The 72,089-nt window shown below is 42.0% G+C and overlaps 1 protein-coding gene and 1 pseudogene across 2 annotated transcripts; both read left to right on the top strand.

Moving 5' to 3' along the window:
* The first annotated feature begins 13,489 nt into the window (after nt 1-13,489).
* LOC138426347 (pregnancy-associated glycoprotein 1-like) lies at nt 13,490-22,460 on the top strand (annotated as a pseudogene).
* A 40,044-nt stretch (nt 22,461-62,504) lies between these two features.
* Nucleotides 62,505-71,386, top strand: LOC138426427 (pregnancy-associated glycoprotein 1-like). 2 transcript variants are annotated; one of them, XM_069564986.2, is made up of 9 exons: nt 62,510-62,562; nt 63,641-63,788; nt 64,762-64,879; nt 64,978-65,096; nt 66,290-66,483; nt 67,408-67,524; nt 69,198-69,339; nt 69,426-69,524; nt 71,217-71,366. In XM_069564986.2, exons 1-9 carry the CDS (start codon nt 62,510-62,512, stop codon nt 71,364-71,366), a joined length of 1,140 nt encoding a protein of 379 aa, XP_069421087.2. The 2 variants fall into 2 exon arrangements, with proteins under 2 accessions (XP_069421088.1, XP_069421087.2); XM_069564987.1 differs by lacking the exon at nt 69,426-69,524 and having other exon boundaries at nt 62,505-62,562; nt 71,217-71,386.
* Nucleotides 71,387-72,089: the final 703 nt, after the last annotated feature.

Raw genomic sequence — 72,089 nt, 5'->3', positions numbered from 1 at the left:
TAGTGGAGTGGGATGCCATGCTCTATCCATGTACTGCAAGATGAAAAATGTTTATTTCATTGTTTTTGTTTTTTTTTTAAATGTATTATTTGCATTTGGAACAACAGACTGGTTCCAAACAGGAAAAGGAGTACGTCAAGGCTGTATATTGTCACCCTGCTTAATTAACTTATGTGAAGAGTACATCATGAGAAATGCTGGACTGGAAGAAACACAAGCTGGAATCAAGATTGCTGGGAGAAATATCAATAACCTCAGATATGCAGATGACACCATCCTTATGGTAGGAAGAGAAGAGGAACTAAAAAGCCTCTTGATGAAAGTGAAAGTGGAGAGTGAAAAACTTGGCTTAAAGCTCAACATTCAGAAAACGAAGATCATGGCATCCGGTCCCATCTCTTCATGGGAAATAGATGAGGAAACAGTGGAAACAGTGTCAGACTTTATTTTGGGAGGCTCCAAAATCACTGCAGATGGTGATTGTAGCCATGAAATTAAAAGACGCTTACTCCTTGGAAGAAAAGTTATGACCAACCTAGATAGTATATTCAAAAGCAGAGACATTACTTTGCCGACTAAGGTCTGTCTAGTCAAGGCTATGGTTTTTCCAGGGGTCATGTATGGATGTGAGAGTTGCACTGTGAAGAAGGCTGAGTGCTGAAGAATTGATGCTTTTGAACTGTGGTGTTGGAGAAGACTCTTGAGAGTCCCTTGGACTGCAAGGAGATCCAACCAGTCCATTCTGAAGGAGATCAGCCCTGGGATTTCTTTGGAAGGAATGATGCTAAAGCTGAAACTCCAGTACTTTGGCCACCTCATGCGAAGAGTTGACTCATTGGAAAAGACTTTGATGTTGGGAGGCATTGGGGGCAGGAGGAGAAGGGGACGACACAGGATGAGATGGCTGGATGGCATCACTGACTCGATGGACGTGAATCTGAGTGAACTCCGGGAGTTGGTGATGGACAAGGAGGCCTGGCATGCTGCGATTCATGGGGTCGCAAAGAGTCGGACACGACTGAGCGACTGAACTGAACCGAACTGCGTGAAAAGTATCATAAAGCTATGAAACTACAGTAACATATAGCCATTTGTCTTAGTTGGCTGTCTAAGTAACTTTGCTGGACTTATGAAGAAATTGGGATTTTTGAACACCCTTTTGAAATGTAACTTGTTCATACACAGGGGACTTATTGTCCTGCTAAGACCTGTGGATTCAAAAGTGAGCACATCCCCTCCAGGTCCAAGGAAGTCACTTTCTTGGTTGGGATTTTAGAGCAAACATGAGATCTCCACAATTCTATCCATATCAATCCTTCAAAAGACCTTGATCAGGAGAAACTAATATTACAGTGGAAATAGTCATTGTGTTTCTACATATTTCTAGAAAGAGTTGCTAACTCCTTAGTACTGGATCTTGTAATACCTGGTGATTGGATGGTGAAGTGATGTGAACAGAAGTAAGGAAGGTGAGACATGTAGGTCAGTATGTGAGGTAACAAAGACAAGGTATTAGAACCTGAAGAATTGACAGAGATTTGGGACCTGAGTTGGAAAAGCAGTTTTCAAAACAAATTGGGTCCTGTGGTATGTATAATCCTCGCTTCAGCCCTTAGAAGTTCTCTACTGACCAGTCTGTCTTTTTTTTCTGGAGCACAGTTCAGATCCATCCAGCTGTCTCTCATTGCTGCTCCTTCCTCCTGGCTCCCACACTGTGCCCAGCTGTTCAGCCTAATAAATTCAGAACAGGTTTGTTCTGTAAGGCAGACACTGCTGGCTGCCTACAAAATGATCTATTCTCTGCTTCTCTTTCAAAACAGAAAATAGTTTGTTGTATAGCCATGAGCCCAGTAGCTACAGGACTGCATTTCCTATGCACTTGTGCTTTTGTTCATGACTGGTGACTGAAATGCAAGCAGACCTGTAAGAAAGATTTCTTGGAAGACTGCTTTCAAGGAGCTGATTTAGCTGAGAGATGAGTCTCTTCCCTTCCCTACTTTCTTTCTAACTGCTCCCTGGATTTTAATTGTGATGTCTGGAACTCCTGCAGTTGTATTGGACAATCATGTAACCTTGGAGATGGATACCACCCAAGCTCTCACTGGCCCACCTCCAGTTTTGTTTCAGTGGGAGAGAAAAATCAAGCTTATCTTGCTAAAGTTATGGTTGTTCTAGTTTTTTGCAATGTGCATCCAAAATAATCCTGATACTACTATGTGTTTAATATGATATAGCCTTATTATTTTGTTGCGTTTAGTGAATATATTTATATTTTACATTACTTTTATTTTTATTTTATAAATTGATTCATCAACCACAGGTATATCTAAATTTTATAACTGCAAAATTATGATTATAAGTATGCTTTCTTATGGATTTTGCATCTTTATACTTTCTTATCTTCTTTCCTTTCTTGTTTTCTCCATATTTGTACAACCTTGGCCATTTCCTCTCTTATAACCTCATCCATATCTTTATCTGCAGATGTAAAGAGGCTGAAAGCTGTGTGGGGAGAACCAAAGAAGAATGAATTACAGGGACGTGAATGAAGGGTGGTGGCCCTTGTTACTCATCATGAATATTCTGTAGGATCACATTCCCCTGCCCTTCTGTGGACCCACCACCCCCAGGTTTGCCATGACCATGAAAGATACTTCAACCCGTGGAATTTGAGTAGAAGTGATATGTCACTTCTAAATGGAAGTATTATTTTCTGTCCCACTAGCTGGAATGCAGATGTAATGATAGGGGCTGGAACAGCCATATTTGACCAGAGTTAAGTAGCACAGGTGGAAGATGTAAAAAGAAAGAAGTGGGTCCCCATTTCCATGGACAGACCTGCACTAATATTATATGAAAGAGAATTGAAATTGTATTGTATTTAAGACAATGTTATTTAAGGTTCAATTACAGTAGTTGAACCTGTAACCTAACACTCATAATAGAATAACTGACCTTTGTGTTACCCTTGTCTAGACATTAGAGTCTGGTATAATGAGACAAGATCTACTGACGTATACTTACAAGTGAGTCAGGTGACAGCCCTGCCCTCTGGAAGCTGTGGTCTAGTGTGGGTTTCAGAAACTCAAGGATGAACAAAGTGTCATGGCAGGGACAGCTTCAAGACGCTGTAGGAACACTTGGAATGGGCACGTAAATCAGTCCTGGTCTCAGGAGAATACTTGAAATAGTGGACAATCCTCTATTTGTCTCCTTAAAAATAGGCCATGGTGCCAAGTTTCATGTAAAACTGATGTATTTCAAATTCCTTCCAGAGTGATTTCCCTTTTGATCCAGTGCTTAAGATACGCGTTTGAGACCTGGCTTGGGAAGATTTCAAATGGCCCAAGGCAACTAAACCAACGGGCCACTACTACTGAGCCTGAGTGCCCTAGAGCCTGTGATCTGCATTAAGTGAAACACAGGATTGAAAAGCCAGTGTACTGCAATTGCAGAGTAACCCCAGCTCCCTGCAAATAGAGAAGACCTGAGCAGCAATGAAGACCTAGTGCAGCCAAAAAAATTAAATATATATATTATATATATATAATATATATATATATGGGGAAATTAACAATAACACAAGAATCGTGGGAAACTTTAATATCGCACTCACAGCTATGGATAGATCAACTAAACAGGAAAATAACAAGGAAACACAAACTTTAAATGATACAATAGACCAGTAGACCTAATTGATATCTATAGGACATTTCACCCCAAAACAATGAATTTCACCTTTTTTGCAGCTGTACGTGGAAACTTCTCCAGGTTAGACAACGTCCTGGGGCATGCATAAATCTGGCCTTGGTAAATTCATAATAACTGAAATAATTCCAAGCATCATTTCTGGCCACAATGAAGTAAGATCAGATGTCAATTACAGGAGAAAACTATGAAAAATTCCATCATATGGAGGCTGAACAACATACTGCTGTATAACCAACAATCCACAGAAGAAATAAAAAGGAAAACAAAATAAGCATAGACAAGAATAAAAATGAAAACACAAGAACCCAAAACTATGGGGCCCTGTAAAAGCAGTGTTATGTGGAAGGTTCAAAGCAATACAGGCTTACCTCAAGAAACAAGAAAGAAGTCAAATAAATAACCTAACACTACACCTAAAGCAACTAGAAAAGGAAGAACTAAATAACCCCAGGGTTAGTAGAAGGAAAGAAAACTTAGAAATTCGGGCATAAATAAGTGCAAAAGAAACAGAGGAAATCATAAGAAAAATCAACAAAGCCAAAACCTGGTTCTTTGAGAGGATAAATAAAATTGACAAACCACTAGACAGAGTCATCAGAAACAAAGGGAGAAGAATCAAATCAACAAAATTAGAAATCAAAATAGATCACAACCGACAACACAGAAATACAAAGGATCATAAGAGACTACTATCAGCAACTATATGCCAATAAAATGGACAACGTAGAAGAAACGGACTAAATCTTAGAAAAATAAACTTTCAAAAACTGAACCAGGAAGAAATAGAAAATATTAATAGACCCATCACAAGCACAAAAATTGAAACTGTGATCAGAAATCTCCCAGCAAACAGGAGCCCAGCACCAGATGGCTTCTCAGCTGAATTCTATCAAAAATTTAGAGAAGAGCTAATACCTATCCTACTTAAACTCTTCTAGAAATTTGTAGACGAAGACAAACTGCCAAACTCATTCTATGAGGCCACCATCACCCTAAAACCAAAACCAGACAAAGATGCGGCATATAGGCCAATATCACTGATGAACATAGATACAAAAATCCTTAACAAAATTCTAGCAAACAGAATCCAACAACATATTAAAAAGATCATACATCATGACCAAGTGGGTTTTTATGAGGGATGCAAGGATTCTTCAATATCCACAAATCAATTAACAATACACCACATTAACAAATTGAAAGCTAAGAACCATATGATTATATAAATAGATGATGAGAAAGCCTTTTTAAAAATTCAACATCCATTTATAATAAAACCCTCCAGAAAGCAGGAATAGAAAGAACATATCTCAACATAATAAATGCCATATATTACAAAACCACAGCAAACGTTATCCTCAATGGTGAAAAATTGAAAGCATTTCCCCTAAAGTCAGGAATAAGACAAGGGTGTCCACTCTCATCATTAATATTCAACATAGTTTTGGAAGTTTTAAACACATCAATCATTACATAAAAATAAATAAAAAGAATCCAGACATGAAAAGAAGTAAAACTCTCAATGTTTCTAGATGACATGATCCTCTACATAGAAAACCCTAAAGATTCCACCAGAAAATAACTAGAGCTAATCAATCCATATAGTAAAGTTGCAGGATATAAATCAACACAGAGAAATCCCTTTCATTCCTATACACTAATAATGAGAAAATAGAAAATAAATTAAGGAAACAATTCCATTCACCATTGCAATGAAAAGAATAAAATACATAGGAATATATCTACCTAAAGAAACAAAAGACTTTTCAATGGCATTGAAACATGTATACTATCATGTAAGAAACGAATCGCCAGTGTAGGTTTGATATAGGATACAGCATGCTTCGGGCTGGTACACTGAGATGACCCAGAGAGATGATATGGGGAGAGAGGTGGGAGGGGGTTTCTGGATTGGGAACTCATGTACACCCATGGCGGATTCATGTCAATGTATGACAAAACCAATACAGTATTGTAAAGTAAAATGAATAAATAAATAAATAACAACAACAACAACAACAAAAACAGACAAACAAAAAAAAGCTTTTAATAAATCAATGAGTAAGATGAACTGAAAAAAAAAAAGAATACATTTGAATTAGTTCTAATGAGGTGGGTGAAACTGAAGCCTATTATACAGAGTGAAGTAAGTCAGAAAGAAAAACACCAATACAGTATACTAACTCATATACATGGAATTTAGGAAGATGGTAACGATAACCCTGTATACGAGTCAGCAAGAGACACGGATGTATAGAACAGTCTTTTGGACTCTGTGGGAGAGCGCGAGGGTGGAATGATTTCACAGAATGGCATTGAGACATGTATACACTCATATGTGAAATGGATCGCCAGTCCAGGTTTGATGAATGAGACAAGGTGGTTGGGGATGGTGTACTGGGATGACCCAGAGAGATGTAATGGGGAGGGGAGTAGGAGGGGGGTTAAGGATAGGGAACACATGTACACCTGTGGCAGATTCATGTCAATGTATCGCAAAACCACTACCATATTGTAAAGTAACTAGCCTCCAGTTAAAGTAAATCAATGTATATTAAAAAATATTCTCATAGAGAAACCAGTAAGGTCTCAGGGGAAGCAGGACATGAAAAAGTCTGGGTCTGATAATCATGCAAGTCGTGGAGAGGGAAACTACAGCCTGTTTTCTCAGGGAACTTGGGACATAAGTCGTGCCCCAACCCAAGACTAGGAAGCTGGGATTTCACTCTCCCACTATAACCTCCCTCTCATTCTTCAAATAGCACTGAGCTGGTGTCTCGGAGCCTTTGTATTAGATCCTCCAAAGACAAATCAAAGGTGACACTAGAAGCAAGAATACACCAAAGCTCAGGAAAATGCAACCTCAGATAATGTCTCGATTTTTGCACCCACTCTGCCATCTCCAAAATCATATCTGGAATCATGTGAGTCTAAAGAACTCCATGAGTCTCTAGACATAAGCATTTTTCAAAATTCAGGTTTTAACTTATATAGGAGTATATTTAATTTACAGTATTGTATTCGTATTAGTTGTATGGGAAATTAATTCCCTTATACATACACACGTATCCATTCTTTCTTAGATTCTTTGCCCATACAGGTTATTACAGTCTATTGAGCATAATTCCTGTGGTGTACAGTAGGTCTTTGTTGATGATCTATTAAATAAAATAGTATACATATATTAATCTCAAACTCTCAATTTATCCCTCTCCCACCTTTCCACTTTGGTAGCTATAATTATTGATGGAGTATTGATGGAGGGAAGTGTCTATAGGCAATTTTTGGATGAGGGTCTGTGCTTGTGAGAGTGGAGTGGCCAGGGGAAGCAAGCCTGAGAGACTCATTTGAGATGATGGTAAATGTTGAGAAGGACCTGGCCATGCAAATGCTGGGAGAAAATCATTGTAGATGTGGGAAGTAGCCCCTGTTAAGGAACAAAGTAACCAAGGTTAGTAAATGGCTACCCTTCCACGGCAAATCTTCCTTGCATGCTTGGAACTTGGCCTACAGGTCAACCACCATGACCTCAACCCATGCTTCAGTTGTGAGTTAGCAGCAATGAGGCATGTCAGCCTACCCAAGAAGGGAGAACCTGGGGCTATCACGAGGCTGAATATGCTCTGGACTCAGGGAAGGGTCCACAAACTGGTTATCCCCAGGAGCATCAGGTGCCAGGAGCACCACCAATGCCTCTATTTCCATGTACTTGTTCTCAGGAGTAGAAATGCCAAGGAACTGATAGAGCAAAGAAACAAGTAATGACTCTTGTTTCATCTTGCCTCGTGTGATTCCCATCACCCTTTGACCACACTACTCTCTGCCCCAAAACTCTTTCCTCTATGCCTTCTTCAAAGATAGCTTGTGAATAACATCAGCACCTGACTCTGTAGCTTGGTGGCTGGAACTCAACTCACAATCAGCTGGGACCCAGAGATGTCCAGGCCTGTCCTGTATTTCTGTCCTTTTTCTCCAAGCAGATTCATCAAGCAAAGTCCTGAAAAAACATAAGTGTGATTGTAACCCTCTCAAGGCCTTTGAATCTCCAAGGTCTATTTTGAGCATCAAAGAGGAAACACATCGGCTTCATCCAGGTTAGTCTCAGACACCAGCCTTGGTCAGCCAGGTGTTCTCTGAAGAAATATAAGACACTTATCTAAGTTGCCAGAAGGCTGAGAAAGGAATGCTTCTCGCTTGAATGCAGGTGCACGTTATCCAGTTACCCAAAGTCTGTGTTGTGTGAATGAGGATTGGGAGCTCTTTGGACTCTGAGTTGGGAATGAGTCAGTCACCACCTGCAGGTCTGCCTCCTGGGGTCACTACAGCTGGGACTCCCCCACTGTGCTTGGAACCCAAAAGAAACAGCCCTGAATATTGCTTTCCTGCTGCTACATGGAGGCAAGTCTGCTGATAAAATTGGAACGAGACTTGAAGGGCAAAGGGAAAGGAACTTCCACTCTGGTGCTTGCAGACATCTGAGAGCTACCCAGCAGTGGACACAATTGCGCTCTCTCTCATCTTTCCCCTCCTTGAAGTCTCCTAGCCTGGGAACCAGAGTTCCTGGGTCCCAAGTCTTCACTAACTTACCTGCAGCTAAGGTGAGTCATACACCCCAGGGTTCAGTTTCCCATCTCTTGGATGAGGGAGACTGGACTTGCTCCAGAACACTTGTTCCAGACTGAAGCTCAGTGCCAATCAGTGGACAAGTGGCTCAGAGTTGGGTGTCGCTGAGGATGCTGAGGCTGCCTCTGGTGGGAAGGCGGCTGTAACTGTCTGGTGATATTCATGGGTTCTTGACTCAGGACTGAGAGTGGTAGACCACTTGGCACACAGCTGCTGTTACACCAAGGACCTTAGAAGCCTTGTCCACTGGAACTTAGCATCATTTGCATTCTGTGGGATAAGATCAGGAAGTTATAAGTCAGAGGTTACCACCAGGGAATTTTGTAGAATCCTCAGCAGAACCCAAATTAGGCTAAATAATCATCTCTCCAAAAAAACACTGGGAACAAGATATGCCAGGACTCTTAGACAAATTTTGTAGTATTTTAAATACTATTTAAAGTAGACCATATTTTGAATGACCTGCCATTTGCTCTCTGCCTTGGGATGATACCCACAGTTAGAGGGAATCCAAGGGCTCCTTGGGGAGCCTTTCCCTCTCCCTGTGACTCATTAGCAGAGAGTACAGCTCTATCCCTTCCACATCTGGAGCAGAAATTGAAGCAGGAAGGATGCGACCTCCAAGTTTAACAGGAAGAGTCAGATAGGTGTGGCCCTCAGGTAGGCACTATTCTTTTCCCAGTGCTTCTTCCTTCCCTCCTGGGTCCTGTGCAAGCTGCCAACCTCCTGGTATTGTGTTGTGAATTCTTCCTCCCTTCTCTTGCAAATAACCATGCAGTCTCACTTGTGGCTTCCTTTCAATCCAGGCCTTATCACTCACCTGCAGATGGCAATAAAGAAGGGAAAACCAAGGAGAGGTCTGCCCAGATCATTCTTTATAAAAATGCCTGCATTCCTTCCCCTTCCAGACCCTGTCTTGAATCATCTGGATCTCCAACTAGATGACTCAGTAGCTTATCAGGGGAGTGGAGATGCAGTTACGGTTGGAGTTAAGGTTGTCAGGTATGGCGGGGATGGTTTTCAGATGACAAGAGAAGAGTTGGAGTAAGGAGCATGTGGTCCTCCAAAGCCTCACTCATCAGAGACCTGCCTCAATCTGCTATCTTGGGCCCCTCTGGGTGTCACTAAGACAGAAACTTCATTCTATAAACTTATTACTACAAAACGATGTCAAACATAACAAATTTAAGAAAGAAGAACTAACCTCTTAGTTCCACAGGTTGTCATAGACCGGAGACTGTGCAACATCAAGGTGGTGGCCAATTGAGTTCCCAGGGAAGACATTCTTGACTTTCATTAGGTCTTTCTCTTCTTGCTATGTTCTCATTTGTGGTGGGGGGAGGGAAGGAGGAAGATGGAGAATAAGAGAGAAAAAGAGGCAGAGGATACTCCCATCATGAGGGACCACTATCAAAACCCCATGTCAACTTGCGTACCTCTCAAAGGCCCTACTTCCTAATACCATCACATTGGCAGTCAAGGGTGGACACAATGCAATCCATAGCAGCTATGCAGTTATGTTTTTAAATCAAGACTGACCCTCATTTCATTCTCTCTTTTACTCCTTATTCATTTTTCCTGAAGTGTTTTAGGGACAAGATGAACATTTCACAAAATATACATAATGAGTATTTGAGGTAAAATGGTAGGATGTGAAACAAATGCTTATTTGTTCCCAATAAAATTAACATCTAATATCCAGTCCATGTACATATTTCCCTGATTCTCAGAAAGCACTTTTCACAGTTTATTGAAGGAATGTAGTCATATGTTGCACTGGGTTGTTTGTTAAGATTAAATAGCTGTTCCTCTCCCAATTTTAATGCAATTTATTTGTTCAGAAACTGGGCAGAAGCAGGGTGGTTTGTCTTACACAATGTCCCACTATTGGGTTTAGAGCAGAAGTCCACAATACCAGCACAGGGGTCAGGACCACTACCATTCCTTGGTCTATTAGGAACCAGACCTCCACAGCAGAAGGTGAGCTGCAGGCCAATGAGTGAGGCTTCATCTGTATTATAGCTGCTCTTCATCACTCTCTCATCACCCAGAGAAAGGACAGTATAGCTTGTTTTCCTGGAACTGTTTGTAGTTACGTAACCTATGCTTAATAGAAACAAAAATAGCATAAATATTGATGATTATTTTCCTTTCTCGGTGCTCAGAATGATGAGTTGTTGCCCTAGCAATCTATCACAGTGACAAATTAGATGTTGCCTACTAACATTTGGACACATTCAGCCAGCTTAAAACTGAATATTAAAAAACTAAGATTATGGGATCCAGCCCCAGCCTTCAAGGCAAATAGAAGGAGAAAAGGTGGAAGTAGTGACAGATTTCATCTTAGCTTCTAAAAGCACTGTGGATGGTGCCTACAGCCGTGAAATCAGAGGACGTTTGCTTCTTGGCAGGAAAGCTATGAGAAACATAAACAGTGCGTTGAGAAGCAGAAACATCACTCTGCCCAACAGACTGGTAGACGTTTGGCCTTTTCATTTGGATTCCTAAACTTTCTCTCCAGTCCCCATTGGGCTTTGAAGTGCCTTAGCTTGCTGGTCTTTCATGATTTCCAAGATTATTTTGTGCAATTCTTTACTCAGTCCTGAAATCAGCCCTCTTTTAAGAATCCATGCATCATCTGATGGGAAATGTATTTAAAATCTACATGTTAGACCTCAGTATAGTCACTGTTATCAAGTTGTCATTGCTTGCAAGCTTTCCATTGGTCAGAGTAGGAAGTACACATTTTCCTTAAAAAAATAAAATAAAAATAAATATAATTATTTGGTACAAACTTATGCTTTCAGTTCAAGATTTAAGACAGCAATGTTTGAATTAAACTTCTTTATGTTATGTGTGAACCTGTTTTTCTAGCCACTGAAAGGCTTACTTCAGAACATTAGTTTTAATTATTGTCGTGCTTTTACCTGTTAACATGCATATGATGCTGTCACAATAAGAGAAGTTATGAGGAACAATAAATTGTTGAATATAGGTTCAGATTTCTTTCCTGTTTTTCTTTTGATTTTCTTAGGTTTGTGGTGATGGACAGTACTTTTGTTTTTCTTTAAAAGATATTCCACTTTGAATGCAGTCATAATTCTGAATTTTAAAGCCACTTAAATAATGTGTTGTTATGGGCAGCAAGTCACCAACTTGATGCAATTAGATTTATCAGTCTCTTTGTTCTCAATTTGTTGAGTTCAGCTCAGTCCTTTCAGTCATGTCCATCTGTTTACAGTGCCATGGGCTGCAGCATGCCAGGCTTCCCTATCCATCACCAACTCTCGGAGCTTACTCAAGCTCAGGTCCATCAACTTTGCGATGCCACCCAACGATGTCATCCTGTTTTCCCCTTCTCTTCATGCCTTCCGTGTTTCCTACATCAAGGTCTTTTCCAATGAGTCAGTTCTTCCCATCAGGTGGGCAGATAATTGGAGCTTCAGCTTCAGCATGAATCCTTCCAGTGAATACTGAGAACTGATTTTTTTTTTTTTGGAGGGGAGGGGTGATGGACTGCTTTGATCTCCTTGCAGTCCAAGGGACTCTCAAGAGTCTTCTCCAACACCATAGTTCAAAAGGCATATATGTGTATCCTTTGTCAGTGATGTCATATTCCCCCTGTTGGGATTTAACCACCATAACTGAATCTAAACAACATGCAAAAATGAGGATTAAGTCACAGTGCCCCATCTAAACACACCTGGCAACAGGAGAGGCTCCTGTTGTATTCAAGGGACAGGCATGGAAAGATCTCAAGCAGGAATAGGCCCTGGGAGTCCTGGATGAGTCATTAAACAGGATTGTCTTTACATTGGCTGCCACAGTTGTTTTTTCTTCTATGATTGGGAAGACATTTCAAAATTATTTTTTTGTATGTTTGGTTTGGCAGACAAAATTTTTCATGACATAGACCCTATGGGGAAATTATATCAGAAATATATCCATTTATCTTCAGCAGTTAAATTTTGTTGGTTTGTATGTCCCTGATGATCTTTATAAATAGAAAAGAAACACACATGTTCAGTATGCATTCAGTCTCTTTTTAAATCAACTGACATGAATTAAATTCCTCTCTGTCCCCACTGCACTCCCAATTCTAGGCGAGAAATAAAAACCTGCAGAGACTGAAGGCTGATTCCAGCACATTGCTGTGGAGATTTCGTTCCCACTGTTTTTTGGGGAAAAAAATTAGTTGCTAACGTTAAAATCAGTAGATTGTACATAAATATCCAAACTTCTGATTCTCTTGAGAACATGGCCAACTGGCCTGCTTTCCAGCATGGGTGAAGTGGAGGAAAGGCTGCTTCCAGAGACAAGGCCTGTGTGGCCCAAGGTTCAACATGGCCACCTAGTCCTAGTATCATATCTCCTGCCTCCTGGGCCATGATTTTGTGAAAACTAGACTGCTAGCTCTCTTAAAATAAACACTACTTTTGTTTTCATCAGCTTTGACTTTGACGCTTTTAACCCAGAACCTAGCACACAGTTCTTCCTTGTACATTTGTTGGATGATATAAAATATCTTGTGGTTGCATATGACATTTCTTCCAATACTGATACCATGCAACTGAAGTACTGCTCTGCCCTAAATCTTTGATGCAGCCTGGCATCATAGGTGCCCCTGATGTCTGCCATTAGACCAACTACCTAAAGCCAGTTGTATGTCCCTGGGCTGTCCCTGAAGTCTTCACTTTGCCATTTGACAGCTTATCCTCCTAGCAATCTCCTCTCCAATGAAGACAGCAATGCCTATCTCATGAATTGGCTAGGAAGATAACATGAGAACAAGAATGTCGAGCATGGCCCTTAGTATCCATTTTTATGATGTTTTTAGCAGATTTTTTCTCCAAGTAGGCAAGGTTCTCCATCTTCTTAGATGTCCATGCAGATCAGTTTGATTTTCCAGCCAAGCTTCAAGGAAGAGATTACAGTACTTCTCTGTATTCTGTGAAGCTTCAAAGTCCACTCGCCAAGGACACTGATGAAGGTAAAGATTTAATCGAGACCTTTTTTAAAAAAATTTTTTCAGACCTATTATTGGCCTAAAGGGCTAAACTAGGGTATGTCAGAGCATATTTAACTAGGGGCTCCCGGTCACCACTACATGCTAAGAACCTGAACTTCCCTGAGTCCTTGGAGCCAGGAAAGAGGCATGAAGTGGCTTGTGCCCCTCGACCTAGTGGCCTTCTCAGATTGCAGAGTCATGTAACTATGGAGACTGTGAGTCACATCATCTTCCTTTCTGTGATTTTTCTTTCAATCTGATTATTCTTCTACTAACCAGGTTTAGAATGGAATGGAATATTTCCCTGACAATCTTAAAGTTCAACCCTTACTTATTGATAAGTACCTTGTTATAGGAACTGTGGGACCCTAGGTTCTTGGTGTAGATTTGCATGCTTGCACAACTCTGGGGTCCAGTCATGTCATGACCTATTGAAATTGGAAATATTTGCAATTGTTCAGTGCATAGTCAATGCGGATGTAGATGTGGTCCTGTGGAATAGCACTTTTCTTCATTTTATTTACGTGTCCTCTTTGTTCCCTCTCTACTTCAGTGTGTATATGTCTATGTCTGCATCTCAGTATCACTATCATTTATCTCTCCATCTCTTTAAAGTCTCTGTGAGTGTATTTCTCTCTGTGGTGTTTTCTTTTAACTTTTCTCTTAATTTCCTACATTTCCTGAACTTTTTCCCTATCTCCTGGTTTCTTCTTTCACCTCTCTCTTCTCTTTCAACTTGGAGAAAGATTGGGAGAGCTAATTATACACTGTTTTATATCTGACAAGCAGTGTGACCACAGCCAATTCACAAGCCTCTTGCATTTCAAATTTCTCCCTTGTAAAAGAGGATAGGAATCCCCCTTCTACCTCCTTCCCTGAGCTTCTCTGAGAAGGATACAGTGGGACGGCAACAGCAGTGCTAGTGGTTGTCATTGTTGAGAGTTCCTACTTATCAGGCACCTTATATCCATCACTTCACTATCCCCAAGATATCCTATTTGGAGTGTTTGAATCCCTACATTCCACCATTTTGCTGAAGGGGAGACTGGGACCTCACATGGTCATATGGCTTACCCAACATTACAGAACAGAAGCTTTATTCAAACCTATATCTTTGCCATGGAATATGCATAAAGTTCTTATAATAAGTTGACTCATAAAAATGACTAGAAAATACACAGTGCCATTACAATGACAGTTATACCTTAACACTGACAGCTAATTGGAGCATCTTCTTTGTTTTCTTTGTCAAATGTTCAGTGAAAGAATACCTCTAAGGAAAGTGAAGACCATGAGAAATAACTTCAGTGAAAAAAAATGCTGAACAATTTCCTCAGGGAACATGCTTACAGATTGTCTCAGATTTCTTCTCGTGGCTCAAATATAACTATTCACCCCCTGAGGATCAGCATAGCTGTGAATGTTTTGGGAGGATGGTGCTCCACAGCGCCCCCTGGTGCTCTAGCTTAGCACTGGGGCTCATCTGGAGATGCCACGTGGGCTCCTGCAGGAGGCAGAAACACTGGGCAAAGGGGGCTCCACGCAGAGAAGGCACTATCGTCCTCATCTCTTGTCTTGGTGACTGGGCCTGCCTGGTGGCAAGCAAACATCCATTTCTGTGTCAAAGATGTGTCACTAGTTTGAGGGAGATTGTTCCTTCTGAGCAGAATGCAATGACGACCCACTACAGTACTCTTGCCTGAAAATACCCCAAAACGGAGGAGAGGCCTGGTAAGCTGCCATCCATGGGGTCGCTAAGAGTCGAACATGACTGAGCGAATTCACTTTCACTTTTCACTTTCCTGAAATTGGAGAAGGAAATTGCAACCCACTCCAGTGTTCTCTCTGGCGAATTTCAGGGATGGTGGAGCCTGGTTGGGTGCTGTCTGTGGGGTTGCACAGAATCAGACACGACTGAAGCGACTTAGCAGCAGCAGCAGCAGCAGCAGCAGCAGCAGCAGCTTCTTCTGAACTAAGGTGGTCAAATAGTTATAGATGAAAGTGAACCATCTCTGATCAGTAGGTAGAACCAACTGCAAAACAATTTTGAATAACCAGGCAGAGTAATTCAGTTTGGACAGATGCAAGAACCACAGCAGTAAAAAGTTAGTGAACCCATATTCCGTGTTAGGCCATCAGAATCTAACACAGTGCTTACTGTTTTTAGATTAGAAAAAGGGCTTATTTCGTCTTCAAGAATGCCCATGCCAGCCTGAGAGATAGGCAAAGTGTAAATACATGTCAAATGAAAGGGTCACTTGTGTGGTGTTGATTGGATGTGGTCTGAGTTTAGAGGGAGTGGCTGGGTTTGATCAAGAAGGATCTCCTGGAGAAGGGGGTGCCAAAGCTGGGTTTGAAGAGACTCTAGAATTTCTCAAATTAAGGCACCAGGACTTCCCTGGGTGTCAAATGATCCTGGAGGTCCAGTGATTATGCCTCTGTGCTTCCAATGCAGGAGGTACCACTTCAACACCTGGTCATAGAATCAATATCCTGCAAACAGTGTAGCAAAGGAAAAAATATCAAATGCAAGCACCTCTGTGGTCAAAGGCTGTGAGCTTCGCAGTGGTTGAAAAGTTATCTCAAGAGATATAAGACACCCAGGGGGAGATATCAGTGTGGGAAGAGAGGGTAGCCAGCTCTGCACTAACCCACTCCCTCTTTCTCACTGTAGATGCTCTATATGGGTAACATCACCACTAGAACACCACCTCAGGAATTCCAGGTTATCTTTGACACAAGCTCATCTGACTTGGGGGTGCCCTCCCTCTTTCACTCCAGTCCAGTCTGTTGTGAGTACAGATCCCCTACCCGGACCATCCTTCACTTGCCCTGCCATCCTGTTTCCACCCTTGGCACCTGATGACACTCATCTCTTGTGTCTGCAGCTACACAAGTTAGGTTCAGACATTACAAGTCTTCCACCTTCCAGTGTACCCAACAGACCTTCTGGATCACCTATGGACCTGGGACCATGAAGGGATTTCTTGCTTATGACACTGTTCGGGTAACGTGTAAAGAGAAGCTGAGTCAGGACTGGCTATGGAGTAACCCCTGCTTGCAAAACGGATGCAGAACCATCAGGCAGGACTCTTCCTACCCTAACTCCCATAGACATTGCCCATCTTACCCACAGGATCCTGTCCCTGGGGAGGCAGTGCCCGTGGTGACACATGAGCAAATGAGTTAGTTAACCCAGATAGTGTCTTGAGGTGTAAACTTACAGCTTCTCTGGCCATGAGCAGTTCAAGGCTCATTTTGCTGGGAGTGAGAAGAGGGGAAAAAAGCACCCACTTTTATATTCACAGACTGTTCCAGGCACTTTCAGGTAATAATTTGTTTAATCCTGCAACTATCCCACAACAGCAGGTGGTTAGCTCATGAGACATATGAGGACTGCGGTGCAGACAGCAAGGGTTGCTGAGGTCACACATGTGGTAAATGGTGGAGCTGGGTTGGCTTTTCAAGACTGAAGTTGCTGTAGGGTGTTTAGGGACAGGATAAAACTGATCTGGGGACCCTGAGGGCAGTCAAGGGCTTCAGGTATCTATAGTGGGTAGCTGGAAGCCAGAGAGTTCAAAGGGCCTGACAAATGTGTTCTCACTCTAGGGTGACTTTGAGAATCTAATACAATGTATGGCCCGCCTCCCCAAAGTGCTTGAGTAGTTCCCCTCTCTCTCTTTCTCTCTCATACACACTCACACAAATACACAATATCCCCAAAAGTGAATTTGCCAGGCTGTAGTTTCATAGATCCCTGCAAGCAAGATTGTGTTTTTGGCTTCTGTCTTCCTGGACAGATGCAGAATCCACAGTACTTTACAGAGAATTCAGTCCATTCCTGTCATTAGGTCATAGTTATTCCAGAGAAGGCTACCTTGCTCTCAACTCATTTTGTCCACAAGGGGGCACCAATGGGTCCTGGCCTGACTCTTGGTTGCCCCACCTGGACAGAAGCCACAAGGCCAATTTGACTGAGTCAGGTGGTGTTTTTCAGAGGGGCAGATGTTTTAAAATTCACAGCCTCTCAGAAATGAAACACACATTTTTCTCCCAGCATGGTCTAACCGTCTGAGGTCCACAAAAGATACAGCCCAACCTCATTTCTTCTCTGAGGATTTAATGGCAATGCACCCCAACCCAGTCCTAGCCCCACTCCTTGTATCTGTAAGTGGAAACACTCTTCTCCCCCACAGACTGGGGACCTTGTAAGTACTGACCAGCTGTTAGGTCTAATCGTTGTGGAATACGAGTGTGAGGGTGCACCTTTTGATGGTGTCTTGGGTTTGAACTACCTCAACATATCTGTCTTTGGAGCTATCCCCATTTTTGCCAACCTGAAGAATCAAGGTGCCATTTCTGAGCATGATTTTGCCTTCTACTTGAGCAAGTAAGTCTGAGATGGACAATCCCTTTCTCCAAATTAACTTTAAGATGCTTTTAGGTGCACGAAAATTATAGAACACTTGATAAAGAAAAATCCTGAGAGATAATCTAACCCAGGATAAATATAGCCCCAGGGCTGTACCTGCCTTCACCCCTGGCTTTTATAAATAACATTTTATTGGAACACAACCCTGCTGCTGGGCTCAAAACCAGTAACTTGGTCTAGGGGGCTGAGTGAGGAGGAAGACTAATGGAAGGCAACAGGAAACAACTTGGAGGAAAAAGCAATACGATTTACTTATGAATTCGATCAGGAAGGAAGGAGAAGGATGGTGGATATCTTTCCTTCCTCATTACCATTCCACTGGGAGAGCTACCCAATTAGCAGGAGCCAGTGAAAAGCGAATGGGTGGGATACAAAACAAACATGTGGGACCCCTTGTTCAAGAAATACAAGGCATTTCAAGACAGGGAGAGCAGAGGTGGGGTCCCTTATGAGTGTGGGGCCCTTTGAGCTGTAGAGGTCACAGGCCAGTGGTGCCAATTCTGGGTGACCTGAACCCACAGCCTTAGAACTCCCAGGATTTGATTTTCCTGAAAAATGACAAGCTGGACAAGGAGAAAGCCATTATACTTCAGCACCGTGCCCTCTGAGTGTGTCTGAGCACTCAGGTCACAGGAAGTAGGGCATCTTTGGAAGACAGAGTGGGTGGAGCCCAGCCAGGTGACTCAGTTTCTAACTTCCTCTATGCCACTCAATAGCCAGTAACTGACCTCAGTCTGGATCTCAATTGCTCCTAGACTCGATTTCCGCATCTGTACATGGGGACCTTATTAGGGCCTTGATGGGTGGACTAGCACAGCTCTCAGTCAGTGCTGTTGTTATTGTCCTCCAAGGATCCCACCCTCTCTTCTCTTTACACATGCAGGGCAAAAGGCAGTGTGGTGATGTTTGTTGGGGTGGATAAACCCTACTACTAGGGAGCACTCAACTGGGTACCATTGATTCAATCAGGCGACTAGAGTATACACTTGGACCAGTAAGCCTCTCCCTCTGAGGGTCAGCCCAAGTGATGCTCCCACTACTGTACATGGACACAGGAAGACACATACAAATGCATTCTCAGACACACAGTCACATAGGCATATACACCACCTACAATGACACAGACAGACACACAGACACATAGAAACACACAGGCAGACACATATAAACATACACAGACACAAAGAAACATGCATAGCTAGTCAGAGACACAAAAGCTCTCACAGAGACACATAGAAACACACATACAAAAACATATACAAACTAACACACAAGCAGATAGACATGCAAACAACCAGTGGGTTCATAATCAACAGGCCTTCTGACCAGGGCTCTGACAAGGGTCCTAGAAGGGTCTGGAGAAGTCTGTGCAGCTGGGAGCGGATTGCACCCACTGCCCTGTGAGGCGTGGAGCATGGTTAGAGGACTCTACAGTGTGGTGAACAGAGGATCTGGGAGAATTTTTCCAGCCTGAACAGAGGTATAAGATGACCAACTGTCCGGGGGTACCGGGGACCAAGGATGTTCCCAGTACAGATAAATGTCAGTTTAAAAACAGGGAAAGTCCTGAGCAAATGGGGAGAACTGGTCTCCTAAGGGAGCAACTACTGAGCAGTGTAGAGAGATTTACTGAAGTCTTAAGACGTAAAAGCAACTAATAAAAAAGACACCCCACGTTCATGGGCACTCAGTGGAGCAGGGGCTATAACAGAGAATCAGGAAGGTGGGATCCAGGAGTGACCTGAGGACAAGAGGTACAATTGACAGGATTCTGTGTGATACCCTCAGACAAAACCTGACCCGTCCTTGGAGTTTCTGTGGGCTAGTCATGTATCTCCTGGTCAGGGTCTCAGGGTTTGAGTTGGTTGCAGGAGAAGTGCTGGCAGACACCCTCTCCCAGAGGAGCCCCTCTCTCCCACCACTATGAGAATCTGCTGCCCTCCCGAATATCCATCTTCACTCTGCGATTGACCCATTTATTTGTTCCCCACAAGATACAGCTCTCTGGATGTTTCTCATTCATTATTTTCACAGTCTTCATTTTCTCTGTAAAGAGACAAGCCTTGGACATCCACTGTGTGCCAAGCACTTTAGGGAGGCAACCAGAATAAAACTTGCCCTCACATCTAAGAAGGCAGATGCACAGGGAATGAGACACACACATATTAATTCATGCTAGACATGAGGAAGTGTCTACAGTCTGTCAAGAAAAGAGACTGATAAATACCAGGGGAAAGACTTCTTTGAAACCATGACAATTAAGCTAGATTCTGGACGATGAGAAGAAATTTGCTAGTCAAAGAGGAGGGGGCTCCTCTAGGAAGGAAGACCAGCTTGTGTCAAGGTGCCAAAGAGCCTGTTGTATTCGAGTACTGCATTCAAGAATGTCAAGGAAGATGCCATGTTGGGAGCAAAGGAAAAGAGGGCAAGAGACAAAGGGCTGTTTAGAAGACAGTTGGGAAGGGGGCAGCTCTGGGGAGACTCAGAGTGACCGTGATGCCTGCTTTGTCACACTGTCTCTCAGCATCTCCATGAAAAGAAAGGCTATTGCTTCTTCTGGCGGCTGCAAGGCCCTTGTGGATACCAGGACATCACTGATCCATGGCCCATGAAGACTGGTCAATAACCTCCTGAAGCTCATCGGCGCCACGCCACGGGGTTCCGAGGTGAAGGGTCATGCCCCAGGCTCACTCCCAGTCTCCACACACAAGAAGCATCTCCAGGGCCAGCCTCTCTCCCTCTCTATCTTACAGCACTACGTTTCATGTTTTGCAGTCAATACCCTGTCCTCTATTATCTTCACCATCAGTGGCATCAACTACCCAGTCCCAGCTCAAGCCTACATCCTCAAGGTGAGGGGAGAACCCTGAGGGGTGGTTCTCAAATAGGAACTTGCAGGAACCCTTGGGCTGCTTCTGGGAAGAGGGCACCCTCTGCAGGCCAAAACACACTATTGCAGACGCTGCTGAGCCCTGTGCCTGGCCAGAGACTCCCATAAGACGAACCACTTGAAAGTAAAGGGCCATCTGGGACACTGATCATCCTCAAATAAATGTGGAGACACCACGCCATGCTGTAATGGTGGGAGTCACAAGGAGAGGATAACACTCAGGTCCTCAGTCCTCAAAGAGCTTCAGTTCAATCTGAACCCTCAAATGGATGAACACAGAAAGTCAGCTCTAACAGTCCTTGAAATAAGTCATGTGACAAGAAGAATGGCTGGGGACACTCCCAGTGTGCTGTCCCACCATAGGGATTAACAGTCTTCCTTCCCTTCTCGCAGTTTGCCTGGTTTACATGATAAATTACACGGTCACCCTAGATCTCAGATGATCTTCCCATAGCTCTGGCCTGGTGCCCTCTTTGTGAGTAAGGCTATCTACCCCTCTGTGGGGAGGCTGGATGCTAATGTGAATAAAGTGTGCACAGTGACTGCTCAGCCCCGGCGCAGGGTGGAGGCTGCATGTCAGCTCCCTGTGGGAGTTCAGAGCTGGCTGATGGGCTCAAAGAAGACTTTGAGGAAGGGAGGGAATTTCAGGAATTCTAAAACTGTAAACTCATGGAGCCATGTGGAGGGTAGCTTGGTTTGAGGCAAACCTGCACTGGATTCCATGCAAATGGCATCCCAAGATGCTCTGCATTGGGGCACTGGAGACTTACTTGGGGTGATGAGGGCTACGGACTGACCAGTGGGGTTGGGGAACCAGAGTAAGTTACCCAACCAAGCCTACAGTGGCCAAAAAGGGTGGGTGCGGGCCGAAGGAGGCTTCCCAGAGTTTCTAAGTTAAGCCTTCAAGAACGTGTTGTGGGCACTGCTCTATTTAAGATGGATAACCAGCAACGGGTTACTGTGTAGATGGAGAACTCTGCTTAATTATATGACAACATGGATGGGAGGGGCATTTTGGGGACCAGGATACATGGATATATATGGTTGAGTCTCTTTACTGTCCACATGAAGCTCAGAATATTGTTAATCAGCTATACTCCAATACAAAATAAAGTTTTTAAATAAAGTATGAATTGTGGGGATGCAGGAGGAGAACCAGCATGCTCTGCATAGAAAACCATGAGCAGGAGTCAAAAGGAAAGATACAGGGAGAGAGGAGAACTATGGAAACACTTGTTCTTTTCTAAAAATGTTATTGAAGTATGGCTAATCTTCAGTGTTACATTAAGTTCTGCTACACAGCAATGTGACTCAGTATAAGCATACAGAAATATGTATTCTTTTTCTTATTCTTTTTCATGTGGTTTATGACTGGATATTTAACATATTTTCTTATGCTCTTCAGTAGGACTTTGTTGTTTATCATTCCTCTGTATCCCCAACTCCTAATCCTTTCCTGCCCCACACCCTTCCTCATGGAAACCTCATGTCTTGTGGATGAACTCTCATATCCCACGCTAATGAGAAAATCCCTTGATACTTACCAAAAGAGTGAAATAAAGCCAAGAAATGTACTGGGTCTGGATATTTGTGGGAGTTGCACATAAGGGCTCAGGCTGACTGGTGTGTGTCTCTGACTCCCCCAGGATTCTAGAGGCCACTGCTATATCTCCTTTAAAGAGAACACAGTGAGGACATCTAGAGACACCTGGATCCTGGGTGACATCTTCCTGAGGCTGTATTTCTCAGTCTTGGATCAAGGAAATGACAGGATTGGCCTGGCACAGGCAGTGTAAGTGCTTGGAGTGGTTCAGGAATCAGTAAGGCCGCTCCAAGCAAGCACTAAATCACACTTAGGGTTCTCCTGCCCAGGATGCTGGTGAACTGTATTTGGTGGTCTGAACACCCTATTCTCAGTAAAGAATAAAGTTTTTCATTCATAATGGTGCTGAAACAACCGGGTGCCTCTGTTTGTGTCTGGGAGGTGTACAATGATTTGGAAGGATCTAGAACAAAGTCTGAATCACAGTTCAGAGGAGCCCACCTCCAACTGGCTTCAAGGGAAGGGGAGACTCATTGAAATGATTCTGGGAATCCAGGACACAAGACTCAGAGCAAATACAAAGATCTCTGTGACTGGACCCAAGAAATCAGAAGTCATCAATTCTCTATTTCACACACTCACTCTTTCATTCCCTCTTCTTTGATGGTCTTAGCCTCACAACTTTCTTCCTTAAGGCTTCTACACCCAGAAAGGGAGTCCAAGCTATCTGCCCTAGGGTTTTATATCCTGAAGGCATCACCAATAAGGACAGAAAACATTGCCAACATCAGAGTTCAAGGGTGTTCTCTGAATGACCCACCTCATATCACATGTACAGTCTTAGATCAGCCATCCTGGCAGGGCCATGGGGTCCTATGATTGGCTTTACATGGTCTTGTGGCCCTCACCCAGCAGCACACATGATTGTCAATTTCCTTCAGAACAGCATGACTGAAGCTGGGGAGAGGCAGCCCCAAAGAAAGTAACTGGGAGATAGTCTAGGCCATGGAAGAGTTTGTGATAACCCACCAACTCCACCACCTCCTCATTCAGAGGAAATATAAGGGATAATGAAATAGACTCTCTTCATTGCTGGGGTCCAGCCCCAGTGGATCCAGGGTGATTCAAAGGTGGGGACAGAGTCGGCATCCTTGGAAAAATATATATTTAATTAAAGATATATAGAGAGATTAGAAATGGATACTTAAGTAGGAAAATTAGTGGAGAAAAGGAGGCTGAATCCAGATGGGAATTCAGCCAGAGAAACGGGGAGCAAAAAGAAACGACATGGGGGAATCAGTCTTTCCAGAAACTGATCCAATTTCTTTATTTTGGGGTTTGCTTGTATACCTTTTGTTACATATAGGGATGAATACAGAGTTATGCGGGGGTCAGCAGTCCTGACCTTTATCAAAATCAGGTGCTTCACATAAAAAGGTCTTAGGGATTTTACATCATCTTCTGGCCATGAGACCTGCTGACATTTTACGATCCTTTCTTTCTGATCACCAAAAAACTTATTTTTCCAAGGGTGTTTTTTCTTAAACCAGACACCACCCTCCAAATAAAGCTGCATTCCTATAGGGTGAGGGTGTAGTGAGTTACAATCAAGAAAGGAATTTATTTAACTCAAGGTTAACATGATTAATCTTAAAGGTTAATACTTATTTCTCCTATATGCTAGTTATATTCATTATAAGGGCAGGGAACATGGAGATTTAGCAGCAAACATCAGCCCAACAAATGAAAATCCTTTCACCAATGTTCCCCTTTAGATCTATTTAGTCTTAAGATAGTAATAAAGTTACATTTTTACATAGCAAGGACACAGTGATTTATAACAAAGTACAGCGATCTATTACAAAAGAGAAAATTCATTAACTCAAGAAGTCTAGTATTGCTAAGATCAAAACCTACTATATTTCCTTTTCTATATTCCAAATATATTGATTAATATGTTCCCAGGTACCTAAGAATATGGAGGCCTGGCGGCAATCATTGACTCAACAATGAGAAAAGCCCTATGCTAATTAAGACTCTCAAAATACTCCAAAACTCTCTGTGCTGTTTATGGTTGAGAGGTAGTAAACAATCATGTGCATAGTGGCAGGAGTATGGATAATCCTGTCACACAAGCTAGTCTGTCAGCAGAGAGGTTTGACCTGAGACACCCTTGTCCCACCCAGGGCAGGGAATTAGCAGCAATTATTGACACAACAAATGAAAAACCCTTCACCAATATAATTCCTAACCAACCCATTATACTAATAATTTCCAACTCCCCAAGAGAATTTGCCTTTAGTAAGTCTAAAACATCTCATGCCTCTCAGATTGGGAGGCTGTAAACAGTCACATGTGGCCAGATGAACCTATACAGGTGGGCTAGATAACCTGCAGATGAGTCCGTAAGCTGAAACACTCTTGTCACGCCCAGGAATTTTTATTGCCTTGGAGCTGCACGTTTATTCCTTCTCCGAGAGAAATGATTATGGGGGAGAGCCCCCCGTAAAGTCAGAGGTGTAGGTGAGAGCAAAAAACAGACTCTGGTTTTGGGGTAGATGCTCGGGAACAGGGGGTTTCCTGAGGCTTGATCATGCCTTTGCGTATGCCAAGCCTCCTTCCTCATGACCTTTTCCATGGGCCTCCGCACTTCATCCCATCTCAGATGAACTTATCACTGGGCTTCTCCTCCAGGGGAGTTTGGCTGAGGTCCTTCACGAAGAGCTGATTCCCCTTTGTCCCACACCCAGTCACCAGGTCTCTGCCACATATACCTACTCTGTCCTTTACAGTCCTACTTGGTAAGTGATGACCCCAGTGGATCCCTGATCTATCCCCCTCCTCCAGGGCACAGAATGCCCCTTCCTTGGTCTCCAGTGCTGCTGGGGAGAATGCAACACATGTATCGGGAGACCCAAGGTACACAGAGCATTCAGCCTTTCTGAGCTTCTCCATGGGTGAGGCTACAAATGATTTGCTTGGAGCTGCCATGGTTAGGCACTTTTGCACCGGAAACATCCATTCTTTCCAGCAGGAGGATCTCCTTGTTGTATAAGGGACTCTCAAGAATCTTCTCAAGCACCAAAGTTCAAAAGCTCATTTCTTTGGCATTCACCATTTCTTATGGTCCAATATCACATCTCTACCTGATTGCTGGAAAAACCATAGCTTTGACACTACAGACCTCTGTAACAAAGTGAGTCTCTGCTTTTTAATACACTGTGCAGGTTTTTCATAGCCTTTCTTCCTTCCAAGGAGCAAGTGTGCTTTAATTTTGTGGCTGCAGTCAAGGTTCATAGTGATTTTGGAGCCCAAGAAAATAAAATATGCCATTGTTTCCACTTTTCCCTCATCTATATGTCATGAAGTGGTGGGACTAGATGCCATGAATGTTGAATATCTTTTTGTGAATAGTTTTTTGAATGCTGAGTTTAAGCTAGTTTTGTCATCTCCTCTCCTCATCGAGAGGCTCTTTAGCTTTTTTTTTTTTTTTTGCTTTCTGCTATTAGGGCAGTGCCATCTTCATATCTGTGGATGTTGATACTTCTCCCAGCAATCTTGATTCCAGCTTGGGATTTATCCAGACAAGCATATTGAGAGATGTATCCTACATATAAGTTAAATAACCAGAGTGACAATGTATACCTTGTCATTCTCCTTTCCCAATTTTAAATCTTTCAGGTGTTCATGTCTGATTCTAACTGCTTCTTTTTCACCTACATACAGACTTCTTAGGAGAAAGGTAAGGTGATCTGGTACTCCCTTTCCTTAAGAATTTCCCACAGTTTGTTGTTGTCCACACAGTGAAAGGCTTCAGAATAGTCAGTGAAGCAGATGGAGATGTTTCTCTCGGATTCCCTTGCTTTCTCTATGATCCAATGGATGTTGGCAATTTGATCTCTGTTCCTCAAACCAGTTTGTATATCTGGAGGTTCTCACTTCATGTACTGTTGAAACTTAGCTTGAATGATTTTGAGCATTATCTTGCTAGCAAGTGATGAGCACAATGGCATAATAGGATGAACATTCTTTGGAATTGCTTTTCGTTTGGATTTCAATGAAAACTGCCCTTTTCCAGGACGGTGGCCACTACTGAGTTTTCTAAATTTGCTGACATATTGAATGCAGCACATTTACAGCTTCATTCTTTTTTTTTTTTTTCCACATTTGCTTTTTTTTTTATTTTAATTTTTACTTTATTTTGCTTTACAATGCTGTATTGGTTTTGCCATACAATGACATGAATCAGCCACGGATGTACATGAGTTCCCAATCCTGAACCCCCCTCCCACCTCCCACCCCATATCATCTCTCTGGATCATCCCCGTGCAACAGCCCCAAGCATCCTGTATCCTGTATCGAACATAGACTGGTGATTCATTTCTTACCTGATAGTATACATCTTTCAATGCCATTCTCCCAAATCATCCCACCCTCTCCCTCTCCCACTGAGTGTAAATGTTCATTCTATACATCTGTGACTCTTCTGCTGTTTCGCATAGAGGGTTATCATTACCATTTTTCTAAATTCCATTTATATGTAGCAGTATACTGTACTGGTGTTTTTATTTCTGGCTTACTTCACTCTGTATAATAGGCTCCAGTTTCATCCACCTCATTAGAACTGATTCAAATGTATTATTTTTAATGGCTGAGTAATACTCCATTGTGTACACGTATCCCAGCTTTCTTATCCATTCATCTGCTGATGGACATCTAGGTTGTTTTCATGTCCTGGCTATTATAAACAGTGCTGCGATGAACACTGGGGTACACGTGTCTCTTTCAATTCTGGTTTCCTCGGTGTGTATGCCCAGCAGTGGGATTGCTGAGTCATAAGAAAGTTCTATTTCCAGTTTTATAAGGAATCTCCACAGCGTTCTCCATAGTGGCTGTACTAGTTTGCATTCCCAACTGTGTAAGAGGGTTCCCTTTTCTCCACATCCTCTCCAGCATTTATTTCTTGTAGACTTTTGGATCACTGCCATTCTGACTGGCATCAAATGGTACCTCATTGTGGCTTTGATTTGCATTTCTCTGATAATGAGTGATGTTGAGCATCTTTTCATGTGTTTGTTAGCCATCTGTATGTCTTCTTTTGAGAAATGTCTATTTAGTTTTTTGGCCCATTTTTTCATTGGGTCTTTTATTTTTCTGGAATTGAGCTGCATAAGTTGCTTGTATATTTTTGGGAGTAGTTTTTTTGTCAGTTGCTTCATTTGCTATTATTTTCTCCCATTCCGAAGGCTGTCTTTTCACCTTGCTTATAGTTTCCTTTGTTGTGTAGAAGCTTTTAAGTTTAATTAGATCCCATTTGTTTATTTTTGCTTTTATTTCCAGTATTCTGGGAGGCGGATCATAGAGGATCCTGCTGTGATTTATGTTGGAGAGTGTTTTGCCTATGTTCTCCTCTAGGAGTTTTATAGTTTCTGGTCTTCACCATACAGTTTCATTCTTTAGGATTTTTAAACAGCTCAGCTGAAATTTCATCACCTTCCCTACCTTTTCTTGTTTTGATGCTTCCTGAAGCCCACTTGACTTCATAATCCAGTATAACTGGGTTTATGTGAGTGACTCCCGCGTCATCCCTATCCCGGTCACTATGACCATTTTTCTATAGTTCTTCTGTGCTTGCTTGCCACCTCTTCTTAATCTCATCTGCTTCTGTTAGGTCTTTGATTTTTCTGTCCTTTATTGTACCCATCTTTGGATGAAGTGTTCCTCTGGTATCTCCACTATTCTTGAAGTGATATATACTACTTACAATTCTATTATTTTCCTCTAATTCTTGCACTATTTACTTATGAAGACTTTCTTATCTCTCCTTGTTATTATCTGGAAGTCTGCATTCCATTGGGTATAACTTTCCCTTTCTCCTTTGCCTTTCACTTTTCCTATTATCTCAGCTATTTTTAAGGCTCCTCAGGCAACCACTTTGCCTTCTGACATCTGTTTTTCTTGAGGACGGTTTTGATAACCACCTCCCGCACAATGTTACAAACTTCCATCCAAAGTTCTTCAGGCTACGAGACCTAATCCCTTGAATCTATTTTTCATCTCCAATATATTATGATAAAGAATTTGATTTAGGTCATAGCTGAATGTCCTAGTGGTTTTCCTTACTTTCTTCAATTTAAATGTAAATATTGTTTGCTTCTGCCGAAGCATTGCTTTCAGATCACCACCCACCATGCCCAGTGAGTTTGGAGCAAAAACACACAATTTGAGGACTGTTACCCTGGGTTTGTGCTTGGCTTTTCACATGCTTAGTTGTGTAAGCTTGATCAAGTCTCTTAACTTCAGTTTTCTTATCTGGGTAATGGGCACCATGATGATAATTCCACATTCTAGACTGCATGTATGCCTGCAAGGGGCAAGTGGCACTGAGAGGGCTTCCTGGGTTCCTGAGTCTGGAACAAATATGAATTATTCTGCCACATGGGGAGAAGGAAATCTTCTGTATAGAGGTTATGGCTGCCATCCCAAAGGCTAAATATTGATTCAAGACAAATGACATCTATTTCAGAACCCTGACCCAGAACTCTGACTGAGCCGATGCTTCTGTTTTCTGGGCTCCCACAAAAGCTAATGATTACTGGTTCAGATTACTCCCTTCCTCAGCCTTACCAGTCAGCCTTTCCTTGTCAACTACTTCTCCCGTGAAATCACACTGCAAGGAGAGTCATAAAGGCTCTTGATGTCTTGTCAGTTTCCCACATCTCCAGCATAGAAAGAAGTAGCTGTTATGGATACTTGTCATACCAACAGCTATGGCAACCTGTACAGTCCATTCTCAGCCTGATAAATGAATCTTTCCCCATTTGGCCCCTCATGTTTAAATTACCTATAGTTGCCTTAGTAACCTTCCTATGCTTGCTGTTTAATATTGAAATATGTGTGGACCTCATCTAGTTTTTTTTCCCAAACATACTTCCAAACATGCAGTTAAGTAACCAAACATTTAGTCATCTAACTACCCAAAGGAATTGACAAAAGAAAACCACCCATCATGCATTTCTTGCTTGTCCCAAAACACCATTGAAGTGATCTGCTGAAACAATGTGATACATTGGCATGTACTCTACAGAAAGGACACTTTTTCTCTGGATTTGTTTACCATCTAGTGCAGAATGTCAGTCAGAAGCCTGGCCTCCAGCAGCTGGTCACCTAATTTTTGCAGACTCAGCCCACTCCACATTCCTTCCACATCCCTCAGTAAAATCTAGAGAACAGAGTCAGTCAAAGTTCTCACTCCTGCAGAAAACAGTTTTTATGGTTTTTTTTTTTTTTTTTTTTTTTTAGAAAACAATATTTGGTAACACATTCAAAATCTTGTGCTCCTTGCCTTGGATTCAAGGGCCTGCACCAGAGGATGGGAAGCCTCCCCTTCCACCTAAATCTTTCACCACTCCCACCAGGGCCACAGGCTTGACTGGACCCCAGAGACTTCTGCCTGCTCCCTGATGGCCTCTCTACATCAGTTCAGTTCAGTCTCTCAGTCATGTCCAACTCTTTGCTATATCATGGGGTGCAGCATGCCAGGTTTCCCTGTCCACCACCAACTCCCAGAGCTTGCTCAAACACATGCTCATCAGGCTGGTGATGCCACCCAACAATTTCATCTGCTGGTCTTCCCCTTTGCTTTCTGACTTTAATATTTCCCTGCATCAGGGTCTTTTCTAATGAGTCAGTTCTTCCCATCAGGTGGCCAAAGTATTGGAGGTTCAGCTTCAGCATTGGTCCTTCCAATGAATATTCAGGACTTATATCCTTTAGCATGGAGCAGTTGGATCTCCTTGAAGTCCAAGGGACTCTCAAAAGTCTTGTCCAACACCACAGTTTAAAAGCATCAGTTCTTTGGTACTCAGATTTCTTTATGGTCCAACTCTCATATCCACTCACGATTTCTGGTAAAACCATAGTTTTGACTATACAGACCTTTGCTGGTAAAGTAATGTCTCTTAGAAGTATGTCTACATAGTAATGTCTACATAGAAGAACTGCACAAAAAATATATTAATGACACAGATAACCACGATGGTGTGATCACTCACCTAGAGCTAAACAATCCTGAAATGCAAAGTTAAATGTGTCTTCAGAAGTATCACTAAGAGCAAAGCTAGTGGAGGGGATGGCATTGCAGTAGAGCTATATCAGATCCTAAGGATGATGATGATGTGAAAGTGCTGCACTCAATATGCCAGCAAATGTGGAAAACTCAGTAGTGGCCACAGGATTGGATAGGTCGTTTTCCTTGCAATCCCAAGAAAGGTGATTTCAAAGAATGTTCAACTACCACACAGTTTCACTCATCTCACATGCTACCAAAGTAATTTCTCCAAGCAAGTCTTCACAGGACATAAACTGTGAAATTCCATATGTTCAAACTGGATTTAGAAAAGGCAGAGGAACCAGAGATCAAAGTGTCAACATTCATTGGATCATAGAAAAAGCAAGAGAATTCCTCAAAAACACCTACTTCCACTTTATTGACCATGAAAAAGCCTTTGACTATGTGGATCACAATAAACTGTGGAAAACTTACAGAGATGGGAATACCAGACCATCTTACCTGCCTTCTGAGAAATCTGTATGCAGGTCAAGAAGCAACAGGTAGAACTGAACATGGAACAACAGACTGGTTCCAAATAGGGAAAGGAGTACATAAAGGCTGTATATTGTCACCTTGCTTATTTAACATATATGCAGAGTACGTCATGTGAAATGCCCAACTGGATGAAGCACAAGGTGGCATCAAGATTGCTGGGAGAAATATCAATAGCCTCAGATATGAAGAAGACACCACCCTCACAGAAGTAATTGAAGAGGAATTAAAGAGCCTCTTGATAAAGTGAAAGAGGAGAGTGAAACATCTGGTTTACACTTCACATTCAGAGAATGAAGATCATGGCATTTGGTCTCATCACTTCATGGCAAATAGATGGGGAAATCAATGGAAACAGTGAGATACTTTATTTTTAGGGGCTCCAACATCACTGCTGATGATGAGTGCAGCCGTGAATTTAAAAGATGCTTGCTCCTTTGAAGAAAAAAATTATGACATATCTATACACATTTTTTAAAATTAGAGACATTACTTTGTTGAAAATTTCAGTATAATCAAAGCTATTATTTTTCCAGTTGTCATGTATTGATATGACATTTGCACCATAAAGAATGGTGAGTGGTGAAGAATTGATAGTTTTCAACTGTGGTGTTGGACAAGACTCTTGAGAGTCCCTTAGACTGCAAGGAGATCCACCCAGTCACCCTAAAGGATATCAAACATGAATATTCATTGGAAGGACCGATGCTGAATTTGAACCTACAATATTTTGGCCAACTAATGTGAAGAGAAACCCAAGGTAAGAGAAACCCAAGTAAGATGGTAGGTGTTGCATGAGGGCATCAGAGGGCAGACACACTGAAATCATACTCACGGAAAACTAGTCAGTCTAATCACACTAGGACCACAGCCTTGTCTAACTCAATGAAACCAAGCCATGCCTGTGGGGCAAGCCAAGACGGGCCGGTCATGGTGGAGAGGTCTGACAGAACGTGGTCCACTGGAGAAGGGAATGGCAAGCCACTTCAGTATTCTTGCCTTGAGAACCCCATGAACAGTAGGAAAAGGCAAAATGATAGGATACCAAAAGAGGAACTCCCCAGGTCATTAGGTGCCCAATATGCTATTGGAGATCAGTGGAGAAGTAACTCCAGAAAGAATGAAGAGATGGAGCCAAAGCAAAAACAAAACCCAGTTGTGCATGTGACTGGTGATAGACGCAAGATCCAATGCTGTAAAGAGCAATATTGCATAGGAACCTGGAATGTCAGGTCCATTAATCAAGGCAGATTGGAAGTGGTCAAACAAGAGATGGCAAGGGTGAACGTCGACATTCTAGGAATCAGCAAACTAAAATGGACTGGAATGGGTGAATTTAACTCAGATGACCATTATATCTACTACTGCGGGCAGGAATCCCTCAGAAGAAATGGAGTAGCCATCATGGTCAATAAAAGAGTCTGAAATGCAGTACTTGGATGCAATCTCAAAAACGACAGAATGATCTCTGTTCGTCTCCAAGGCAAACCATTCAATATCACAGTTATCCATGTCTGTGCCCCAACCAGTAACACTGAAGAAGCTGAAGTTGAACGGTTTTATGAAGACCTACAAGACCTTTTAGAACTAACACCCAAAAAAGATGTCCTTTTCATTATAGGGGACTGGAATGCAAAAATATGAAGTCAAGAAACACCTGAAGTAACAGGAAAATTTGGCCTGGAATGTGGAATGAAGCAGGGCAAAGACTAATAGAGTTTTGCCAAGAAAATGCACTGGTCATAGCAAACACCCTCTTCCAACCACGCAAGAGAAGACTCTACACATGGACATAACCAGAGGGTCAACACTGAAATCAGATTGATTATATTCTATGCAGCCAAAGATGGAGAAGCTCTATACAGTCAACAAAAACAAGACCAGGAGTTGACTGTGGCTCAGATCATGAACTCCTTATTACCAAATTCAGACTTAAATTGAAGAAAATAGGGAAAATCGCTAGACCATTCGGGTATGACCTCAATCAAATCCCTTATGATTATACAGTGGAAGTGAGAAATAGATTTAAGGACCTAGATCTGATAGATAGAGTGCCTGATGAACTATGGAATGAGGTTCGTGACACTGTACAGGAAACAGGGATCAAGACAATTCCCATCGAAAAGAAATGCAAAAAAGCAAAATGGCTGTCTGAGAAGGCCTTACAAATAGCTGTGAAAAGAAGAGAAGTGAAAAAAAAAAGGAGAAAAGGAAAGATATAAGCATCTAAATGCAGAGTTCCAGAGAATAGAAAGAAGAGACAAGAAAGACTTCTTCAGCAATCAATGCAAAGAAATAGAGGAAAAGAACAGAATGGGAAAGACTAGAGATCTCTTCAAGAAAATTAGAGATACCAAGGCAACATTTCATGCACAGATAGGCTCAATCAAGGACAGAAATGGTATGGACCTAACACAAGCAGAAGATATTAAGAAGTGGTGGCCAGAATACAAAGAAGAACTGCACAAAAAAGATCTTCATGACCCAGATAATCATGATGATGTGATCACTAATCTAGAGCCAGACATCCTGGAAAGTGAAGTCAGGTGGGCCTTAGAAAGCATCACTATGAACAAAGCTAGTGGAGGTGATGGTATTCCAGTTGAGCTATTTCAAATCCTGAAAGATGATGCTGTGAAAGTGCTGCACTCAATATGCCAGCAAATTTGGAAAACTCAGCAGTGGCCACAGGACTGGAAAATGTCAGTTTTCATTCCAATCCCAAAGAAAGGCAATGCCAAAGAATGCTCAAACTACCACATAATTGCACTCATCTCACATGCTAGTAAAGTAATGCTCAAAATTCTCCAAGCCAGGCTTCAGCAATACATGAACTGTGAACTCCCTGATGTTCAAGCTGGTTTGAGAAAAGGCAGAGGAACCAGAGATCAAATTGCCAACATCCGCTGGATCATGGAAAAAGCAAGAGAGTTCCAGAAATACATCTATTTCTGCTTTATTGACTATACCAAAGCCTTTGACTGTGTGGATCACAAGAAACTGTGGAAAATTCTGAAAGAGATGGGAATACCAGACCACTTAACCTGCCTCTTGAGAAATTGGTATGCACTTCAGGAAGCAACAGACTGGTTCCAAATAGGAAAAGGAGTACATCAAGGCTGTATATTGTCACCCTGCTTATTTAACTTATATGCAGAGTACATCATGAGAAATGCTGCACTGGGAGAAACACAGGCTGGAATTAAGATTGCCGGGAGAAATATCAATAACCTCAGATATGCAGATGACACCACCCTTATGGCAGAAAGTGAAGAGGAACTAAAAAGCCTCTTGATGAAAGTGAAAGAGGAGAGTGAAAAAGTTGGCTTAAAGCTCAACATTCAGAAAATGAAGATCATGGCCTCTGGTCCCATCACTTCATGGGAAATAGATGGGGAAACAGTGGAAAGAGTGTCAGACTTTATTTTTTGGGGCTCCAAAATCACTGCAGATAGTGACTGCAGCCATGAAATTAAAAGACGCTTACTCCTTGGAAGAAGTTATGACCAACCTAGATAGCATATTCAAAAGTAGAGACATTACTTTGCTGACTAAGGTCCGTCTAGTCAAGACTATGGTTTTTCCAGTGGTCATGTATGGATGTGAGAGTTGGACTGTGAAGAAGGCTGAGCGAAGAATTGATGCTTTTGAACTGTGGTGCTGGAGAGAACTCTTGAGAGTCCCTTGGACTGCAAGGAGATCCAACCAATCCATTATGAAGGAGATCAACCCTGGGATTTCTTTGGAAGGAATGATGCTAAAGCTGAAACTCCAGTGCTTTGGCCACCTCATGCAAAGAGTTCACTCATTGGAAAAGACTCTGATGCTGGGAGAGATTGGGGGCAGGAGGAGAAAGCGATGGTCGTGGATGAGATGGCTGGATGGCATCACAGACTCGATGGACATGAGTCTGAGTGAATTCCGGGAGATGGTGATGAACAGGGAGGCTGGCGTGCTGGGATTCATGGGGTCGCAAAGTGTCAGACTCGACTGAGCGACTGAACTGAACTGGACGGAACTGAATTTGAAGAACTGACTCATTACAAAAGACCCTGTTACTGGGAAAGATTGAAGTTAGAAAGAGAAGAGGATGACAGAGGATAAGATGGTTGGATGGAATCACCCACTCGATGGACATGAGTTTGCCCAAGCTCCAGGAGTTGGTGAAGAATAGCGAGCCCTGGCGTGCTGCAGTCCATGGGGTTGCAAAAAGTCGGACATGACTGAGCGACTGAACTGAACTGAACATACCACATAGCAAATACTATATGAAATGGGCATGTTTCTCAGGAAGACTGGGGCTCCCTAAGGCCCCGACAAGTATCCCCAATCAAGTTTGCACCCATGCACAGAAGTCAGTGCCTAGCATTCACAAGACTTTCACTGAGTTCTGATTGCAAGGGGACCTCCATTTTGGTCGACATAAAGGAGTAAAGGACGCATTTATCCTCCTGTCTCAAGTAACTCCTAAATAGAAAAGACAAATGAAATAGCATTGCTTTACATCAAACATCTGGCCGCAGATAATGGATTCCTGAGGCGAGGAGCAAGCAAGGAGAGTTCTACAATTGCCCTGACTCTAGAAGTAGTTTTCAACACATACATGGAAAGTGTACCTAGGCAGAGACAAACAGTCTCCCCAGGAAGAGAGATTTATGACTCTACATACATATTTAGAGTTCATAGGAGAAAGCTACATAAAGACAACAGTGGCAAGGTTCAGGTGATACTCTTCCAGCTTTTAGCAGAGAGTTGATAATACTTGTCTTAATTATAGGGAACAATCCTTGAGTCTCAAATTGCACCAAGTCTAATTACGCCCCCACCCACCAGCGTGAAAATAACCCATTTTAATATAAATTTATTTATTTTAATTGGAGGCTAATTACAATATTGTGTTGATTTTGTCATACATTGACATGAATCCACCATGGGTGTACATGTCTTCCCCATCCTGAACCCCCTCCCACCTCCCTCCCCTTACCATCCCTCTGGGTCATCCCAGTGCACCAGCCCCAAGCATCCTGTATCATACATCGAACCTGGACTGGCAATTCATTTCACGTATGATAATATACATGTTTCAATGCAATTCTCCCAAATCATCCCACCCTCGCCCTCTACCACAGAGTCCAGAAGACTGTTCTACACATCTGTCTCTCTTTTGCTGTTTTGCATACAGGGTTATTGTTACCATCTTTCTAAATTCCATATATATGTGTTAGTATACTGTATTGGTGTTTTTCTTTCTGGCTTACTTCACTCTGTAAAATAGGCTCCAGTTTCATCCACCTCATTAGAACTGATTCAAATGTATTCTTTTAAATGGCTGAGTAATACTCCATTGTGTATATGTACCAAAGCTTTGTTATCCATTCATCTGCTGATGGGTATCTAGGTTGCTTCCATGTCCTGGCTATTATAAACAATGCTGTGATGAACATTGGGGTACACGTATCTCTTTCAGTTCTGGTTTCCTTGGTGTATATGCCTAGCAGTGGGATTGCTGGGTTGTATGGCAGTTCAATTTCCAGTTTTATAAGGAATCTCCACAGCGTTCTCCATAGTGGCTGTACTAGTTTGCATTCCCACCAACAGTGTAAGAGGGTTCCCTTTTCTCCACACCCTCTCCAGCATTTACTGCTAGTAGGCTTTTGGATAGCAACCAATCTGACTGGCGTGAAATGGCACTTCATTGTGGTTTTGATTTGCATTTCTCTGATAATGAGTGATGTTGAGCAACTTCTCATGTGTTTGTTAGCCATCTGTATGTCTTATTTGGAGAAATGTCTGTTTAATTCTTTGGCCTCCCCCCCCCCTTTTTTTTTGATTGGGTCGATTATTTTTCTGGAATTGAGCCGCAGGAGTTTCTTGTATATTTTTGAGATTAATTATTTGTCAGTTGCTTCATTTGCTATTATTTTCTCCCATTCTGAAGGCTGTCTTTTCACATTGCTTATAGTTTCCTTTATTGTGCAAAAGCTTTTAATTTTAATTACGTCCCACTTGTTTTCTTTTTGCTTTTATTTTCAATATGCTGTGAGGTGGATCATAGAGGATCCTGCTGTGATTTATGTTGTAGAGTGTTTTGCCTATGTTCTCCACTAAGAGTCTTATAGTTTCTGGTTGTACGTTTAGATCTTTAATCCATTTTGAGTTTATTTTAGTGTATGGTGTTGGAAAGTGTTCTAGTTTCATTCTTTCACAAGTGGTTGACCAGTTTTCCCAGCAATTCTTGTTAAAGAGATTGTCTTTTCTCCCATTGTATATTCTTGTCTCCTTTGTCAAATATAAGTTGTCCATAGGTGTGTGGATTTACCCCTGGGTTTTCTACTTCGTTCCGTTTATCTATATTCCTGTTTTGTGCCAGTACCATACTGTCTTGATGACTGTGGCTTTGTAGTAGAGCCTGAAGTCAGTCAGATAGATTCCTCCAGTTCCATTCTTATTTCTCAAGATTGCTTCCGCTATTCAAGGTTTTTACTATTTCCTTACAAATTGTGAAATTATTTGTTCTAGCTCTGTGAAAAATACCATTGATATCATGATAGGGTTTGCATTGAATCTATAGATTGTTTTGGTTAGTATACTCATTTCCACTCTACTGATTTTTCTAATCCATGAACACAGTATATTTCTCCATCTATTAGTTTCTTCTTTGATATCTTTCACCAGTGTTTTATAGTTTTCTATATATAGGTTTGTAGTTTCTTTAGGTAGATGTAGTCCTAAGTATTTTATCCTTTTCGTTGCAATGATGAATGTAATTGTTTCCTTAATTTCTCTTTTTATTTGCTTGTTATTAGTGTATATGAATGCAAGGGATTTCTGTGTCTTGATTTTATATCCTGCAACTTTACTATATTAATTGATTATATCTAGTGATTTTCTGGTGGATTCTCTAGGGTTTTCTATGTAGAGGATCATGTCATGTGCAAACAGTGAGAGTTTTACATCATCTTTCCCAGTTTGGATTCCTTTTATTTCTTTTCCTGTTCTGATTGCTGTGGCCAATACTTCCAAAAGTATTTTTAATAGTAGTGGTGAAGTGGGCACCCTTGTCTTGTTCCTGACTTTAGGGGAAATACTTTCAATTTTTCCCCATTGAGGATAATTAATGTATGTTGTGAGTTTGTCATATATAGCTTTGATTATGTTGAGGTATGTTTCTTCTATTCCTGCATTCTGGAGGGTTTTTATCATAAATGGATGTTGAATTTTGACAAAGGCTTTCTCTGCTTCTATTGAGATAATCATATGTCTTTTATTTTTCAATTTGTTATTGTGGTTTATTACATTGATTGATTTGCCCATACAGAAGAATCCTTGCATCCCTGGAATAAAGCCTACTTGGTCATGATGTATAATCTTTTTAATGTGTGCTGGATTCTTATTGCTAGAATTTTGTTCAAGATTTTGCATCTATGTTCATCAGTGATATTGGCCTATAGTTTTATTTTTTGTGTGGCATCTTTTTCAGGTGTTGTTATTAGGGTGATGGTGGCCTCATAGAATGAGTTTGGAAGTTTACCTTCCTCTGCAATTTTCTGGAAGAGTTTGAGTAGGATAGCTGTTAGTTCTTCTCTAAATTTTTGGTAGAATTCAGCTGTGAAGCCGTCTGGACCTGGGCTTTTGTTTGCTGAAAGATTTCTGATTACAGTTTCAGTTTCTGTACTTGTGATGTGTCTGTTAAGATTTTCTATTTCTTCCTTTCAGTTTTAGAAAGTTGTACTTTTCTAAAAATTTGTCCATTTCTTCCAAGTTGTCCATTTTATCGGCATATAGTTGCTGATGGTAGTCTCTTATGATCCTTTGTATTTCTGTTTTGTCTGTTGTGATCTCTCCATTTCATTTCTAGTTTGGTTGATTTGAATTTTCTCCCTTTGTTTCTTGATGAGTCTGGCTAATGGTTTGCCAATTTTATTTATCCTCTCAAAGGACCAGTTTTTGGCTTTGTTGATTATGGTCTGTTTTGTTTTGTTTACATTTATTTCTGCCCGATTTTTGAAGATTTATTTTCTTCTACTAACCCTGGGGTTCTTCATTTCTTCCTTTTCTAGTTGCTTTAGGTGTAGAGTTAGGTTATTTATTTGACTTATTTCTTGTTTCTTGAGGTAAGCCTGTATTGCTATGAACTTTCCCCTTAGCACTGCTTTTACAGTGCCCCACAGGGTTTGGGTTGTTGTGTTGTAATTTTCATTCCTTTCTATGCATATTTTGATTTCTTTTTTGATTTCTTCTGTGATTTGTTGGTTATTCATCATTGTGTGTTAATTTTCCTCCTGTAATTGAGATCTAATCTTACTGCTTGTGGTCAGAAAAGATGCTTAGAAGTATTTCAATTTTTTTTTGAATTTACCAAGGCTAGATTTATGGCCCAGGATGTGACCTATCTTGGAGAATTTTTTGTGAGCACTTGAGAAAAAGATCAACTTCATTCTTTTGGGGTGAAATGTCCTATAAATATCAATTAGGTCTAACAGGTCTATTGTATCATTTAAAATTTGTGTTTCCTTGTTAATTTTCTGTTTAGTTGATCTGTCCATAGGTGTGAGTGGGGAATTAAAGTCTCCCACTATTATGTATTATTGTTTATTTCCTCTTTCATACTTGTTAGCATTTGTCTTACATATTGCAGTACTCCTATGTTGGGTGCATTTATATTTATAATTGTTATATCTTCTTCTTGGATTGATCCTTTGATCATTATGTAATGTCCTTCTTTGTCTCTCTTCACAGCCTTTATTTTAAAGTCTATTTTATCTGATATGAGTATTGCTAATCCTGCTTTCTTTTGGTCTTTATTTGCGTGAGATGTCTATTTCCAGCCCTTCACTTTCAGTCTGTATGTGTCCCTTGTTTCGAGGTGGGTCTCTTGTAGACAACTTATATAGTGATCTGGTTTTTGTATCCATTCAGCCAGTCTTTGTCTTTTGTTTGGGGCATTCAACCCATCTACATTTAATGTAATTATTGATAAGTATGATCCCATTGCCATTTACTTTATTATTTGGGGTTCGAGATTATATACCCTTTCTGTGTTCCCAGTCTAGAGAAATCCTTTACTATTTGTTGGAGGACTGGTTTGGTGGTGCTGAATTATCTCAGCTTTTGCTTGTCTGTAAAGCTTTTGATTTCTCCTTCATATTTGAATGAAATCCTTGCTAGGTACAGTAATCTGGGCTGTAGGTTTTTATTCCTTTCACCACTTTAAGTATCCCCTGACATTCCCTCCTGGCCTGAAGTGTTTCTATTCAAAGATCAGCTGTTATCCTTATGGGAATCCCATTGTGTGCTATTTGTTGTTTTTCACTTGCTGCTTTTAATATTTGTTCTTTGTGTTTAATCTTTGTTAATTTGATTAATATGTGTCTTTTTGTGTTTAGCCTTGTGTTTATCCTTTTTGGGACTCTCTGGATTTCTTGGACTTGTGCGATTATTTCCTTTCCCAATTTAGGGAAGTTTTGAACTATTATCTCAAGTATTTTCTCATGGTCTTTCTATTGGTCTTCTTTTTCTGAGACTCCTATGATTCGAATGTTGGGGCATTTAACATTGTCCCAGAGGTCTCTGAAATTGTCTTCATTTCTTTTAATCCGTTTTTTTGTTTTTCCTCTCTGTTTCATTGATTTCTACCATTCTATCTTCGACCTCACTTATCCTATCTTCGGCTTCTGTTATTCTACGCTTGGTTCCCTTCAGCATGTTTTTGATCTCATTTATTGCATTATTCATTATATATTGACTCTTTTTTATTTCTTCTAGGTCCTTGTTAAACCTTTCTTGCATCTTCTCAGTCCTTGTCTCTAGGCTGTTTATCTGTAATTCCTTTTGTTTTCAAGATTTTGGATCATTTTCACTATCATTATTGGGAATTCTTTATCAGGTAGATTCCTTATCTCTTCCTCTTTTGTTTGGTTTGCTGGACATTTATCCTGTTCCTGTACGGGCTGGGTATTTCTCTGCCTCTTCATCTTGTTTATATTGCTATTTGGGGTCACCTTTCCATATTCTGACAGTTTGTGAAGTTCTACTTATTGTGGCATTTCCTCACTGTGGATGGGGTTGGATGGGTGGCTTGTTAAGGTTTCCTGGTGAGGAAAGCTTGTGTCGTTGTTCTGGTGGGTGGAGCTGGGTTTCTTCTCTCTGAAGTTCAATGGAATGTCCAGTAATGAATTATGAGATGTCAATGGGTTTGGAGTGACTTTGGGCAGCCTGTATATTGAAACTCAGGGCTATGATCCTGTGTTGCTGGAAATTTTGCGTGGTATGCCTTGCTCTGGAATTGTTGGCCCTTTGGTGGTACTTGAATTCAATGTAGGTATGGAGGCATTTGATGAGCTCCTATCAATTAATGTTCCCTGGAGTCAGGAGTTCTCTGGTGTTCTCAGGATTTGGACTTAAGACTCCTGCCTCTGGTGTTCAGTCTTATAATTACAGTAGCCTCAAGACTTCTCCATCTATACAGCACATATGATAAAGCATCTAGGTTAAAAATGAAAAGTTTCTCCGCAGTAAGGGACACCCAGAGAGGTTCACAGAGTTACACGGAGAAGAGAAGAGGGAGGTAGGAGATAGAGGTGACCAGGAGTAGAAGAGGGGAAATCAAAAGAGGAGACAGCAAGCTAGCCAGTAATCACTTCCTTATGTGCTCTCCACAGTCTGGATCTCTCAGAGATGTTCACAAGGTTACGCAGAGAAGAGAAGAGGGAGGAAGGAGACAGAGGTGTCCAGGGGGATAAAGGGGGGAATCAAAAGGAGAGAGAGCAAGCTAACCAGTAGTCACTTCTCTAAAAAAGGAGTATGTCAAGGCCGCATATTGTCACCCTGCTTATTTCACTTATATGCAGAGTACATCATCAGAAACGCTGGGCTGGAAGAAACACAAGCTGGAATCACGATTGCCAGGAGAAATATCAATAACCTCAGATATGCAGATGACACCAACCTTATGGCAGAAAGTAAAGAGGAACTAAAAAGCCTCTTGATGAACATGAAAGAGGAGAGCGAAAATGTTGGATTGAAGCTCAACATTCAGAAAATGAAGATCATGGCACCTGGCCCCATCACTTCATGGGAAATAGATGGGGAAACAGTGGAAACAGTGTCAGACTTGTTTATAGGGGCTCCAAAATCACTGCAGATGGTGATTGCAGCCATGAAATTAAAAGATGCTTACTCCTTGGAAGGAAAGTTATGACCAACATATATAACATATTGAAAAGCAGAGATACTACTTTGCCAACAAAGGTCCATCTAGTCAAGGCTATGGTTTTTCCTGTCGTCATGTATGGATGTGAGAGTTGGACTGTGAAGAAAGCTGAGTGCTGAAGAATTGATGCTTTTGAACTGTGGTATTGGAGAATATTCTTGAAAATCCCCTGGACTGCAAGGAGATCCAACCAGTCCTTCCTGAAGGAGATCATCCCTGGGTGTTTGTAAAGAATGATGCTAAAGCTGAAACTCCAGTACTTTTGCCACCTCATGTGAAGAGTTGACTCACTGGAAAACACTCTGATGCTGGGAGGGTTTGGGGTCTGGAGGAGAAGGGGATGACAGAGGATGAGATGTCTGGATGGCATCACCTACTCGATGGACATGAGTTTGAGTAAACCCCAGGAGTTGGTGATTCACAGGGAGGCTTGGCTTGCTGCAATTCATGGGGTTGCAGAGTCTGACATGACTCAGCGACTGAACTGAACTGAACTGATGTGCTCTCCACAGTCTCGATCCCTCAGAGATGTTCACAAAGTTACACAGAGGAGAGAAGAGGGAGGAAGGAGACAGAGGTGTCTAGGCGGATAAAGGGGGGCATCAAAAGGAGAGAGACAGATCCAGCCAGTAATCAGTTACCTAAGTGCTCTCCACAGTCTGGAACACACAAAGAGACTCACAGAGTTGGGTAGAGAAGAGAAGGGGGAGGGAGAAGATAGAGGAGACCTGGGGGAGAAAAAGAAGATCCAAAGGGGGAGAGAGAAATCAAGCCAGTGATCTCGCTCCCAAGTAAAACTGGTTACTGAAGATTGGGTTCTTAAAGGTAGAAAATTGCTAACAAATACCAAAAAGCAAAAATTAAAAATCTAGAGTAGAGGTTGGATTCTCAAAAATACAATATTAAAGGAAAAAAACACGTGTTCCCCATCCTGAACACCCCTCCCTCCTCCCTCCCCATACCATCCCTTTGGATCATCTTAGTGTACCAGCCCCAAGAATCCAGTATCATGCATCAAACCTGGACCGGTGACTTGTTTCATATATGATATTATACATGTTTCAATGAAAAAAAAAAAGAAAAAATGTTACAAAAATTATTATATGTATATATATATATGGTCTTTTTTTCAAAGTAATAGTAAGTTATATAAATGAAAATTAAAGGAGTAGTAGAGGACTTAAAAATTAAAAAAAAAATTTAAAGAATGAAAGTAGTACAAATATATCTAGGACTTTGTCTGGTGTCATTGTGAACAGTGTGGGGTCAGTTCACTTTCAAATAGTTCCTTCATCCAGCTTATACTTCTCAAGATCTATGTAGTCGGTGCTAACTGTAGGGTTTTAATCTATTGTATCTGTCTCTTCCAGGGCGGTTCCCTCTGTTTTAGCTTCTTCTGTTTACTGGTCTCTTCAGTGTCTAATTTCTGCCCTGACCCAAGGGGGTGGTGGTGGACAATTTTTTAGGCTCACTTGTTCAGTCGTGCTGTGGGGAGGGAGGAACACATCCAACAAATATCACTGGCATGTGTGGGGAGTGCTCCCAGTGTCTCAGGCACACTGGGTTTGCCCCTGCTCACGGCATGTGTGCTTTCACAGACTACACTGCTCAGGCTCTAGGTTGCTCTGCCAGGCACTGTCTGAGTCCAGCCCTGGGCTGCATGCACTTCCCAGGTCTAAGCCACTCAGGTTCAGGTACTCAGGTACTCCTCAAAAGTGCAGACTCAGTTGAGCCTGCCTTGTGTGCCCTTCCCAGGTCTGAACCGCTCAGGGGACCAGGTGTTTGTCGAGTGTGGTCGCTGCCACTTATCTCTTCTTCTATCCCTGCTGCTCGGTTTTCTGGGTGTACAACAGGTGCACTTTCTCAAGCGGATGTTGACCATCCATAATACCAAGGAGTCTTTGTTAGCAATCAAGCCTCCTTGCAGTTTGGTAGATGATGCCTCTCTGGGGCCACGATTGCCCCCTTCTGGCTCTGGCTCCCCTCACCTGCCTGTCTCTAGCAGGGGATGGGCCAGTCCACAGCAGGCTAGCTCTGCTCAGTCCTTTGTTCTGTGAACAGGCCTAGTGGTGTCTTAGTTTAGGGCTTTTCACTGGGGTAGCTATCCCAGGGTCTGGTTTGCTATCTCAACTTAGTTCCCTCAGATTGCCTTCGGGCCATTCAGGCCTAGTCCTTACATTAAGCAATGCAGCCCACACCTCCATGCCCAGCCTCCGCTTGCTAGTGGCGGATGCAGGTGTCTGCACTGCTTCTCCACTGGGAGTTACAGTTGGGGATGTAATCTGTGGGTTTAAATTATTTATTTATTTTTCCTCCCAGTTATGTTGCCCTCTGAGGTTCCAAGGCTTGCCACAGACTCACCAGTGAGAGTGTTTCCTGGTGTTTGGAAACTTCTCTCTTTTTAAAGACTTCCTTCCTGAGGCGGATCTTCGTCCCTACCTCTTTTGTCTCTCTTTTTTATCTGTCACATTTTTCCTACCTCCTTTCAAAAACAGTGGGCTGCTTTTCTGGGTGACTGATGTCCTCTGCCTGTTTTTGGAAGTTGTTTTGTGGCATTTACTCAGCCACAAAATGGCTCAAATGTTCTTTTTCAGTTCAAATGTTCTTTTAATGACTTTGTTGGGGAGAAAGTGTTCTCCTGTTCTATTCCTCCACCATCTTCGGACTGCCCCTGAAATTACTCATAATTCCCATGAGATAAATAGGACCCTGAAGACAATATTGCCTTGCTAGTGGGGAATAATAAACCTGGTCTAAAGGCTGGTTTCATCTCAGCTGAAAAAACTTTACAGCAAGCCTTCAAAACATGCAGTTGTTTCCAAGAAATTAACAGTGTTTGTGAACAGTGAAAGGAATAATTTATAAAAAGTAAAAAAATATCCAGCATCCAAAGGTAAAGTGACCACATCCACAAACCAATTTAAAATTTCCATATAAATTGTGAAAATATTTGTTTTAGTTTCATCTCAATTTTGTAAGGTAATCATCCTCTGACTAAGATAAATAAATGAATTTAAAAAGAAAAAAAATCCAGATGTGTAAAGAAGCAAGAAAATATCCATAATGAGGGAAAAATCAATTAGTAAAAACACAAGTAAAATATATATTACATAATTAGCAGTGAAGGGCATTAAAATGCTTACTATATCAATAATACTTCTATTCAGGAAGCTGAAGAATATTGAGTATGTTAAATAGACACAAGTAAAATAGAAATGCAAAGACTGTGGGGAAAAATAAATAAATTGTGCATCACAGAGATTTGAAGTAAGTTTAAGAGTGATAAAATATATGTAAATAGAATCCCACAGGAAATGAAAGACTGGAGAATAGAGCAAATAACTTTATAATTACTGGCTGAAAAATGTCCAGGTATAATGAAAACTTTAAACTCATTAACACAGATGTTCAATTAATTCAAGGACAAGAAATATGACAACTATACAAATGCACATCATAATTCATGGTTTAAGGCAATGAACCAAAGAAATGTAACCTGAAGGAAAAACAGACACAGTAGAACAAAAAATGGGGATGACAGCAGATTAGGCAAATGAAACAATGTTAGCCTGGGAACACTGGCATCACATCTTAAATGCTGAGAGAAATATAATTGACTCAGAATTCTATACCCAAGAAAAACACATATCAAAAATAAGATAAAATACTTTCTCAGACATACAACAACTACAAGACTGCATCACCACCAACAGACCTTTTATAAAAGGTCTCAAGTCAGAAGGAAATTAAAACAAAGTGAAAATTTGGATCTACAGAGGGAATGAACATACCCAAAATGATAAACATGTAATATGTATTAAATTGTAAATATATGGACTTCCTTGGTGGTCCAGTGGTTAAGGATCGGCTTTGCAATGAAAAACACTTGCAAAAGGCAAAGGTTTGTTGCTTTGCCAGAGAACTAAGCTCACACATGCCACTGAGCAACTAAGCCTGCATGTCTCAAATAGAGTTTACATGCTGCAAGTACTTAGCTTGCCCTCCTCAAATAGAGTCCCTACTACAAAGAAGATTTTGCATGTCACACTAAGATCCAGTACAAATAAAGAAATGATAAATAAATAAATAATTTAATAATATAATAATAATGATAGACTGGCAAGTTAAAGATGCATACCATGGATCTTAAAACTACTTAAAAACAGTTACAGTTAATAAAATGACAAAGCCTATAAAAGGGAATTATAAAAACTACTCTGTCACAAAGAAGTCAGCAATATAAAGAGACATGGAAAGAAAGAAAATGGGACAAAATGAAGATAAAGAGCAAGATGATCGAATTAAACCCAACTAGAGTTAACTGCTCCGATGTGAACCCAGAATGAAGATATACCCCAGGGCCCAGACGACAGCAGATCCACATACACTGCATATTGCAGCCAAAAGAGAGCCTGCCAGGCCCCAGGGCCCCACGTGCCTGTGCACAGAACAGCACCAGAAGTTTATATGGAACAATAAATTAGAAGACTTTAATCATACAACGTACATCCTCTGTTTATAAAGAAATGGCATTAGAAATCAATGTTCACTGGACAAAAGAAGAAGAAGGTGCTAGCATTGCGAGGACCTTCCCTCTTTTAAAACTCTAATTCTTCTCAGGAGGGACCAAGTAAAATGACAGGACTTACATCTCTTCAATACTAGACATACTTGGTATACATAGACAATACTAGACATACATGTTTGATTTTCACGGTTCAGTCTCCTCTCTCTTCTCCTCTCTTGCTCATCCTGGGCAACTGGGACTGATCCTCTAAACCACAGCTCAATCACTACACAGAAATCTGGATGATATTTGCTGAGTCTTTCACATAAACTAGTGAAAACTTTCCTCCTATTTCTCACTCTTGGCTCTTTTCAACCAACCACAGCTCTTGTCCTACCTCCTGGGTTCCTGGTCCTCTGTCACTTGCAGCCATGTTCCCATACATGGGGCCTAAATTACACCCAATGAAATTCCTATTCAGAGTGGCCATAATACATGCAAAAATGGAAAGAACAGGGAGCTCCTTTCTTTCATCTCTTGTTCCTTCATACATACATTCACTGAAAACCTGTGTAGAAAGTTTGTTACATACAAACATTCAAGTTGAAAACTTTCAAACATGTAAAAGTACATTTGCATGTGCAATCACATCACTTAGTTCACAGATCTGACACACACTGTCATAGGCACATCCAAGACAAGTTGGTGTGCATTTGTGTACTTTACTGTACGGAGCTGTATGGAGTACAATAATGCAAGACTTTTACGTCAAGCCAACACTGTCTGAAAGGAAGCATAAATGCAGTGGTAATGTAGATGGTACTAATATTCTATTTTTAAAACTGTGCTTAGATGCTCAGCTGTGTCTGAATTTTCAACATATGGACTGCAGTCCGCCAGGGTCCTCTTACCATGGAGATTCTCCAGACAAGAATACTGGAGAGGGTTGCCAAGACCTATCCAGGTACTGCAAGATTAAAAATGTTTCTTTTATTGTTTGTGTTTGCTTTTAATGTATTATTTGTGTGAAAAGTATCATAAAGCTATGAAACTACAGTAATATATAGCCAATTGTCTTCGTTGGCTACCTAAGTAACTTTGCTGGATTTATGAAGAAATTTGGATTTTTGAACACCCTTTTCAAATGTAACTTGTTCATATACAGAGGACTTACTGTGCTGCTAAGACCTGTGGATCCAAAAGTAAGCATCCCCTCCAGGTCCAAGGAAGTCACATTCTTGATTGGGATTTTAGAGGAAATGTGAGATCTCAATAACTCTAGCGATTTCAGTCTTTTCAAAAGACCTTGATCAAGACAAACAAATACTAAAGTAGAAATAGTCATTGTGTTTCTACCCACTTCTAGAAAGTGTTGCTAAGTTCTCAATGCTGGATCTTGTAATGCTGGTGGACTAGATGGAGAAGTGATGTGAACAGAAATAAAGAAGATGAGACAGGTAGGTAAGAATGCGAGGTAATAAAGAGAAGGTATTTAGAAGCTGAAGAATTGAGTGAGATTTGGAACCTGGTTTGGAAAAGCTGTTTTCAAAACCAATTGGGTCATGTGATATGTGTAATCCTCATGTCATTCCTTAGAATATCTCTACTGACCAGTCTGCTTCTATTTTCCGATGCACAGTTCAGATCCACCTAGCTGTTTCTCATTGTTGCTCCTTTCCTTCTTTCTTTTTTTTTTTTTTTTTTTTTTGCTTTATTTTACTTTACAATACTGTATTGGGTTTTCCATACATTGACATGAATCCACCACGGGTGTACATGAGTCCCCAATCCTGAAGCCCCTCCCACCTCCCTCCCCATATCATCTCTCTGGGTCATCCCAGTGTACCAGCCCCTAGCATCCTGTATCAAACCTAGACTGGCGATTCGTTTCTTACATGATAGTATTCATGTTTCATTGCCATTCTTCCAAATCATCCCACCCTCTCCATCTCCCACAGAGTCCAAAAGTCTGTTCTATATATCTGTGTCTCTTTTGCTTTCATGTATATAGGGTTATCATTAACTTTTTTCTAAATTCCATATATATGTGTTAGTATACTGTATTGGTGTTTTCCTTTCTGGCTTACTTCACTCTGTATAATAGGCTCCAGTTTCATCCACCTCATTAGAACGGATTCAAATGCTTTCTTTTTAATGGCTGAGTAATACTCCATTGTGTATATGTACCACAGCTTTCTTATCCATTCGTCTGCTGATGGATATCTAGGTTGTTCCCATGTCCTGGCTATTATAAACAGTGCTGCAATGAACATTGGGGTTCACGTGTCTCTTTCAATTATGGTTTCCTCGGTGTGTATGCCCAGAGGTGGGATTGTTGGGTCATATTGTAGTTCAATTTCCAGTTTTTTAAGGAATCTCCACAGCGTTCCCCATAGTGGCTGTACTAGTTTGCATTCCCACCAACAGTGTAAGAGGGTTCCCATTTCTCCACACCCTCTCCAGCATTTATTGCTTGAAGACTTTTGGGTCACAGCCATCCTGACTGGTGTGAAATGGTACCTCATTGTGGTCTTGATTTGCATTTCTCCGATAATGAGTGATGTTGACCATTTTTCCATGTGTTTGTTAGCCATCTGTATGTCTTCTTTTGAGAAATGTCTGTTTAGTTTTTTGGCCTATTTTTTGATTGGGTCGTTTATTTTTCTGGAATTGAGCTGCATAAGTTGCTTGTATACATTTGAGATTAGTTGTTTGTCAGTTGCTTCATTTGCTATTATTTTCTCCCATTCCGAAGGCTGTCTTTTCACCTTGCTTATAGTTTCCTTTGTTGTGTAGAAACTTTTAATTTTAATTAGATCTCATTTGTTTATTTTTGCTTTTATTTCCAGTATTCTGGGAGGTGGATCATAGAGGATGCTGCTGTGATGTATGTCGGAGAGTGTTTTGCCTATGTTCTCTTCCAGGAGTCTTATAGTTTCTTGTCTTACGTTTAGATCTTTAATCCATTGTGAGTTTATTTTTGTGTATGGTATTAGAAAGTGTTCTAGTTTCATACTCTTACAAGTGGTTGATCAGTTTTCTCAGCACCACTTGTTGAAGAGTGTCTTTAATCCACTGTATATTCTTGCCTCCTTTGTCGAAGACAAGGTGTCTATAGGTGTGTGGATTTATCTCTGGGATTTCTATTTTGTTCCATTGATCTATATTTCTGTCTTTGTGCCAGTACCATACTGTCTTGTTGACTGTGGCTTTGTAGTAGAGCCTGAAGTCAGGCAGGTTGATTCCTCCAGTTCCATTCTTCTTTCTCAAGATTGTTTTGGCTATTTGAGGTTTTTTGTATTTCCGTTCAAATTGTGAAATTATTTGTTCTAGCTCTATGAAAAATACCGCTGGTAGCTTGACAAGGATTGCATTGAATCTGTAGATCACTTTGGGTAGTATACTCATTTTCACTATATTGATTCTTCCAATTCATGAACATGGTATATTTCTCCATCTATTAGTGTCCTCTTTGATTTCTTTCACCAATGTTTAATAGTTTTCTATATATAGGCCTTTAATTTCTTTAGGTAGCTATATTCCTAAGTATTTTATTCTTTTCATTGCAATGGTGAATGGAATTGTTTCCTTAATTTCTCATTATTAGTGTATAGGAATGCAAGGGATTTCTGTGTGTTGATTTTATATCCTGCAATTTGCTATATTCATTGATTAGCTCTAGTAGTTTTCTGGTGGATACTTTAGGGTTTTCTAGGTAGAGGATCATGTCATCTGCAAACAGTGAGAGTTTTACTTCTTCTTTTCCAATTTGGATTCATTTTATTTCTTTTCCTGCTCTGATTTCACTGGGTGGCCAATACTTCCAGAACAATGTTGAATAGTAGCAGTGAAAGTGGACACCCTTGTCTTGTGCCTGACTTGGCTCCCGCACTGTGCCCAGATGTTCAGCGTATTCCATTCTTTTCTGTTGTTGTTGCTATTCTTTAAGCCAGGCGATACAGGCTGCCTACAAAATGATCTATTCCCTGCTTCTCTTTCAAAACTGAAAATAGTTTGTTATATAGCCATGAGCACAGTAGCTACAGGACTGCGTTTCCTGCCCACCCATGCTCTTAGTCATGACTGGTGATTCAGAGATGCAAGCAGGTCTGTAAGAGGGATTTCTTGGAAGACTGCTTTCAAGGAGCTGATTTAGCTGAGAGATGGGACTCTTCCTTTCCCTACTTTCTTCCTAACTGTTGTCTTGGATTTTAGTTGTTATTTCTGGAACTCCTATAGTTGTATTTGGCAATCATGTAACCTTGGAGATGGATACCGCCCAAGCTCTGGCTGGCCCAACTCCAGCTTTGTTTCAGTGGGAGAGAAAAATCAAGTTTATCTTGTTAAAGTTATGGTTGTTTTAGTTTTTTTCAATGGGCATCCAAACAATCCTGATACTACTATGTGTTTAATATGATATAGCCTTATTGTTTAGTTGGGTTTAGTGAATATATTTATATTTTACATTTCTCTATTTTTTATTTTATAAATTGATTTATCAACCATTATATCTAAATTGTATAAATGCAAAATTATGACTCTAAACATTCTTTCCTTTAGATTTTACATTGTTATATTTTCTTATCTTCTTTCCATTCTTGTTTTCTCCATATTTGTACAGCCTGGGCTATGTCCTCTCTTATAACCTCATCCATATCCAGATCTACAGGCCATAACAGACTGAGAGCTGTGTGGGGAGAACCAAAGAAGAATGAATTACAGAGACATGAATGAACGATAGTGGCCCTTGTTACTCATCATGAATGTTCTGAAGTAGGACCATATTCCCCTGCCCTTCTGTGTTCCCACCAAACTCCAGGTTTGCCATGACCATGGAATTTGAGTAGAGGTGATATGTAACTTCCAAATGGAAATATTATTTTTTTGTCCCACTAGCTGTAATGTAGATATAATGACAGGAGCTGGAGCAGCCATGTTAAACCAGAGGTAAGTAGCACAGGTGGAAGATGTGACAAGAAAGAAGTGGGCCCTCATCTCTGTGGAGAGACCTGCACTGGCATTATATGACAGATAAGTGAAATTGTATTGTATTTAAGATAATGTTATTTAGGGTTTGATTACAGTCGTTGAACCTGTAACCTAACACTCATAATAGAATAACTGATCTTTGTGTTAGCCTTGTCTTGACATTAGGGTCTGAATGAGACGATATCTACTGACATATACTTAGAAGTGAGTCAAGTGACAGCCCTGCCCTCTGGAAGCTGTGCTCTAGTGTGGGATTCAGAAACTGAAGCAAGAACAAAGCCACATGGCAGGATAGCTTCAAGATTCTCTAAGAACACTTGGGAGGGGAACCTCAATCATTCCTGATCTCAGGAGGTTGTTTGAAGCAGGGACAATCCTCTTTCAGTCTCCTCATAAATAGGCCATGGTGCCAAGTTTCATGTAAAAGTGATTTATTTCAAATTCCTTCCAGAGTGTTTTTCCTTTTGATCCAGTGCTTAAGACCTGGTTTGGGAAGATTGCAAATGCCCCAGGGCAAGTAAGCCGGTGGGCTACAACTGAGCCTGAGTGCCCTAGTGCCTGTGATATACATCAACAGAAGCACAGGATTGAAAAGCCAGTACACTGCAATTACAGAGTAGCCCCTGCTCCCTGCAAATAGAGAAGTCTTGAGCAGCAGTGAAGACCTGCTGCTGCTGCTAAGTCACTTCAGTTGTGCCCGACTCTGTGTGACCCCATAGACGCCAGCTCACCAGGCTCCCACGTCCCTGGGATTCTACAGGCAAGACCAGTGGAGTGGGTTGCCATTTCCTTCTCCAATGAATGAAAGTGAAAAGTGAAAGTGAGGCTGCTCAGTCGTGTTCCACCGTCATCAACCCCATGGACTGCAGCCTCCATTTATGGGATTTTCCAGGCAAGAGTACTGGAGTGGGGTGCCATTGCCTTCTTCACAATGAAGACCTAGTGTTGCTAAAAAAAAAATTTCCCAGAGAAGCCAGTGAGGTCTCAGAGGAAGCAGGACATGTAAAGGATGAAACCAGTCTATGTCTGATATCATGCAAGTCATGGAGAGGGAAGCTACAGCCTGTTTTCACAGGAAACTTGGGATGTAAGTTGTGTCTCAAACTTGACCAATCCCAAGGCTAGGGAGCTGGGATTTCACTCTCCTACTAGTGCCTCCCTCTCATCTTTCAACTAACACCAAGCTGGTGTCTCCAAGACCTTGTATTATATCATTCAAAGACAAATCAAAGGTGACACTAGAAGCAAAAGACATCAAAGCTCAGGAAAATGCAACCTCAAATAATCTCTAGATTTCTGCACCCGTTCTGCCATCTCCAGCACCATATCTAAAATCCTGCAAGTCTAAAGAACTCCATGGGTCTCCAAATGCAAGCATTTTTTAAAAAATCAGGTGTCAATTTATATAGGAGCATAGTTGATTTACAGCATGTATTAATATTAGTTGTATGGGAAATTAGTTCCCTTATACATCATATATCCATTGTTTCTTAGATTCTTTTCCCATACATGATATTACAGACTATTGAGCAGGATTCCAATGCTGTACAGTAGGTTTTTGTTGATTATCTATTAAATAAAGTAGTATACATATATTAATCTCAAACTCTCAATTTATCCCTCTCCCACCTTTCCACTTTGCGAACTATAATTATTGTTTTCCCAGAGGGAAGGGTCTAGGCATTTTTTGGACGAGAGTCTGTGCTTGTGAGAGTGCAGAGGCCAGGGAAAGCAAGCCTGAGAGAGACTCATTTGGGATGATGCTAAATGTTGACAAGGACCTTGCCATGCAAAATTTTGGAGAAAAATACTGTAGATGTGGGAAGTAGACCCTGCTAAGGACCAAGGTAACAAAGTTTAATAACTGCCAATCTTCCTTCCTTTCTTGGAACTTGGCCTACAGATCAATCACCATGACCTCATCCCATGCTTCAGTTGTGAGTTAGCAGCAATGAGCCATGTCAGCCTTCCCAAGAAGGGAGGACCTGGGGCTATCACGAGACTGAATATGTTCTGGACAAACTGGTTATCACCAGGAGCATCAGGTGCCAGGGGCACCACCAATGCCTCTGACTATCTCCATGTACTTCTTCTCAGAAGTAGAAATGCCAATGAAGCTATAGAGCAAAGAAACAAGTAATGACTCTGGTTTCATCTTGCCCCATGTGATTCCCAGGGCCCTTTGACCACACTGCTCTCTGACCAAAATCTCTTTCCTCTATTCCTTCTTCAAAGGTGGCTTGTGAATTACATCAGCACCCTACTGTGAAGCCTGGTGGCTGGAATTCAACTCACCGTCAGCTGGGACTCAGAGATGTCCAACCCTGTCCTGTGTTTCTGTCCTTTTTCTCCAACCAGATTCATAAAGCAAAGTCCCTAAAATAAATAAGGGTGATTGCAATTCTCTCAAGGCCTTTGAATCTCCAAGGTCTAATTGGAGCCTCAAAGAGGGAACACATCCCATGAATCCAGGCTAGTCTCAGACCCCAAACTCGCTAAGCCAGTGGTTCCCTGAGGAAACATAAGCACATATCTAAGTTGCCAGAAGGCTGAGAAGAGAATGCTTCTCGCTGTGAATGCAGGTTCATGTTACCCAGTCAGCCAAGGGTCTGTCTTGTGTGAATGAGGAGCAGAAGCTCTGGGGATCTGAGTTTGCAGTGAGTCAGTCACTGCCTGCACGACTGCCTCCAAGGGTCGCTACACCTGGGGCTCCCCCACTGTGCCTGGAACCCAGAAGAAACAGCACGGAATATTGCTTTCTTGCTGCTACGTGTAGGCAGGTCTGCTGATAAGATTGGAACCAGACTTGAGGGGCAAAGGGAAAGAAACTTCCACTCTGGTGCTTGCGACATCTGACAGTTACCCAGCAGTGGATGCAATTGAGTTTTCTCTCATCTTTCCCTTCCTGGAAGTCTCCTAGCCTGGTAAACAGAGTCCCTGGGTCCCCCGTGTTGACTAACTTACCTGCATCTAAGGTGAGTCATACACTCCAGGGTTTAGTTTCCAATCTCTTGGATGAGGGAGACAATACTTGCTCCAGAAGACTTGTTCCAGACTGAGGCTCAATGCCAATCAGTAGACAAGCAACTCAGACGTGCGTTTTGCTGAGGATGCTGAGGTTGCCTCTGGTGGGCAGGGGGATGTAACTGCCTGGTAATGTTCATGGGTCCTGGGCTAGGAATGGGAGTGGTAGACCACTGCACACAGCTGCTGTGACACTGAGGACCTTACAGGCCTTGAGCACTGGAACTTACCATCATTTGGGTTTTGTGGGATGAGATCAGGTAGTTATAAGTCAGAAGTTACCAATGGGGAAGCTTGTAGATTCCTCACCAGAAACCCAAATTAGGCTGATGAACCATCTCTAAAACAAACAAACAAACAAACAAAAAACCCTCTGTGAACTAGATATGCCAGGACTCTTGGACAAATTTGGTTATATTTTAAATATCATTTAAAGTAGGTCATCTTTTAGATGATCTGCCATTTTTTCTCTGGCTTGGGATGATACCCACACTTAGAGTGGAATCCAAGGGCCTCTAGGGGAGGCTGTCACTCTCCCTGTGACTCATTAGCTGTGAGGATAGCTCTCTCCCCTTCATTGTGGAGCAGGAATTCCAGCATGAAGGACGTGACCTTCAAATTTAACTGGAAAACTTAAGAAGGTCTGGGACTCAGGTAGGTACTATTCCTTTCCCAGTGCTTCTTCCTTCCCTCCTGGGTTCTGTGCAAGCTGCCCACCTTCTGGTTATTGGGTTCTGAATTCCTCCTCCCTTCTTCTGCAAATATCCATGCAGTTCCATTTGTGGCTTCCTCCCTACCAAGGCCCAATCCCTCACCTGCAGATTGCACTAAAGAAGGGAAAACCAAGACGGGCCTTCCAAGTTCATTGTTTCTAAAAAATGTCTGCATTTTCTGCTTCCAGACCCTGTCCTGAATCATCAGTATCTCCAGCTAGATGACTCAACTTAGCAGAAGAATGGAGATGCAGATGGGGGAGGGGGGCAATAAGGGTGTCATGTGTGGGGGACAGTTTTTAGATGACAAGTGATGAAGTGGATTAAGGAGCATATGGTCCTCCAAACATTCATTCATAGGTGACCTGCCTGAATCTGTTATCTTGGGCTCCTCAGGGTATTACTAAGACAGAAGCTTCAAAACTGACTTTCTATAAACTTACTGCAAAACAATTTCAAACATAACAAATATAAGAAAGATGAGTGTCATGAACCCTATATTTCATTATTTGGCATCAATAACTACAAAACTAACCTCTTAGTGCCACAGGTTGTCATAGATTGGAGACTATGCAACATCAAAGTGGTGGCCAATTGAGTTCCCAGCAAAGACATTCTTGATTTGCCTTAGGCTTTCTCTTCTTGCTATGTTCTCACATGGTGGTTGAAAGGAAGAAGAGGGAGAATAAAAGAGAAAAAGAGCAAGAGGCTAATCTCATCATGAGGAACCACCATCAAAACCCCGTGTCAACCTGGGTACCTCCCAAAGGGCCTACTTCCTAATACCATCACATTGGGAGTTAAGGGTGGACACAACTGAATCCATAGCAGCTATGTATAGCATAGAAGCTATCTGTTTTAAAATCTAAACAGACCATCATTTTATTCTCTCTTTTATTCCTTATTCATTTTTCCTGAAGTATTTTAGGGACAAGACGAACATTTCACAAAATGTACATAACAAGTATTCATGGTAGAATGATAGGATGTGAAAAAAAAAATGCTCTTTTGTTCCCAATAAAATGAACATTTAATATCCAGTCCATGTGCAAATTTCCCTGATTCTCAAAAAGGAAATGTCTTTTCACAGTTTATTGAAAGAATGTAGTCATATGTTTCACTTGCTTGTTCTCCTTTAGGACTAAATAACTGTTTCTCTCCCAATTTTAATGATGTTGATTTGTTCAGAAACAGGGAGGAAGCAGGGTGGTTTTTCCTACAGAATGCCTCACTATTAGTTTTAGAGGAGGAGTCCACAATACCAGCACAGTGGGTCAAGACCAGAATCAGTCCTTGGTCTATTAGGAACCATACCTCCACAGAAGGAGGTGAGCTGCAGGCCAGTGAGTGAGGCTTCATTTGTATTATTACTGCTCCCCATCACTCTCTCATCACCCCCAGAAGGGACAGTCTAGCTTGTTTTCCTGGAACTGTTTGTAGTTACATAACCTATGCTTAATAGAAACAAAAATATCATAAATATTGATGATTATTTTCCTTTCTCAGTGCTCAGAATGGTGAGATGGTGCCCTAGAAGTCTATCACAGTGACAAATTAGATGTTGCCTATTAGCATTTGGAGACATTCGGCCAGCTTAAATTTAAGTATTAAAAAACTAAGATCATGGGATCCAGCCTCATCCTTCATGGCAAATAGAAGGAGATGTCCCTGCAGCCATGAAATCAGAAGGCATTTGCTTCTTGGCAGGAAAGCTAGGAGAAACATAAACAGTGTGTAGAGAAGCAGAAACATCATTTTGCCCAACAAACTAATAGATGTTGGCCTTTTCATTTGGATTCCTAAACTTTCTGTCCAGTCCCCATTGGTCTTTGAATTCCCTCAGCTTTCTGGTCCTTCACTATTCCCAAGATTATTTTGAGCATTTCTTTACCCAGTCCTGAAATAGCTGTCTCTTTAAGATCATCTGATGAAAAATGTTTTTAGAAGCTAGATGTTAGACCTCAGATAAGTCACTGTTATCAAGTTGTCACTACTTCTAGGCTTTACAAGTGATCGGAGGAGGAAGTACACATTACCCTTAAAAATTAAAATAAAAAGAAATATAATTAGTTGGTACAAACTTACGCTTGCAGTTCAGGATTTAAAACAGCAGGGTTTGAATTAAACTTCTATATGTTACGTGTGAACCACTTTTACTAGCCACTGAAAGGCATACTTCAGAACGTTAGTTTTAATTATTGTCTTGCTTTTACCTGTTAACATACATACAATTTTTTCAAAATAATGGAAACAATAGGAGGAACAATAAGTTTTTGAATTATTGCTCTCATCAGCTGCAATGGCAGTGTAGATGCATGGCGGCTGCAATGGCAGCCCAGAAGCGTGGTGGAGAGGAACTCCCCCACGTCCAAATCAGGGGCGGCATCCGAGAGGAGCTACCCTACTTCCAAGGTAAGGAGCAGTGGCTGCGCTTTGCTGGAAGAGCCATTAAGAGATACCTCACGTCCAAGGTACGAGAAACCCAAGTAAGATGGTAGGCACTGAGAGACGTCATCAGAGGGCAGACAGACAGAAACCACAGTCACAAACATCTAGCCAATCTGTCACATGGACTACAGCCTTGTCTAACTCAATGAAACTAAGCCATCCCATGTGGGGCCCCCCAAGATGGATGGGTCATGGTGGAGAGATCTGACCGAATGTGGTCTAGTGGAGAAGAAAATGGCAAACCACTTCAGGATTCTTGCCTTGAGAACCCCATGAACAGCATGATAAGGCAAAAAGATAGGACACTGAACAATGAACTCCCTAGGTCAGTAGGTACCCAATATGCTATTGGAGATCAGTGGAGAAATAACTCCAGAAAGAATGAAGTGATGGGGCCAAAGCAAAAACAATACCCAGCTGTGGATGGGACTAGTGATAGAAGCAAGATTCCATGCTGTAGAGAGCAATATTGCATAGGAACCTGGATTGTTAGGTTCACGAATCAAAGCAAATTGGAAGTGGTCAAATAGGAGATGACAAGAGTGAACATAGACATTCTAGGAATCAGTGAACTAAGATGGACTGGAATGGGTGAATTTAAATCAGATGACCATTATATCTACAACTGTGGGCAAGAATCCCTTAGAAGAAATGGAGTAGACATCATAGTCAACAAAAGAGTCTGAAATGCAGTACTTGGATGCAATCTCAAAAATGAGAGTATGATCTCTGTTTGTTTCCAAGGGAAACCATTCAATATCATGGTAATCCAAGTCTATGCCTCCATCAGTAACACTGAAGAAGCTGAACAGTTCTATGAAGACCTACAGGACCTTCCAGAAAACACCCCCAAAATGTGCCATTTTCATTATAGGGGACTGGAATCCCAAAGAAGGAGTCAAGAAACACCAGGAGTAACGCACAAATTTGGCCTTGGAGTACAGAATGAAGCAGGGCAACAGCTAATAGAATTCTGCCAAGAGAACACACTGGTCATAGCAAACACCCTCTTCCGACAACACAAGAGAAGGCTCTACACATGGATATCACCAGATGGTTGGAACCAAAATAAGACTGATTATATTCTTCGCAGCCAAAGATAGAGAAGCTCTATACAGTCAGCAAAAACAAGACTGGGAGCTGACGGTGGCTCATATCATGAACTCCTTATTGCCAAATTCAGACTGAAATTGAAGAAAGTGGAGAAAAGCACTAGACCATTCAGGTATGACCTAAATCAAATCCCTTACGACTATACAGTGGAAGTGAGAAATAGATTTATGGGACTAGATCTAATAGACAGAGTGCCTGATGAGTGATCAACAGAGGTTCATGACATTGTACAGGAGACGGGAATCAAGACCATCCCCAAGAAAAAGAAATGCAAAAAAGCAAAATGGCTGTCTGAGGAGGCCTTACAGAGAGCTGTGAAAAGAAGGGAAGCAAAAAGCAAAGGAGAAAAGCAATGATATACCCATTTGAATGAAGACTTCCAAAGATAGATAAGAAAGCCTTCTTCAGTGATCAATGCAAAGAAATAGGGGAAAACAATAGAATGGGAAAGACTAGATATCTCTTCAAGAAAATTTGAGATACCAAGGGAATATTTCATGCAAAGATGAGCTCAGTAAAGGACAGAAATGATATGGATCTAACAGAAGCAAAAGATATTAAAAAGAGGTGGCAAGAATACATAGAGGAACTGTACAAAAAAGATCTTCATGACCCAGATAATCATGATGGTGTGATCACTCACCTAGAGCCAGACATCCTGGAATGTGAAGTCAAATGGGCCTTATGAAGCATCACTGCGAACAAAGCTAGTGGAGGTGATGGAATTCCAGTTGAGCTATTTCAAATCCTGAAAGATGATGCTGTTAAAGTGCCACACTCAATATGTCAGCAAATTTGGAAAACAGCAGTGGCCACAGGACTGGAAAAGGTCACTTTTCATTCCAATCGCAAATAAGGCGGTGCCAAAGAATACTCAAACTACCACAAAACTGCACTCATCATATGCGCTAGTAAAGTAATGCTTAAAATTCTCCAAGCCAGGCGTCAGCAATACGTGAACATGAACTTCCAGATGATCAACCTGATTTTAGAAAAGGCAGAGGAAGCAGAGATCATATTACCAGCATGGGATGGATTCTCAAAACAGCAAAAGAGTTCCAGAAAAACACCTGCTTCTGCTTTACTGACTATGCCAAAGCCTTTGATTATTTGGATCACATTAAATGTGGAAAATTCTGAAAGAGATGGGAATACCAGACCACCTGACCTGCCTCTTGATAAACCTGTACGCAGGTCAGGAAGCAACAGTTAGAACTGGACATGGAACAGCAGACTGGTTCCAAATAGGAAAGGAGTATGCCAAGGCTGTATATTGTCACCCTGCTTATTTAACTTATATGCAGAGTACATCATGAAAACGCTGGGCTGGAAGAAGCACAGGCTGCAATCAAGATTGCAGGGAGAAATATCCATAGCCTCAGATGTGCAGATGACACCACCCTATTGCAGAAACTGAAGAAGAATAAAGAACCTCTTGATGAAGGTGAAAGAGGAGAGTGAAAAAGTTGGCTTTAAGCTCAATATTTAGAAAAGTAAGATCATGGCATCTGGTCCCATCACTTCATGGCTAATAGATGGGGAAACAGTGGAGACAGTAGTTGACTTCATTTTTCTGGGCCCCCAAATCACTGCAGATGGTGATTGCAGCCATGAAATTAAAAGACACATCTGGAAGGAAAGTTGAGACCAATGTAGACAGCATATTGAAAAGCAGAGACATTACTATGTCAACAAAGGTCCATGTAGTCAAGGCTATGGTTTTTCCAGTTGTCATGTAAGGATGTGAGAGTTGGACTATAAAGAAAGCTGAGCCCCAAAGAATTGATGCTTTTGAGCTGTGGTGTTGGAGAAGGAGAGTCAACCAGTCCATCCTAAAGGAAATCAGTCCTGAATGTTCACTGGAAGGACTGATTCTGAAGCTGAAACTCCAATGCTTTGGCCACCTGATGCGAAGAGCTGACTCATTTCAAAAGACCCGGATGTTGGGAAAGATTGAAGGCAGGAGGAGAAGGGGATGACAGAGGATGAGATGGTTGCATGACATCACCAACTCAATGGACATGAGTACATGTGGACTCCAGGAGTTGGTAATGGACAAGGACACATTGCAAGTTGCCATTCATGGGCTCACAAAGAGTTGGACTCGATTGAGAAACTGAACTGAACTGAAGGTTTTGAATATAGTGTCAGATTTCTTTCCTTTTTTTCTTTGGTTTTGTTTTTGATGGGCAGTATTTTTGTTTTTCCTTAGAAGATACTCCACTCTGAATGTAGAGTCATAAGTCTGAATTTTAAAGCCACTTTAGTAATGTGTTATAGGTAGCTAGTCAACAACCTGATGAAATTAGATTTATTAGTCTTTTTTCTCAATTTGTTCGGTTCGGTTCAGTCCTTCAGCTGTGTCCATCTCTTTGCAACACCATAGACTGCAGCATGCCAGGCTTCCCTATCCATCACCACTCCCAGAGCTTGCTGAAGCTCATGTCCATTGACTTGGTGATGCCAACCAAACATCTCCTTCTGTCTTCTGCTTCTCCTCCAGCCTTCAATCTTTCCTAAGACCCTATATCAGGGTCTTTTCCAGTGAATCAGCATGTTTAGTATGCATTCAGTCTCTTTTTAAATCAACCAGCATGAATTAAGTTCCTCTCTGTCCCTACTGCACTCCCAACTCTAGGCCAGAAACAAAAAATTGCAGAAACTGAAGGCTGATTCCAGCACATCGCTGTGAATATTTCATTCCCACTTTTTTTTCTGGGGAAAAAAAAATTAGTTGCTAACATTAAAATCAGTAGACTGTACATAAATATCCAAAATTAAGATTCTCTTGAAAACATGGCCAACTGGCCTGCTTTCCAGCATGGGTGAAGTGGAGGAAAGGCTGCTCCAGGACATAAGGCCTGTGCTGCCCAGATTCCAACATGGCCACCTAGTCCTAGTATCATATCTCCTGCCTCTTGGGGCCATGAGTTTGTGAGAACTAGACTTCTAGCTCTCTTAAGATAAAGACTACTTTTGCCTTGATCAACTTTGGCCTTGAAGCCTTTAACCCAGAACCTAGCACACAGTTTTTCCTTGTGTTGTTTTTGGATGCTATATAATATTTAATGGATGCATATGACATTTCTTCCAATACTGAAACCATGCAATTGAAGTACTGCTCTGCCCTAAATCTTTGATGCAGACTGGCATCATAGGTATCCCTGATGTCTGCCATTAGACCATTAGCTAAAGCTAGTTGTATGTCCCTGGGATGTCCCTGGAGTCTTCACTTTGCCATTTGACAATTTATCCTCCTAGCAATCTCTTCTCTAATGAAGACTGCATTACATATCTCATGAAGTGCCTAGGAAGATGATATTAAATCACGAATGTCGAGCATGGCCCATAGTATCCATTTTCATGATGTTCTTAGCAGTTTTTTCTCCAAGTAGGCAAGGTTCTCTGTCTTCTTAGATGTCCATGCAGATTAGTTTGATTTTCCAGCCAAGCTTCAAGGAAGACACTACAGTTCAATTCTCTGTATTCTGAGAAGCATCAAAGGCTACTTGCCAAGGACACTGATGAAAGTAAAGATTTTATCAAGAGCTTTTTGTTTTTTTTTCATATTTTTTAGTGGCCTAAAGGGGAAAAATCTGGTAGGTCAGAGCATATATAACTAGGGGCTCCTGGTCACCACTACATGCTAAGAAACCAAACTTCCCTGAGTATCTGGAGCCAGGAAAGAAGCATGAAGTGGCTTGTGCTCCTCGGGCTGGTGGCCTTCTCAGAGTGTATAGTCAAGTAAGTATGGGGACTGTAAGTCACATCATATTCCTTTCTTGTATTTTTATTTTCATATGATTATTCTTCCACCCATCAGGTTTAAAATGGAATGGAATATTTTCCTAAGAGTCTTAAAGCTCCACTCTTACTTATTGATATGTAACTTGCTATAGGAACTTTGGATCCCAAGATCTTGGTGTAGATTTGGGTTTCACAAATCTTGGGGTCCAGTCATGTCATGACTTGTTGAAAATGCAACTCCTTGAAACTATTAAGTACACAGTCTATGCAGATGTCAATATGGTCCTGTGGAATAGCACTTTTCTACATTTTATTCAACATGTCCTCTTTTTTCCCTGTCTACTTCAGTATGCATATGTCTATGTCTGCATCTTTGTATCACTGTCATTTATCTCTCCATCTCTTTGGAAGTCACTGGGTGTGTATTTCTTTCTGTGTTGTTTTCTTTTAATTTTTCATTTGACTCTTACTTCCTTCTCAAGCCACTGAATTTCCCTTACTGTTCCCTATATCTTGGATTCTTCTTTCAACTCTCTCCTCTCTTTCAACTTGGAGAAAGATACACTGTTTTATATACACTATATTATATCTGACAAGCAGCGTGACCACAGCCAACTCAGAAACCTCTTGCATTTCAAATTGCTCCCTTGTAAAAGAGGATAAGAGTCCCTCTTCCAACTCCTTACTTGAGGTTCTATGAGAAGGAATGAGTGGGATGGCAACAAGAATGCTAATGGCTGTCATTGTTGAGACTTTTTATTTATCAGGTACTTTATATCCATCACTTCACTTATCCCCAAGATATTCTATTTGGAGGGTTTGTATTGTTACATTCCACCATTTTACTGAAGGGGAGCCTGAGACACCACATGGTCATATTGTTTACCCAAGATTGCAGAACAGAACCTATATTCAAATCTATGTCTTTGCCATGGTATGTGCATAAAATTCTGATAATAGTGTGCCTCATAAAAATGATTAGAAAATACACAGTGCCATTGCAATGACTGTTATACTTTAACACTGACAGCTAATTGTGACATCTTTGTTTTCTTGGTCAAATGCTCGGTGAAAGAATACCTCTAAGGAGAGTGAAGACCATGAGAAAAAACCCCAGTGGAAAAAATATGATGAACAACTTCCTGAAGGAGCATGCTTACAGACTGTCCCAGATTTCTTTTCGTGGCTTAAATCTAACTCACCCACTGAGCAACTACATTGATGTGAGTATTTTGGGAGGATGGTGCTCCACAGAGCCCCCTGGAACTCTAGCCTAGCACTGGGGCTCATCTGGAGGTGCAGGTGGGATGTTGGGGTTGGGGTTCCTGCAGGAGGCAGAGACACTGGAAAACAGGGACCCCAACCAGAGGAGAGGGCACTCTCATCCTCAACTGTTGGTTTTTGTGACTGGGCCCGGCAATTACCAGGTGGCAGGTAAATATCGACTTCTGTGTCAAAGATGCGTCATTTGTTTGAGGGTGATTGTTTCTTCTGAACGAAGTGAGCCACTCAGTTATAGATGAAGAGTAAACCATCACTGATCAAAAAGTAGAACCAATTTGCAAAACAACTGTGAAACGCCAGGCAGAGGAACTCAGTTTACACAGATGCAAGAATGACAGCAGTAAAAAGTAACTGAACCTGTATTCCATGAAGGGCCATAAGAATCACTGTGGTTACTGTTTTTAGATTAGACAAAGGGCTTATTTCGTCTTCAAGAATGGCCATGCCAGCCTGAGAGATAGGCAAAGAATAAATACATGTCAAATGAAAGGGTCACTTTTGTGGTGTTTATTGGATGTCCTCTGAGTTTAGAGGGAGTGGCTGGGGTTGATCAAGAAGGACCTTCTTGAGAAGCGGGTGCTAAGACTGGGTTTGAAGAGATTGCAGAACTTCTCAAATGAAGGCACCAGGACTTCCCTGGGTGTCCAGTGGTCCTGGAGGTCCAGTGGTTTTGCCTCTGGGCTTCCCATGCAAGAGGTACCACTTCAAAGCCTGGTCATAGAGTCAATATCCTGCATACAATGTAGCACAGGAAAAATATATGAAAAGCAGATACCTCTGTGACCAAAGTCTGTGAGCTTCACGATGGTTAGAAAGTGATCTCAAGAGATATGTGACACCAGAGGGAGGCATCAGTGTGGGAATAGATGGTAGCCAGTTCTGCACTAACCTACTCTCTGCTTCTCCCTGTAGATGCTCTACACGGGTAACATCACCATTGGAACACCCCCTCAGAAATTCCAGGTTATCTTTGACACAGGCTCATCTGACTTGTGGGTGCCCTCCGACTTTTGCACCAGTCCAGCCTGTTGTGAGTACAGACAACCCATACCCAGAGCATCCTTCACTTGCCCTGCTGCCCTGTTTCGACCCTTGGCAACTGGTGACACTCATCTCTTGTGTCTGCAGCTACACAGGCTAGGTTCAGATATCGTCAGTCTTCCACCTTCCGGCTTTCCAATAGGACCTTCCGTATCACCTATGGATCTGGGGGCCTGAAAGGAGTTGTTGCTCATGACACAGTTCGGGTAACAGTGTAACAAATGCTGAGTCAGGACTGGCTATGGAGTGACCACTGCTTGCAAAACAGATGCAAGACCATCTGGAAGGACCCTTCCAGCCTAACTCCCATAGATATTGGCCATCTTATCCACGGGGTCATGTCTCTGTGGAGGCAGTGTCCATGGTGACACATGAGAAAACAAATTAGCTAATCTAGAGAGTGGTTTGAGGTGTGGACTTGCTGCTCCTCTGCCCATGAGCAGTTCATGGTTCATTTTACTGGGAGCGAGAAGAAGGGAAAAAAGCACTCACTTTTAAATTCACTGTTCCAAGCACTTTCAAGTGATAACTGGTTTAATCCTGCAACAACCCCACACAGCAGATACTCTGACTAGCTCATGAGACATATGAGGAAACTGAGGTGCAGACAGCAAGGGCCTTGCTGCGGGCACACATGTGGTAAAAGGTGTAGTTAGGCTGGCTTTTCAGGACTGAAGTTGCTGTGGGGGTGATTGGGGACAGAATAAGACTGATCTGGGGACCCTGGTGGCAGCCAAAGGCTTCAGCTATCCAGAGTAGTAAATTGGGGGCCTGAGAAGTCAAGGGGCCTGATAAATGAGTTCTCACTCTAGAGGACCCTTGAGAATCTAAGAAACCAATGGCCTGCCTCCTCCAAAATACTTGAGTAGTTCCCCTCTCTCTCTTTCTCTCTCATACACAATCACAGAAATATACACATATCCCCAAAAGTGAATTCCCCAGGCAGAAATTTCATAGAACCCTGTAAGCAATATTGTGTTTTCGGCTTCTGTCTTCCTGGACAGATGCAGAATCCACAGTGCATTACAGAGAATGCAGTCCATTCCTGTCATTAGGTCACAATGATGCCAAAGAGGCTATCTTGCTCTCAATTGTTTTGTCCATAAGGTGGCGCCAGTGGGATCTGTCCTGACTCTTGGTTGCCCCACCTGAACAGAAGCCACAAGGCCAATTTGATTCACTCAGGTGGTGTTTTTCAGAGGGACAGATGTTATAAAATTCACAGCCTATCTCAAATAGAACCCAAATTTCCCTTCCAACTTGGTCTAACCGTCTGTAGGCCACTGAAGACAGATCCCAGCCTCAATGCTTCTCTGAGGATCTAATGACAATGCACCCCAGCCCATTCCTAGCCCTACTTCATGTATCTGTTAAGTGGGAACACTCTTCTCTTCCACAGATTGGGAACCTTGTAAGTACTGACCAGCCGTTTGGTCTAACCCTGAAGGAATACGGGTTTGAGAATATACCTTTTGATGGCGTCTTGGGCTTGAACTACCCCAACATATCCTTCTCTGGAGCTGTCCCCATCTTTGATAAGCTGAAGAATGAAGGTGCCATTTCGGAGCCTGTTTTCGCCTTCTACTTGAGCAAGTAAGTCAGAGATGGACAATCCCTTTCTCCAAATTAGCTGTAAGATGATTTCATGTGCACAAAAATTATAGAAATTTTGATAAAGATGTATCCTGAGGGATAATCTAACCCAGGATAACTATGGCCCCAGGACCCTACCTGGCTTCACCCTTGGCTTTTATATATAAAATTTTCTGGAACACAACCCTACTCCTGGGCTCAAGACCAGTAACTTGGTCTAGGGGGATGAGTGAGGAAGAAGGCTGATGAAAGGCAACAGGAAACAAGTTGAAGGAAAGGCATTAGGATTTGCTTATCAATTTGATCAGGAAGGAAGAAGAAGTATGGTGGATATATTTCCTTCCTTGTTAGCATTTCACAGGGAGCCCAGGACCAACTACCCAATTTGTAGGAACCAGAGGGAAATGAAAGTGTAGGACAAAAGTGTGGGACCCGTTGTTCAAGAAATATGAGGTATTTCAAGACAGGGAGAGCAGAGCGGGGGGTCCCTTCTGAGTGTGGGGCTCTTTGGACAGTAGAGGTCACAGGCCATTGGAGACAACTCTGGGTGATCTGAACCCACACCCTTAGAACTCCCAGGCCTTGATTTTCCTGAAAGATGACAAGGTGGACAAGGGGAAAGCCAAACGCTTCAAAACCCTGTCCTCTGAGGGTGTCTGAGCCCTCAGGTCACTGGAGGTCCAGGGCGTCTCAGAAGACATAGTGGGTGGAGCCCAGCCAGGTGACTCAGCTTCTAACCTCCTCTGTGCCACTCATTAGCCAGTTAACAGACCTCAGTCTGGATCTCAATCTCTCCTAGATTCGATTTCTGCATCTGTACATGGGGATCTTATTAGGGCCTTGATGGGTGGACAAGCACAGCTCTCAGACAGTGCTGTTGTTGCTGTCCTCCAAGGATCGCCCCCCCCCCACTTCTCTCTACAGAGACGAGCAGGAGGGCAGTGTGGTGATGTTTGGTGGGGTGGACCACCGCTACTATGAGGGAGAGCTCAACTGGGTACCATTGATCAGAGCAGGTGACTGGATTGTACGCCTGGACCGGTAAGCCTCTCCTCTGAGGGTCAGCCCAAGTGATTCTCCCACTACTGTACATGGACACAGGCAGACACACACAAATACATTCTCAGACACACAGTCACACAGACATACACACCACCTTAAACGACAGAGACAGACACACAGACACATGGAAACACACATGCAGACACATATGAACATACACAGCAACACATAAATGCATAGCTAGTCAGAGACACACAAGCACACACAGAGATGCATACAAATACACATACAAACAAACGCACAAGCACATAGATGCACAAACAAGCCATGGGTTCATAATCCCCAGGCCTTCTGAGCAAGGCTCTGACCAGGGTCCTAAAAGGCACCATAGAGGTCTGTGCAGCTGAGAGAGGGCTGTACCCACTGCCCTTTGAGGTGGGGAGCATGGTTAGAGGACTCTGCAGTGTGGTGAACAGAGGATCAGGGAGAATTTCTCCTGCCAGAACAAACTTATGATAAGATGACCAACAATCCAGGGCTACCTAGAACATAGGAAGTTCTCAGTACAGATAAATGTCAGTTAAAAAACAGGGACAGTCCTGAGAAAATAGGGAAAACTGGCCTTAGGGAGCAGCTACCCAGGAGTGGAGAGAGGTTGGCTGCAGTCTTAAGATGCGAAAGCAACTAATAAAAAAGACACCCCACGTTCTTGGGCACACAGTGGGACAGGGGATATAAAAGAGAATCAGGAAGATGGGATCCAATAGTGAACTGAGGACAAGAGGCATAATTCATAGGATTCTGTGTGATACCCTCAGACAAAAGCTGACTTGTCCTTTGGAGTTTCTGTGGGCTAGTCATGTATTTCCTGGCCAGGGTCTCAAGTTCTGAGCTGGTTGTAGGAGCAGTGCTGGGAGACACCCTCTCCCAGAGGAGCCCCTCCCTCCCCCTACTATGAGAATCTGCTGCCCCTGTGAATCTCAATCTTCACTCTGTGTGAGAACCTGTTATTTGTTTCCCACCAGATACAGCTTTCTGGGGGTTTCTTATTGTTTTCTCAGTCTTCTTTCATTCATTGAACAGACAAGCATTGGACATCCACTGTGTGCCAGGCACTATAGGGAGGCAAGGAGAATAAAACTCGCCCTCACATATAAGAAGGCAGATGTACAAGAAGTGACTCGCTCACACAGTGAATTGTGAATTTGGTACATGCTAGACATGAGGAGGAAAAGGCAATTGCAACCCACTCCAGTACTCTTGCCTGGAAAATTCCAGGGACGGCAGAGCCTGGTGGTCTGCCCTCTATGAGGTCGCACAGAGTCGGACACTACTGAAGTGAGTTAGGAGCAGTAGCAGCAGCAGACATGAGGAAGGGTCTACAGAGAGTGACCAAGACAGGAGACTGATAAACACCGGGGGAAAGACTTCCTGAAAACAATACAATTAAGGTGGAATCTGGAAGATGAGAAGAAATTTGCTAGTCAAAGTGGAGTGGCGTCTTCTAGGAAGGAAGACCAGCTTGTGTCAAGGTACAAAAGATCCTAGTGTATTCAAGTACTGCATTAGAGGATGTCAAAAAAGGTGCTGTATTGAGAGCAAAGTAAAAGAGGGCGAGAAACATAGAGCTGTTTATGAGACAATCGGGAAGGGGACAACTCTGGGCAGACTCACAGAGACCTTAATGCCCGCTTTCTTCCACTGTCTCTCAGCATCTCCATTGGAAGAAAGGTTATTGCTTGTTCTGGTGACTGTGAGGCCGTTGTTGACACCGGGACAGCATTCATCGGAGGCCCAAGAAAACTGGTCAAAAAAATACAGAAGCTCATCGGTGCCAGGCGACGGGGTAACAAGGTGAAGGGTCATACCCCAGGGTCACTCCCGGTCTCCACACACAACAGGGATCACCATGGCCAACCATCTCTCTCTCTCTCTAACAGTACACCATTTCATGTTCTAAGATCAATACCCTGCCCTCTGTTACCTTCACAATCAACGGCATCAACTACCCAATGCCAGGTCCAGCCTACATCCTCAAGGTGAGGTGACAATACTGAGGGCTGGTTCTCAAACTGGAGCTTGCAGGAACCCTTGGGCTGCTGCTGGAAGGAGGGTGCCCTCTGGAGGGCATGTCACACCATTGCAGATGCTGCTGAGCCCTGGGGCTGAGCCAGTGCCTCCCACAAAACCAATCACTAGAGAGTAAAGGGCTGTGTGGGACACTGATCTTCCTGAAATAATGCGGAGAGGCCACACAATATGGCATGGTGGGAGTCAGGGAGAGGGGAACACTAAGGTCCTCAGTCCTCAAAGAGCTTCAATTCAATCTGACCTTGTAGGTGCATGAGCATGAAATTCAGCATTAGCAGTCCCTGAAATAGCCCATGTTACAAGGGGAATGGCTGGGGAGAGTCCCAGTGTGCTCTCCCAGCATAAGTTAAAAGTCTCCCTTCCCTTCTCAATGTTGTTTGGGTGATAAATTACATGGTCAGCCTAGTACTCGGCTGAATCTTTCCCTTGCTCTTGCCAGGTGCCTCCTTTGTGAGTTGGGGTACACAACCCCTCTGTGGGAAGGTTGGATGCTAATGTGAATAAAGGGTGTGCTGTGACTGCTCATCCCTGGCACAGGGTGGAGGCTTCATGTCAGCTCCCAGTGGGAGTTCAGAGCAGGCTGATGGGCTCAAAGAAGGCTTTGAGGAAGAGAGGGAATTTCAGGAATTCTAAAACAACAAACTCATTGAGCCATATGGAGGGTTGCTTGGTTCTGGGCAAAACTACACTGGATTCCATGCAAATGGCATCTCAAGGTGGTCTGCACTGGGGCTCTGGGGACTTACTATGAGTGATGAGGGCTACAGACTGACCAGTAGGGACGGGGAACCGGAGTAAGTTACCCAACCAAGCCTGGAGTGGCCAAAGAAGGTGAGGGTGGGCTGAAGGAGGCTTCTCAGAGTTCTTGAGCTTAGTCTTCAATAAAGTATTGTGGGCACTGCTGTATTTAAGATGGATAACCAAAAATGAGTTGCTGTGTAGCACAGGGAACTCTGCTCAGTTATATTACAGCCTGGATGGGAGGGGTGTCTTTGGGACCTGGATACGCGGATACATATGGTTGAATCCCTTTACTGTCCACCTGAAACTCAGAATATTGTTAATCAGCTATACACAATACAAAATAAAGGGTTTTTTAAAAATAAAGTACAGATTGTGGGGATGCAGGAGGAGAACCAGCATTCTCTGCAGAGGAAACAAGGAGCAGGAGTCAGAAGTAAAGAAACAGGGAGTGAGGAGAACTATGGACACAATTGTTCTTTTCTAAATAATTATATTGAAGTGTGGCTTATCATTGTTGTGTTAAGTTCTGCTGCACAGCAATGTGACTTAGTTATACACATAAAATATATATATATATTTTTTCTTATTCTTTTTCATGTGGTTTATCACTGAATGTTGAATATAGTTCCTTATGCTCTACAGTAGGACTTTGTTGTTTTTCCTTCCTCTGTTTTCCCAACTTATAGTCCTCCACTCACCACACCCTTCTTCAAGACAACTTCATGTCTTGGCCTTCTTTGGTTTTGGATGAACTCTCTTATCCCCTGCTGCTGAGAAAACCCCTTGACACTTACCAAAAGAGGGAAATAAAGCAAAGAATTGTGCTGGGTCTGGATATTGGAGGGAGTCACCGGTAAGGGCTTATGCTGACTGGTGTGTCTCTCTGACTCCCCCAGGATGATGCAGGCCGCTGCTCTACCACCTTTCAAGAGAACAGAGTAAGACTATCTACAGAGTCCTGGCTCCTGGGAAGCGTCTTCCTGAGGGTGTATCTCTCAGTCTTTGATCGAGGAAATGACAGGATTGGCCTGGCACCGGCAGTGTAAATGCTTGGAGTGGTTCAGGAATCAGTACGGATGCTCCTAACACTCACCAACTCACACTTTGGGCACCGCTGCCCAGGATGCTGGTGAACTGTATTTGGTGGTCTGCATATCCTATTCTCAGTAAAGAATAAAGTGTTTCACTCATAATGGTGCTGAAACATATGGTTGGCCTCTGTGTCTGGGATGTATACAGAGATCAGAAATTATCTAGAACCAAGTCTGAATTAAAATTGAGAGGAGCCCTAAACCAGCTGGCTTCAAGGAAAAGGGAGACTCATTGAAATGATTCTGGGAATCCAGGACACAAGACTCAGAGCAAATACAAAGATCTCAGTGACTGGCCCCAAGAAATCAGAAGTCATCAATTCTCTCACCCTCGCTCTTTCCCTTTGGTCTTCTTTGATGGTCTCAGCCTCACAACTTTCCTCTTTAAGGCTTCTACACCCAGTGAGGGAGTTCAAGCTACCTTCCCTAGGGTTTTCAATCCCGAAGGCAGCAGCACCTACTAAGGAAAGAAGATTGCAGACATCGGAGTTCAAGGGTGTTCTCTGAATGTCCCACCTTAGATCACATGTACAGCCCAGATGAGCCATCCTGGCAGGGACATGGGGTCTTATGACTGGCTTTGCATCCTCTTGGGCCCTGACCCAGCAGCACACATGATTGTCAATTTCCTCCAGAACTACATGACTGAAGCTGGGGAGAGGCAGCCCCAAGGATAGT

Source organism: Ovis canadensis, chromosome 21 (genome assembly GCF_042477335.2).
Source record: "Ovis canadensis isolate MfBH-ARS-UI-01 breed Bighorn chromosome 21, ARS-UI_OviCan_v2, whole genome shotgun sequence".
Classification (NCBI taxonomy): Eukaryota; Metazoa; Chordata; class Mammalia; order Artiodactyla; family Bovidae; genus Ovis; species Ovis canadensis.
The sequence above is the reverse complement of the archived record's forward strand: the minus strand, read 5'-3'. Positions and strand labels throughout refer to the sequence as shown.

What these genes read in the sequence shown, in the direction of transcription:
- LOC138426427 (XM_069564986.2), top strand. Translation starts at nt 62,510, where the DNA reads ATGAAGTGGCTTGTGCTCCTCGGGCTGGTGGCCTTCTCAGAGTGTATA. An exon ending in CACTGAGCAACTACATTGAT is followed by an intron (nt 63,789 to 64,761) that starts GTGAGTATTTTG and finishes TTCTCCCTGTAG; the next exon opens with ATGCTCTACACGGGTAACAT. An exon ending in TGGATTGTACGCCTGGACCG is followed by an intron (nt 67,525 to 69,197) that starts GTAAGCCTCTCC and finishes ACTGTCTCTCAG; the next exon opens with CATCTCCATTGGAAGAAAGG.